Source organism: Papaver somniferum, chromosome 1 (assembly GCF_003573695.1).
Source record: "Papaver somniferum cultivar HN1 chromosome 1, ASM357369v1, whole genome shotgun sequence".
NCBI lineage: Eukaryota > Viridiplantae > Streptophyta > Magnoliopsida > Ranunculales > Papaveraceae > Papaver > Papaver somniferum.
The window spans coordinates 133,674,319-133,746,407 of record NC_039358.1 but is presented as its reverse complement, the minus strand read 5'-3'; the positions used below and the strand labels follow the sequence as shown (position 1 = coordinate 133,746,407).

Sequence of the window (72,089 nt, the reverse complement as noted above, 5' to 3'; positions counted from 1 at the left end):
AGCATCGGGATGGGAAGATTTTTCACCTCTTTAAGGTTTAAACTTTAATATAACCTTTGAGTTTTAAACCCAATTTAAAAAAAGATCTAGTTTAAGCTGCAAATGGACTAAATTTGAGCAGTAATAGTCAACGGTGGAGAGGATTTTTTTTAACTTTCGAGAAGGAATCAGATAAAAGGGGGTTTTTTGTTTTTTTTTTTCTTTTCTGAAACATAAGTATCCTAATTTCATACCTATTTCCCAATACATAAATGCCGAGGTGTTTATTTACAGCTTAGTGCAGCAGTTACAAAGGGAGCAAAATGAAGTCACGTTAACAAAGGCAACCAACTTTTTCAAATGGAAATATAAAAATTGAAACGTGATGAACAACTGTACAGATTAGTTGTTCGTATGATCATGATCATCATCTTAATTAATTAAACGGATAAGTCTGATTATCATGTCATGGCAACGTTCGAATATGTTTAATCATACATTTTCTTTAGAAAGGAGGGGGACTCATAATGGGATATGACAAAACTCTCCTCAACCACGCCATATATTCGTCTATTTCTTTACTTGTACCCAACATCCAATTATAGAATATTCCTAGCCACAGACTATCATTTGTTGTCCTCGTGTCTGTCTTTTCTAGAAAACATATCAAAGCAATTAATCAAATTTATTCACCAACGTATTTTGATTTAATTGATATTCTCTTGTATGATTAATGCTGTAAGAGCTGGGATTGGTTTCCAATTATTAGTTGGTATTGCGGTCAGAAGATTAGCAGTATATTGATGCGAAAAAAATTCTTTCATATTATGAGGACGTCAATTACTGAATTACCCTTTCATTTTTCAACGAAGTTTAAAACGATTACGACCTCTAGTAGTGTGCTACACTGTCACTGGGTTCAATATAGCCACAGGGATTGCTGCGACAGTGTAAGCTGTTTTAACCATCGACAGCAACAGAATGCCCAGAGCAAACCCCCTTAAAAAGGTAACAACACGTATCACAAAACAATCACAAAACCAACCAAGCCTATTTCAACCTCACAACCAATATAGTTAAACATTCTAGGTTGCATCTTAATAGCACTCGATTTTTGTACGCTTTGGGTAGGGTGGCGTTTTATCAACATCTTATTTTGATTGATGCTGATGCTATTGACCATAACAAACTTTACAATTAAGGACCAGTCAGTAATCAGTCGCTTCACTAATTAGCCTAGAAAAAACAAGTTTATTTACTTTGCAAACGCGTTAAAACCCGCGTATGATCCGAGTGAAACAACAAATATTCGACCACAGTTTTCAGATATTCACAACATACAGTACCATCATCTACAGTTGTAAAGAAAGAAATGGGTCAAAGACCAATACGTATACCCTAGTCTAGACCCTACTCCTTAGCAACAAAAATTGAAATTAAATCTACTCACGGACCCTGTAAATAGATACAGTATTACCTAAGGAATCGGGCTTTTTGATCAAGATCAACGAATCAAAAAACGACACGTCACCAACACGAGTCCACGGAAAAAACTGTGTCAGAAAAGTGAAACACAGGATGCCTGGACTTTTTAGATTTACAGCCAAGCGATCCCTCACCCTCAACAAAACCAAATTTATGTACTAGTATATTTTTTATTTTATTTCATTTCATTTTAATTTAATAAATTAATTTTATTAATTCCATTCTGCTTCTTCTACTCCTAAAATTCTATCTGCTTATTTCTCGCACCGACGATTTCTTTATTTCCCTGTCCTCCTCCTTCTCTACCCCAAATATCAGGGAAAATTCTGAACCCGGTTTTTATTACATTATAATGCCAAGAAGATGAGATAGAAAACCGGTTTCTTAGAGATTAGTGGTATTTATTCTGGTAATAAGCGGTTTTTCGTTTTCGATAATAGGAAGGAAGGAATCAGGGGAAGCGGTTTGTTTTGTTTCGAAGTTGCAGAGATGTATCGTACGCGTGTAGATTTATAGGGAAGTGAGCTCCATTGTTTATTAGCAAAGCCGTTGAAAGATAAAGAATTATTATTATAAAAGAGAAAAGAGGAAGAGAAAGTGGTTTAGTTTTTTTTTTCTTTCTGAAAGAAAGAATGAAACTGAGAAAACCGGTTTTGTTCTTGTTGTTTCTCACCGTTCTTGCTCCAATCGTTCTTTATACTGATAAACTTGTTTCATCTTGTAAGTTGTTATTCTAACACAAGAATGTAAGGAAATGTCTGATTTATTTGGTTTATTTTCACTCTAATTTTGGTTTTCTGTTTGGTGTTACCTGCAGCTAAGAATGATTTTGCTGAAGAAGTTTCCTCTCTGGTAACTAAATTATCACTTTTCTTGTGTAGTGCTTTTCAAATTATGATTTTTTTTTCTTATCATTTTTCTGTGCTTGTTTGTGTTTTGAAGAGTTTTGGAGTTGAGAGCAGGCAATTAAATCTACTTCCAGAGGTAAAAATTGTCTATTGAATTATTATCATTTGTCTGTTTCTAGGTTAAAATTATTGAATGAATTGGAGATCTGATTTGTGTAGGAAATACCAAAGACATTGAGAGAACCGATTGGAATCATTTCTTCTGAGAATTCAGTTTTGAATGTCCCAGAGTCTATTGATGGTAAGTTCAATTATTGCATCCTTTTTTTCTATTTCTGGAAACTGTAATGTTGAGATTGATTGTGATTACTAAATTTGTCTGTAATGGAATTCATTTTGGGTTCAATTTTACAGAATTGCCATCAGTGAAGTCAACAGAACATAAAACCAGAGCATTATCTGCTACAGAAGATGACGATAAGGAAAATCCAATCAAGCTTGTCACTGGAGGGTTTATTGCAGAGAATGAGAGCGATGATGCTGGTGACGCACAGAATTCTAAATTTGTGGATGAAAATGATAAGCAGGTTGCAAAAGAGAACAAGGTACTTGATACATTTTTTTTGTTCTTTCGAGTTTCTCAAGGTTGTGCCTGCTATGTGCTTGTGTATTCGTATAATTATAATCTGCACAGTTAAGTGATTGTCATATCGAAACTTAATTCGACCAATTCAAGGGATTTGGGGAAGGAAATGGTGCAACAAATTTTGTGCAAGGTTCTTCTGCATGTTGTGTCCCTCGTCTTCTACTGTTTAGTCTTGTGAACTAGGAGCTGAACAGTAATAGGAATTTATGGCGCACACCAAGTTCACCTTATAATGTTGTAACTTGGCACAATAAATATATGATATCAGAAATAAAAACAAAGGGTGATTAATCACAATTAGAGGAACGAATATCTGTAAGGAAAAGTGATATTTCTTTTGTTTCTCTTCTCCGATTTTAGGGTGCCCAAGCATATCAGCAACCTGGAAAGACTACTACAAAATCTGATTCAGGAGATCACGTCACTAACAAGGTTGAAAGGCCGAGAGTTCAAACAGTCTTGTCAGATACTCGAGTTCGGCATCTTAGAGATCAGCTTATTAGGGCAAGGGTCTACCTTGGACTTGGAGCGACTCGCAATAACCCCCATTATATCAAAGAACTGCGGGTGCGGATGAAGGAAGTTCAGAGAGCACTTGGGGATGCATCTAAAGATTCTGACCTACCAAGGAAGTAAGTCCTTGATTTTTAATATTAAACCGTAGTTCTTATTTGGTGGGTTGTGGTTTTATCTTTGAACATTTGCTCAAAATGGTGATGAAATATTATTATATCTCTTGGTGAGCACTTATTAAATTTGTCGTTTTATTGCAGCGCAAATGACAAACTCAAGGCAATGGAGCAAGTTTTGGCCAGGGGTAAGCAAATTCAAGATGATTGTGCTGCGGTGATAAAGAAGCTTCGTGCTATCCTTCATTCGACAGAAGAACAACTCAGAGTGCACAAGAAGCAGACAATGTTCTTGACTCAACTCGCAGCGAAAACTCTTCCTAAAGGTCTTCATTGCCTTCCGTTGCGTCTTTCAACAGAGTACTATTCATTGAATTCTGACCAGCAGCAGTTTCCCAATCAAGAAAAACTTGAGGATCCAAGTCTGTTCCACTATGCATTGTTCTCAGACAACATATTGGCTGCAGCAGTGGTTGTGAATTCAACTGTTTCTCATGCTAAGGTAGAGCTTCACATTTACAGGAAAAGCAGAATTATAGCTGGATAGTGTTACTCTCATGAAAAAACAAACTTGAACTAGTGTTACTCTTTGGTGCATTAGAGCTTGTATAGCTGCATCTAATTGTTACTTTTTATAATTGGCAGGATCCAGCAAAACATGTATTTCACATTGTCACAGATAGGCTTAATTATGCTGCAATGAGAATGTGGTTTCTTGCTAATCTACCAAGCCAAGCTACCATCCAGGTTCAGAACATTGAAGAATTTACATGGCTGAACGCGAGTTATAGTCCAGTTCTGAAGCAGCTTGGTTCTCCTTCCATGATAGATTATTACTTCAAGGCTGATCGCGCAAAATCTGATTCGAACTTGAAATTTCGGAACCCCAAGTACCTTTCCATTTTAAATCATCTTCGTTTTTATCTGCCAGAAATTTTTCCCAAGCTCAACAAAGTGCTGTTTGTAGATGATGATATTGTAGTACAGAAGGATCTCAGTGGCCTTTGGTCAATAGATTTGAAAGGAAATGTAAACGGTGCAGTTGAAACATGTGGTGAAAGCTTCCACCGGTTTGATCGTTATCTCAACTTTTCCAATCCTCTTATTTCGAGAAACTTCGATCCTCATGCTTGTGGATGGGCTTATGGAATGAATATCTTTGATTTGGACGAGTGGAAGAAGCAGAATAGAACAGAGGTTTACCATTCATGGCAAAGGCTGGTAAGTAGTGTATGTTTAGTTTAATCTCTTTCTTATTTATACTCATTTTTTTAAGTAGCTATTCATCTGGTCCTTTCAACCCTAATAGCCAACTCTAAGTACCAACTTTTATTACTGAATTAGGGTATTTTACCATTTATATAAAAATATCTACGGCACATTGAAAACCCATACCCTGTAACTATTAAACACCAGGGCGCACAGAAACTCATGAATTCGTAGGGAAGTGACCCCTGGCCGTTAAATATGCAGTAAACTTGTTATAGGACACGCAATACTTGAAACAGGATGCGATGAATCTTCTACCACAAATGTACTGGATGATTCAACAATTGATCCTTAATTTTATTATATTGATGTGGTAAGTTAAAACTTTAACATGTACACTTATCTTTGGCGGACAGAATCATGACAGACAGCTATGGAAGTTGGGGACGCTACCTCCAGGTCTGATAACATTCTGGAAAAGCACATTCCCCCTGCATCGGTCGTGGCATGTGTTAGGACTTGGATACAACCCAAGTGTTGGCCAGAAGGAAATCGATAGAGCAGCCGTCATCCACTACAATGGAAACATGAAACCTTGGCTTGAGATTGGCATGCCCAAGTACAGGAACTACTGGGCTAGATTCATCAATTATGAACAAGCTTTCTTGCGTGACTGCAACATTAATCCATAAAAGGGTTTGTTACCTCATGTTCAACCTTAGATATATTTATATATTTATCCCAGCGTCAATTCTGTAGCATATAATTTTTGCCAGGTCATGATACAAACTTGCTTTCCTAGGTTCTTCTGAATCGTGAAAGCTTTTGTTAATGTGATTCTTTCTTTTCCTACGAGTGTAGTTATAGTAGCATTAGCAGTAGCCTGAAGAAAGCCCTCATTCATAGGAATCTTTGTTCTCTCTTAATCTTCTGTCTCAGCGTCCTTCTGCAGCATTGCAGATAAAAGTTGTAAATGTTTTCAGAGACTTCATAATATAATATCATGTAGTAGTCATATTAGTTGGTTCCATTCTCTCAAGTTCATGTATATGCAATATTGGAAGGAGTCGAAGGACAGGAGTACTGTCGGCTGCCTTTCCTGTCGGACTTTTTTTTGAGGTGAAAGAAAAGAAAATGAGTTTGTTTAACACTCAAAATTGTCAAATGATACATTTCTATAGAATTATTCTTTATCGCAATGTTTTGTATCTCTTCAATTTGATTATTATGGTTGATAATAGGTCTTAATACCAGGTACATGTGCAAAAGAGTCGAGTTATACATTTTTTATCTGATGAAAATCATGGAACTTCTACTAGTAAACAATGTAAGTTGTAACTCTGTTGGTTGGTGTGGATTTTCTTAAGAAATTTGCAAACACATGCACCCACATACTGAACAGAAAGTAGTTGAAACTGTTGGAAGGACAAAATTGGAGCAGCCATGGACCGTGGGTGCGTTGGCAATGATTGTACACGTACACGTTTCAAGAGAGAAGCGGGTGAAGCGTATTAATAGAGGGTATGGTGGGGATGAAACGTATCCATAGTTTGGATTGACGCTACAACACTAGTCATGAAAATTCAATGTGACCAAACATGTGGTACAATAATCCGTTCAAATGTTGGATTTATTAAAACTCCATCTTAAATAAAATTGATACAAAAATTCCAAATTTTTAAAAATTGATACAAAAACTCCAAATTTCAAAATGATTTCATCAAATTCTATGATGTTTCATCAAATATTATGATAAAACTAAAATTGGTTTCATCAAATTTTTTAAGATTTTCGTGTTATTTTTGTTTTTCTTGGGTTTTTGTGTTACTTTTGTTTTGATGGGTTTTTTGTGAATTGATAGTGACATCTTTGAGGTTATAACGGGCGGACATGTATGGTTAGCATTATTGATCTGTTGGCTAGTTATCACTTGTACGCAGTTATGGTCTTCACGTGTTATTCTGTATTATACCATGCAACTGGTAGGCCTGAATCTGATTACACTTGTAGTTGTGGGACTGGAAGGAAAACTCTTTTGTCTTTGAAGTTAAGTTTTTGGTTTTTTCTGCCATAGCATTTACCAAATAAGAGGACCACATCCCCGAGACATGATACTCTCGTAGCCCTATCATTTCATCTATTTCAACGGTGCTAGGAAGGATATGTTGGGAGTACCGTTTGTTTTGCAACATTTCTTATCATTTGTGATTTTTTAAGGTAGCGGGCATTATCGGCTACAAAGATGCAGATAGTCGTGGTCATACTTATTTAGTTATTTTCACGGCACCAGTTTCTTATAAATTTGTGAACACATAAATCACGATAAATCCACGTGTTCACAAATAATGTTCGCATACACTCTATATCATAAATTATGCGATGTATGCGTAAGGGGAGGTGATTATATCGATTCATCGACTCAGAGTCTTCGGACTCGTCATTGTCTAGTCGTATATTATCACTTATAATGCTCATATAATAGAGTAAATAGAGATCGAAGTATAAATGTAAAGTGCATGATGTAAAACGCTGAATGTAAAGTGCTGAAATGTAAATAAGACAAAGATTTACGTGGTTCAGCACTAAGGCCTACATCCACGGATTGGTGTTTCACTATGTATTGAGTGGTTACAAAGATAGTCGAATGACTTTAAAGTGTACGTAGGTCAGCGGAAATAAGGGATTTACTTACTCTTCCTATTTCTCTCTCATATGTTCTCCTCTAATTGTTATGGATTGGTCGACCCCTTCTCTCTTAGTGGAGAGGGGTATTTATAGGGTTACAACGTGGGGTCCACTTCTGAAGGCCGTTATAATCTTCTCGTCTTGTGCTTTGTGTCAATACCGCAGATATCTTCGTCTTCTACGATGCCCCCAACGTTCCATGCTTGATGACGAAGAGTTGTCATCGTGTCTTCCATAGGTTGGTCGACATGTATACTGCTCAGGGCATATAATGCGGGTGGTTGGGTCGTCTGTACGCGCCAGACAGACGTCCTCTGCTCCTGTCATATCCGTGTCAGTCGGATTAACCCCATCCGCTGATCTTGGATCTTTCTTGAGATGGGATAAAGTAAGTCTTTGGATGTTGTTCAGTGCTTTACAATGGCATTATATTTCGGTACTCCTCGATTCTTCGCCATTGGATATATTGGATGAGGGCCTTGCCCTGAGGAGACACGTATCTTGGATGTATGCGCGTGGCATCACACCTTGATGCCCCATATTGTATGTCTTCCACGTGTTTCTCCATAGACACGTGGCGGATGATGAAATATGTACACACAAAACTCAAACAGTAATGAACTTAAAAGTAACTGATTTTACAACCCTAATTTTTGTCAAAATTCTAGTTTCATTTTCCTGCAGTTGTTTGATTCAAGTTGTCTAGTTTGGTTAATTTGTTTGATAGAGTTTGTTTGCTGCAAATTTTTGATTTTCAAAAAAATCATCAAAACTGTCTACTTCTTCATTGTGGTATGTTCTCAGGGTCACCAAGACTATAAAAGTACATGAGGTTAATATCTTGGAATATCCGATAAAATATCTTGGAATGTCCAAGGCTATGTATGACATTAAAGAGACTAAATCTTAGTATCTTAAAATTATAGTCAGAAGTAATGATCATGATATTATCTTACTTGCAGAAACTAAGATTCCATAGAAAGATGATAATTCTGATTAGATCTCTGAATTACCCAAATAGTTATATTGTGAATCCTATAGGTTTTGCTGGTGGTCTTTGTATCTTGTGGAAAGATGGTATGGATTTTAGGATAGTTAATTCTGCTTACAATGCGGTGAATTATGAACTGAAAATTGATGCTAGGGCCAAAGTCTACAAGTGTCCAACAAAATACCTAAAACTCTCAGAAATAGACGCATGTGGGGCATGGTGGCCAGTGCACCACGATGGCCGGACCTGGGCATCATGACCGGTCGGTTCCACACTTCTTCATTATTTTTGGAGAATTATCTGTATCTTGGATATTTCTCCATATTTATGGTGAATTCTTTTCTGGACAATTCTCCGTACACGCTCAGACGTCTATCCACCACCAATGGTCGTCTCTCATGCCCATTGATTGGTCGATATTTCTCCACCCACATTGGAAAACTCTCCATCTTCAGGTTCCAGAGTTCTCCAAAATTAGGATTTCATATTTATGATAATTCTGACAAACATCAATAATTTTCATATTGATCCAGCTATCAATTTTTTAATTAATATTTAGTGTTTGGTCCTACTACCAACATTTTGTTGCTCGACCGTCCGTGAGAAACATGATTTGGACGGCCATCTACTCAGCCTATCATCCAATATTTAATTGGACAACCATAGATCATTCAATATTTACTAACGCTCTAATTCATTCTTTGTCATTCGACAATTCACGACATATTAAATCAGGATTGAGCACTCTACATAACTTAGCAATATCTGATTTCCGGTCAAATGGTCGACATATCAGAATGGGTCCATGATCGAGCAATCTCTTTAGACAAACGCTCGTCGATCCAAATTATCAGAACATCATTATTTCCTCAAATGATACGTCACAATTCATCACACTAGACGTCTGTGCATTATTATTGTCCCACACCTTATGCTCAATCTATGAATCTCAGAGCATATCACATTCGTCCATTATGCTCGACTCATCAAGGCTAAGACTCATGGTGTAGCCAAGTCAACAATGAACCAATCAAATACACCTCTGCCTTGCAGACTCCACATTCATGAGGTATCAATTATGTCAGATGGGGGGATATTCACCAGGGTTTTGTTCTAGCGGCCTACAACACGTGTGTACATCCACGATGAGAAATGTGAGTAAGTCGTGCAAGCAATTGAAGGAGTTAGCAAAGTAGTGGATGGAAAATCAACTAATTCTCCCGTGCAAGCAGTTAAACACGAATTCCACTTCTCCATTCTTCCAGTCATCGACAACCGCCACACATACTGCAGATTGAATGTGTTAACCACTTCTGCAATATAAATAGATTCACCAATCTATGATTTGACAACTTAACTTATCTTATATGAACACAACTTTCTCAATCGAATCTTATCCGAACAAAACTCAATTAGTCTGATTATAATTCACCTACGTTCATCAAACTTGCAGAAGTCTTCAACACATCCACAATCCTTCAATCATTATTGATCTCACACAATTCTCAGCTTTCCTTCTACAAATCGACCATCATACCTCTTTGTGATCAAATTGACTCTGGAACGACCATTGTCTTAGTTTAGGACGAAGTGTTACAGATTGATATCTCGAACTCAAAGCACTCCCATGCAGTGCATCTGTTAAAGATTTAGGCAATTTTCTCAATTGAGGATCTTCCTGTTGCACATCCCTCTACTTTTCCTCAAAAACCAGTAAATCGTTTTTACCCATCAACACTAGGTCAATAGAGGATGATTCTAGAATAACTAGGACACAAAGTGTCAGGGACTAATTTTCCAAATTGACAGAGATACTCTATCTATGGTTTTCAAATACCAGGGTTAACTTAGAATTCAAGCTAAGGATAACTTGAGAATCAAGCAAACACTTTAGGTCTTCAAAATATAATAGAAGACTATACACATAAGTGTTTAAGTGATCAATGAAGTCTTAGAAGTGTTTAAGAGAGTTATAGCATAATAAGTCTTTAAGCATCTGCTAAACATTGTCGGAACAGTTGGAACAATGGTTCGTCAATCGTAGGGCTTGTTCACGAGTCAGGATGCTACGGTTCGTGATCCGGGTTCGTCAACCCTACTAGACTACCGAACTCAATTGACCACAGCTCGTGAACCGAGTTCACCAACTACTAGCCTATTTATCCAACTTATAAAATTCAGTTCACCACGGTTTGCCAACCGGATTCGTGAATTGTTCCCAACTGAACTTTCGGTTTGCGAACTGGTTCGCAAATCATTATGTATTTCTGTATCTCAGATATCTAGGGTTTGCGAACTGGTTCGCTAACCTACCCTGAGTAGAAATATATCACTAAGTTCATATTTGTCTCTTATGATGTTTGAAACATTCCCAAGTGATATGATCATTTGTATGGGCAATTTTTAATTAATCAACAAATTAATTCATAGAACTAATATTGTAAAGGACAGTTGAACATCTTATTTTCTAAATCATATTTCGAGATTTTTCACAAGACAAGCTTGACTCGAAACATCTTTTTTGTAATTCTACTATAAGTCATAGGACATAGTCTCAATAGATAGAATGATGGTATAATGAGTAAAATAGAATGGTTCAGTCGTCACATACCTGATACAAAAGTTCTTCAAATGTATTTGTCGATCTTCAGTCTTCAATAGTGATCTCTAATACTCAACTACAATTCTAACCTAGTCCGAGACTCGACTTAGTATACTAGAAATCAAGATATAGTTTTGATCATCTAGCATTGGTAACAAGCTTGAGATAAAAATACTTGTGGGTTCAACCGATCAATGCTCTAACACAGTACATAATATCCATTAATAATATTCTTAATATTAAGAGGATGGGCTTGCAGGATAAGTACATATGAGTGCCTTTCTTATAACAACGAAATAAAACTAAGTCTTTTATGAACATGCTTGAAAGTTTTGATGATACAATAAGAAGTTGGAAATATAAATAATTTAATAACCTACTAGAACTATGTTAACTCAAACTATTTTTGGTTCCCTTGCTGCACATCAAAGGTAAGATTTTCCGGCATTAGAAAAACTGACAGATATAATGAATTCCATCCAGGTAAGATTCTGGTGGAATAAGGAAAGTAGTGCTAGAGGTGTGTATCTTATTTCCTAGAGTATTGTTGTTGGTCCCAAAAGTAGAGGTGGTTTTTGAAAAAGCGGGGGTATAACAACCACACCCAATAATTCGTTTGGAAATCTGTATGGACTAACTACAATATAATTCTGAGAGCACCAGCTTATATAGCGAGCTCAATCAAGAAACTTACCAAAGAGTTATATCTCAATTTATCAATACAATCTGCAATCGAACATATAGAAATCTGTGAGCCCGATTGATATGAGAAATAACTTGGACGGTACCAAAGACCAATATCCAAGTGCCAATAAATTACTATCCAACAATCAAGGTCGGATTTACCAATTGATTGAACTACGCACAACCTGTAATATTTCAATTATATAAACAAATATAATGCGGAAAAGAAATAACACAGACACCAGAAGTTTTGTTAACGAGGAAACCGCAAATGCAGAAAACCCTCGGGACCTAGTCCAGATTTGAACACCACACTGTATTAGCTACAGACACTAGCATACTACAAGTTAACTTCTGAAAAGATGAGGGTACCCAAATATACAGCAATCTAAAACTTTTCCACCTATAAGTCCTTTCTCCGAAAGTGATTGTCTATGGACCGATTCGAGACAATACAACTAATCGGTTCACACTTCATGTGATCGTCTATGGATACGAGATCTAGACAATACGACAACGAAGTATGTTTACTTGATAAAACCTTCAGACTTAACTAAACACAATAAGATTGCTACCAAGTAAAATAGGAATTAACGTTTGTGTAATTTACTTTAAATTATAATAACAACAATTATAATTGCGGAAAATTAAATTAAATGACACATCAAGATTTTGTTAACGAGGAAACCGCAAATGCAGAAAAACCCCGGGACCTTGTCCAGAATTGGATACTCTCAGGATTAAGCCACTATACAAAATCAAACCAACTTCGTATAGTTGAGACCAAGCAACTAAACTTATAGTTCACCAAGTTCCATCTGTATCCATGCGCCTCCAACTTGCAGTAAGTCACGCACTTGGAACAATTTCTTTGGTTCGTATTCCAAATAGTAAAGGAACAACAAATCTGTTCAGTAACAACTCTTTTCAACCAAGTGATATGAGTTCGACAAAATGCTCTTCCGTTTATCCCAATAAACTCCTTTGTCAAGTCCTTAGATCTATGCAATAATAATTACCAAAGTAATTGTCAAGATTTTGGAATCAATACTTTTAATCACAAAGAAACTTATTGATGCCGATATACTCAACTAATTAATCAAATCTATCACAAAGATAAACCGATTATATTTGGATCCTCTTTACCTGAAACAAGTATTGTGCATACCAAAGATTATGAACCCAAATCAGAAATCTTTTTCGTCTTCAAATCTTCTTAGATCTTCAATAAATACCTGCATACAATCAACTTGAATCTCTTGTGATCAATCACACATATAACAGAGTCTGGTAACAATGGATTATCACAAGATGTCTTTAGATCTACAAACAGTCTAAAGATCCCCGTCGAAACTTCGATCTAGTTTGAGTGAATCTTATATCAGAAGAGAATATTCTCAAGCATAAACAAACTAGGTGCAATCAAAGTTCAACAATCGCTGGTCAATCAAATCAATCGAAAACAAAAGATAAACTGCAATTATCTAGTTTCCTACCAACGGTACTAATAGAGCTTCTCAATCCCAAAGAAGTCTTTAAACCGAGTGGTCGTAAGAGATTTCGCCTAATTAGGTTACTTTCCTCTCCGAATAGGCGGCTCCACCAGTAACAACACAACTAGGTAGTTTTGCTGGCTCCGAGGATTAGTTTGCTTGAAATGCAAACTTCAATATTTATAGACAAAGGAAGTTTGGACACCAAGGAATTTCCAAAACTGAAAATATTCTCAAGATATGCAATATATTACCAAATTCGGTTTCCATAATTATTGGAAATGCACTGTCCAAATATTGACCGAAATATCTTAGAAAATCTCCAACTAGTAAATGCACATTACTAATTTTTATTTTCCAAATATAAAATTAAAAAACCTTAATTAAAAAATTCTCAATTTATTTTCGATCCGGGATTCTCCTTTAGCTATTAAGGAATATCTTAATAAAAGATAAAGGTTACTGCGCATGTTCAAAGTATGTCGACATCTTTACTTTGTAAGTCCTTCTTCATACTTACAATCTTGGAACCGATTTGCCACACTTCCAAACAAGTTTAGAATTGGTTCATCTGACTTCCAAGAACTACGTGATTGATTATCCTATTAAATCACCAAACATGGGTTTCACGGTTCTACCAAAATAAGTTTCGGTTCTACCTCCATGTGGGTACTATAGTTAGTCACACTAGTTACCAAAACTTGGTTGACTAGGTACTAGGATCGGTTCCCATATATATGGTATCTAACTTGTATCTGGTGCACATGTCCATAGGATCGGTTCCCAATGTTTAAAAACGTGTTGCACATGTTCATAGGATCGGTTCCCAATAACTAGAAACTTGTTGCACCTCTTACAAGGATCGATTCCCCTTTTGTGATGGGTTGCACCTCTTACTAGGATCGGTTCCCCTTTGCCTAGAGTTGGTCATACCAATTAAAAGAAATAGATCATACCATCTCAGGTGATTTCTTAAGATCGGTTTCACTAATAAAAGTCATATCAATACAAAAGTCAGGCCTTGTAAATAGTTTTACCAAGAACATAAGAAAGTCATGAGCGGTTATACTAAACACACATACTGGTAATTCAAAAGATTTGCAATGAATAACAATACCAATAAGCCTAACGATTTCCCTTTCGATTCATAAAACAAGTTTATGAATTGTACTTCCTTTAAACGAATGTAAAAACATTGTTTCTATGACGAAATCTTCACCTCATACCCATACATAATCACAATAACATTCATACGATTATGTCGATGTCTTATATATGAAGTTCAAAAGATAAGCGTTATACTTCGTATTGTATTCCTTAATACTATGTCTAACTAGAGTATAATCATTCATATCTTCACATTTATGTTTTCAATATGCACGAATTGAAAGATACGTTAGGGAATGAAACAGTTCAAGTCAAATATTACTAACCTCAAGTGGAAGGATGTTGTCGTCGTTGTAGCTCATTACTTCTTCACATTCTTCAAGTCTTCTCGTAATACTTGCAATGTCTCATATCCTAATACTTTCAAGCTAACCTATACGAAGTTGACTCTAGTATATAATCAAGCGACTCTTTAAATGAGTTTTGATTCATTAAAATATGACAACCAAACTTGATATACTAACGCTTGGTGGGTTCAACCGAGCTATGCTCTAACAATCTCCCCCTTTGTCAATTTTAATGACAAAATTCTTACATCATATGGATAAACAAATTACAAGAATTCATTACACATACGCTTGATTTCCAAATTCAACAACATAATAATCTGTATACATTCAATCCTTTAAAAGCCGATGTTGACATTATAATAACAAAGCTAATACTCCCCCTAAAGGTAAGATAGGTAGATTTTCAATCCGCACATCTTTGTTATTCTCATCATATGATATGTTACCCCCCCTTAGTCTATGCTTTACTATTTTCGTCAGATATAACGTTTAAGCACCATTGTCCTTTCCCTTAGTGATACCAAATCAATATAAGTATCAGTTGTTTACTCCATATATTTCTCCCCCTTTTTGTCACAAAATGACAAAGGTACGAGCAAATAAAAAGCAAACCGAAAGGATCTTACAAATCTCACAAGACTTGCAAAACCTATAAGAGTTAAGCACGAGGGTTCCACACACAATTTTTGATAACCAATATCAAAATCGAAACTACAAATTAATTTTTTTTTTGATATGTTACCAAGGAAACAATTGCCCGAAGCAATTTTCCCTAATAGTTTAGCAAACCAAAAATCGACTAAGCACCTTAGTTTCTTTACTAAACCGATTGTACAAATACAAGTGCTTGTTCGATAAGAGCAAAATAAAGATCAGAATTAACTCTATTTTTTCATCATGCTCTAGTTATTCTCATTAATAATATAGACCTTTCAATTTTAAACAAGACAACTACTAAGTTAGTTAACTAGCATTTCTTGTTAAGGCATTCGATTAAACTTGAGTAACCAAAACCTCCACTTTGATAAGTCTAACTAAGATCAGAATTAACTTAGTTTCTCTTATCCGGAATCGAATTGGACTAAACAATTCATCCCGATAACTCTTTTGTTAAGCCATAAACAATTTATACAAACCAAGTAAATCAACTTGCATAATTATTTACCTCAACCAGAAGCAATTGAAACAACATAGACATTAAAGTACCGTAATTGCATCGAAATTTTGTAAGCTTAAACAATTGATACCAAACAATAAAGCAAGATAACAATAGTTTTTCTTAACCGGAAACAATTGAATCACACACACATCCATACACAAATAGTGGAATAAAACATCAATTGCACCGAAATTTTGTTAAGCAAAAACAATAAATATATGCAATAAAATCAGGATATCTTAAACAGGAAAACGATTAACTAACAAAGTTGTTACCTCAAATTTCGCATCCTCTTCTCCAATAATGTTTGCATCTTCCCAGGAAGAATTGATACCAAAATATCATTATTTTTTCATCCTCTTGCAAGACAAAAGAACAACAAAACCCAACCTTTACTAGAGAAAGGTTGGAAACCGGTTTTAACTATTGCAATGCAAAAGTTGAAACCCCGAAACACATATGTTTTTATGGTAAACCAAACGATTCTACATATTGTGACTTTTTCACATATTGTTTCAATCAGAACCCCTCATGATCCTTTGATAAAGCCTACAAACATGGGCTAGAACTTAATCCTGCTAAATCAAAAAGTCACCCAAACCATAAGGGTCCACATAATATGAGATCGAATATCAAGGTTATGAAAACAGAAATCAAACATCCCATAAACATACATAACAATAATATAAAGCATTCAAGCACAAGTTATGTAATCGAAAAACTATCACAAGAAAAATTATAAACTAATCATTTTATTCATAAAAGATAGTTTTATTCATAATAGACCTTACACAATTATTGAAAGAAATCAAAAACTGATGTTTATTATCTTTTCTTGAAGACAAATTAGTCTTCATTTGTTTGCTCATCAGAATCTTCTTCAGAGTCTTGTTCTTTTTCACCTTTTAGAAACTCATTATTGATCGCTAGGATTCCTTCAAGAGTTTCCGGATTATCTCTATAGGCAAAGGACAACTGTTTCTGAATACAGTCTAATTGTCTCCCAAGACGTAAAATGTGGAACATAAGATCTCCATTTATATAGGTTTGATCATATGAGATACTAGATCCCTTTTGAGTTCTACTCATCCGTTTGATAATTCCTTGAGAGACAGTTTTAGTAACTTTCTCATCTCCAAAGTTGTTCCCCATTGCGTTTTCACACAACTTGGTGATTAGACGGGGATATCCAATATTTCTATGGAATGCTGTGGTATTGATTCAATGATTTTAATCATCTGATTGATAATTGTTCCACAAATATCAATTCGTTTTTTACCTTCTAGAAGATAATATATAAATTCAGCAAATTCTTTACTCCATTGTGAAGAATCTCTTGTACAGGCAAAAAAGGTAGTCCCAACAAGTTTACCGAAAATCCTCAAATAAAAGGATACATCTTTGGTTATCATATTTCCCGTTTTCCATTCAACAGTTTTACCAGTGATAAGTTTTGAAATGTTATCGTGCTCAATTTCAGAACCGGTAATCATGTGATTCCCTTTCACTTTGTAATTGATGATTTGTGATATCATCTTTCTGTCGACATGATGAACACTACTTCCAATCAAAGTACTAAAAGTAAGTTTTTCATGATTAATATTATGAATATTAGTATAAAAAAATCTTACTATATCAGGTGAATATTTTTCAAACCCGAACATATTTCCTCAGATTCGGCCTTGAACAAACTTCACATAATTGGTTTCTGAAACATTTGGATCGAATCTCTTCTCAACAATGAACCTTACTCCCTTTAAAGCTTGATATCTTTCAAAGCATGTACTATCTATGAAGATTGTACGATCATGTTTTCCTTTGATCAAGTGAGGATACTTGAGTTTTTCAATATCTCCAGGAGGGATAAACGGATTTAGAACCAGTTTGTCTGTTTCAAACTTTTCTTCCCTTGATTTCCTTTTTCCCATATTTGCGAAAATATGAAAAACCCTAATTACGGTTTTGATCAATCTTCCCTAATATGTTTGTAAACATAGCAAGAGATTATCTTTTATAGGAAGAATAAATATCAAAAACTGGAAATAACTAGCTTTAGGAAAATCTGTCAAAATCGGAAACCAAGGCTTGTGGGGAAACAATTCCGATTTTATATCTTGGTCTTTCTTTTGGAAAATCGGTTTTTCATGGTCTGGATCTTTATCTTGGATTGATTCCATGTTTTTGTCCAAAAATCTGTTTACTCTTTTATTATCAGAGATTGATAACATCACTTGAAATTCACTCAAGAATTTTATACTAGAGTATGCACAAATAAATTTGAACAAAATATGATATTTGTTAAAAATACCATTAGAATCATAAACCCTGTAAATTTCAAAAGATCACTTGTTTCATTAAAACAGTTGCGAGGTGTATGAAGCAATCCATTGTTAATAGAATTATTAACTGAAAACTCATTCCTTGTAGGAATACACATTTTCCAAAATCGCATCCTAGGTAGCGATACATTGACAGTCTTAGATCTGAAAATGTACATATATATACTTTGGTAGTTCATCCAAAATATATTTAAGATTCCAGATTTTTCAAGAATACAATAGTCATGGTTCATATAGTAATAAAATTTTTTGAGTGGAATCTTATGCATTTTCAAGATACATCATGTCTCATATAGAATTGTATCATTGTCACAGTTAGTGACAAACACAATGATATACAACTCTATCGTATCCAAAGGATTATGTAAGTCACCCAAGACATACATAAACATAACTCCAATTCCTAATACATTTAGGAATAAGAGTATTACGTACTTCATTCGTATCTTCCACCACGATTTTTTGAAGTAGTCAAATCCTGCCATTACGTTAACTGAATCAACCATTGGATTCATTTTCTTATAGATTGGATCGCACCAAACACAGATTATTAGATCTTTTCGTGTTTGCCTGCTCTGATACCAATTGAAAAGACGAGGGTACCCAAATATACCTCAATCTAAAACTTTTCCACCTGTAAGTCCTTTCTCCGAAAGTGATTGTCTATGGACCGAGTCGAGACAATACAACTAATCGGTTCACACTTCGTGTAATCGTCTATGTATACGAGATCGAGACAATACAACAACGAAGTATGTTTACTTGATAAAAGGTTCGGACTTAACCAAACACAATAGGATTGCTATCAAGTAAAATAGGAATTAACGTTTGTGTAATTTACTTTAAATTATAATAACAACAATTATAATTGCGGAAAATAAAAGTAAATGACACAACAAGATTTTGTTAACGAGGAAACCGCAAATGCAGAAAAACCCCGGACCTTGTCCAGAATTGAATACTCTCAGGATTAAGTCGCTATACAAAATCAAACCAACTTCGTATAGTTGAGATCATGCAACTAAACCTATAGTTCACCTAGTTCCGTATGTATCCATGCGCCTCCAACTTGCAGTAAGTCACGCACTTGGAACAATTCCTTTGGTTCGTATTCCAAACAGTAAAGGAACAACAAATTTGTTCGGTAACAACTCTTTTCAACCAAGTGATATGAGTTTGACAAAAGGCTCTTCCGTTTATCCCAATAAACTCCTTTGTCAGGTCCTTAGATCTATCCAATAACAATTACCAAAGTAATTATCAAGATTTTGGAATCAATACTATTAATCACAAAGAAACGTATTGATGCCGATCTACTCAACTAATCAATCAAATCTATTACAAAGATAAACCGGTTATAGTTGGATCCTCTTTACCCGAAACAACTATTGTGCACACCAAATATTATGAACCCCAATCATAAATCTTCTTCGTCTTCAAATCTTCTTAGATCTTCAATAAACACACCTGCACACAATCAACTTGAATCTCTTGTGATCAATCACACACAAAACGAAGTCTGTTAATAATGGATTATCACAAGACGTCTTTAGATCTAAAAACAGTCTAAAGAACCCCGTCGAAACTTCGATCTAGTTTGGTGAATCTTATATCAGAACAGAAGATTCTCAAGCATAAACAAAGTAGGTGCAATCAAAGTTCAACAACCATTAGTCAATCAAATCAATCGAAAACAAAAGATAAACTGCAATTATCTAGTTTCCCACCAACGGTACTAACAGAGCTTCTCAATCCCAAATAAATCTTTAAACCGAGCGGCCGTAAGAGATTTCGCCTAATTAGGTTACTTTCCTCTCCGAATAGGCGGCTCCACCAGTAACAACACAACTAGGGAGTTTTGCTGGCTCTGAGGATTATTAGTTTGCTTGAAATGCAAACTTCAATATTTATAGACCAAGGAAGTTTGGACACCAAGGAATTTCCAAAACCGAAAATATTCTCAAGATATGCAATATATTACCAAATTCGGTTTCCATAATTCTTCGAAATGCACTGTCCAAATATTGACCAAAATCTCTTAGAAAATCTCCAACTAATAAATGCACATTACTAATTTTTATTTTCCAAAAATAAAATTAAAAACCTTAATTAAAAGATTTTCAATTTATTTTCGATTCGGGATTCTCCTTTAGCTATTAAGGAATATCTTTGAACAATAAAAGATAAGCGTTACTGCACATGTTCAAAGCATGTCGACATCTTTACTTTGTAAGTCCTTTGTCATACTTACAATCTTGGAACCGATTTGCCACACTTCCAAAAAAGTTTAGAATTGGTTCATCTGACTTTCAAGAACTACATGATTGATTATCCTATCAAATCACCAAACATGGGTTTCACGAATCTACCAAAACAAGTTCCGGTTCTACCTCCATGTGGGTACTAGAATTAGTCACACTAGTTACCAAAACTTGGTTGACTAGGTACTAGGATCGGTTCCCACATATATATGGTATCTAACTTGTATTTGGCGCACATATCCATAGGATCGATTCCCAATGTCTAAAAACCATGTCGGCCACATCTCCGCGCCAAGGCATGCCAACCATGCCAGCCACATCTCCGCGCCAAGTCATGCCAACCATGCCAACCGCACCACTGTACCAACAGAAAACCATGCCAGCCACATCTCCGCGCCAAGGCATGCCAACCATGCCAGCCGCACCACTGTGCCAATGGAAAACCATGCCAGCCACATCTTCGCGCCAAGGCATGCCAACCATGTCAGCCGCACCACTATGCCAATGGCAAACCATGCTGGCCGCACCATGCGCCAATGGCATGCCAAACCCTTGGCCCTAGCCATGCTGGCCGCACCATGCGCCAATGATATGCCAAACCCTTGGCCCTAGCCATGCTGGCCGCACCATGCGCCAATGGCATGCCAAACCCTTGGCCCTACCATGCCAAGCCGTCCAAACCCTTTTCCCCACTATGCCAAGCCATCCGCACCATTCTGCCTTGTCCCCACTATGCCAAGCCGTCCGCACCATTCTGCCTTGGCCCGACTATGCCAAGCCATCTGCACCATTCTGCCTTTGCCCCACTATGCCAAGCCGTCCGCACCATTCTTCCTTAGCCCGACTATGCCAAGCCGTCCGTACCATTCTGCCATGGCCCCACTATGCCAAGCCATTCGCGCCATTCTGCCTTGGCCCCACCATGCCAAGCTGTCCAAACCCTTGGCCCCACTATGCCAAGTCGCCCGCGCCATTTTCCTTGGCCCTACCATGCTGGCCTTCCCGATGCGGCTACCAAAACGAAGGCGTGCGACGATCAACGAACACCCTTCAATCCTAGATGCAAATCCTAGCCGTCCAAGGTCGCCAGACAATGCATGGTAACCTTTGGCCCAAAACCTTAGTTTTGATCACGCCAAACCGCGCCAAGGTATGCCATGCCACATGTGCCAATGGCATGCCAACCACCTTGCCGCGCCGTACCATGCCGGCATTCCCTATGCGGCTACCAAAACGAAGGCGTGCGACGACGACCGCCGTTCAATCCTAGATTCAAATCCTAGCCGTCCAAGGTCGCCAGACAATGCATGGTAACCTTTGGCCCAAAACCCTAATTTTGGCCACGCCAAACCGCGCCAAGGCATGCCATGCCACATGTGCCAATGGCATACCAACCACCTTGTCGCGTCATACCATGCCATCCTTCCCTATGCGGCTACTAAAACTAAGGCGTGCGACGATCAACGACCACCCTTCAATCCTAGATGCAAATACTAGCCATCCAAGGTTGCCAAACAACGCACGGTAACCTTTGGCCCCGAACCCTAGTTTTGGCCACGCCAAACCGTGCCAAGGCATGCCATGCCACATGTGCCAATGGCATGCCAACCACCTTGTCGCGCCACGCCATACCGGCCTTCCCTATGCGGATGCCAGAACGAAGGCCTGCAACGATCAACGACCACCTTTTCATCTAAGATGCAGATCTTAGCCGTCCAAGGTTACCAGCTAATGCATGGCAACTTTTGGCCCTAGTTTGGTCGCGCCTAAATAAAGCCAAAACCCTAACTTTTGGTCGCGCCTAAACCAGGCCATATTAAAGCCATACCGAGCATGCTTTTATGCCACTGGCTACCAAACGAAGGGGTGCAATAATCAACAACTACCTTTCTCTTAAGATGCAAAATCTCGACCGTCGAAGGTCACCGAGCCGGAAAGTCTCCCAAGATCGACTTGCCAGACGACAACAACATGCTACATGTTTTCCATGAAAACACTCGAGACATCAATGCATGTCACAAACTGGGGGATGCTCATTGGGTATTGGTTTGGCGGTTTACAACGTGTGGCGTACACTGCGCCCGTTATAAGAAAGTATCATAAGGATGAGGCGGTTAGTAAATACAGGGAGTAATGGAGAAACACTTTCTTTTATGGAACATCAATTCCAGGCATTACCGGTTACCACCTCCTCCTATTTACTCACCCGTTTTCCATTTCTTAATGAAACCAGAGTACGTTTCACTTCGACTTGTATAAATAGGCATTACCTATTTCCACCGAACGACAGGTTCAGTTCAGGAGCATACAACACTCAGAAAATATTTTCTAGCTTTCCATCCGTTAGCTTCCCACTTTCTGATACAAGTCGTAGAAAACAACTACTCTTCCAGAATTAACTATTCTGGTCTCAACACTTTCTTCGCTTCCCTCCCCAAAACCAACGCTTCTCCTTCACTTTGTGACCGAAGCAAGTCTGGAACGACCATTTCTTGGTTTAGGCCGGATTTAAACAGATTGATCTCTCGAATCTAAAGTACTCCCTTGCAGTACATTGTTTCGGGTTTAAATTCGTTTCTCACCCACACACCCGAAATTACCAAAATCAGCAGAAACCGTTTTCACCCTCAAACAATAGGCGACCACAGTGGGAGATCAATCTCTCGGTTGCAATATCGATTTCCAAATTTCCGATATCACCTTTCACTTCCAACTCCAACATGGTGGAACTCAGATCCGGATCAGCTGCCGAGAACACCAACGCAGAATTTGTCCCTGGTGTTAACACTACTTCCAACAGCATCACTACGCCACCTATTAACCCCAATAATACCGAAACCACTCCTTCAGGTGTAACACCGCCGATCACTAGGGCCAGAGTCGCTTCCGCCTCTAATGTCCCTGTGATGGTATATTTCAATGATGTTGTAGTAGTGGTAAAAGAGTTGTCGTTCACTCAGACTTGTTGAAATTGTTTTTAGGATTAATAAAGGAAAAATACTAAAAATATACAAATTATGTCACAAGATGAAGAGACACTGAGACGCGGGATTTCACTACTTTTCATATTGTTGTGGTTCAGTCATTAACTCTAGACAATATAGCTCAAACAAAAGGAGTTGTGACTCTAGTTCTTTGCTAAAAATAGATTTCGTAAAATATTATTTGTAAGTTAAAAGCATGACGCATCTAAAGTAATTAAAACTAAGCATGCGACATCTAACAAAATAACAAGTAATTAATAGAAATCATAAATCTATGCAAAAAGTCAATAAAAGAATTAATTCATTTACCACAATCATGAAAAGTTGCTTCCTCCGTTGTCCCAGTGATAGGGTTTAGCTCATCATGTTGGAAACACACTCAAAGGATTTTTTTTCATTGCTCAAAAAGTGTTTACAATGGTGAAAATGAGGAAAAACAATTAAAACCGGATTCGTAACAGTTATTTCTGTTACAAACCTAATTGTTACAGAGAACGATATGAAGAAAGTTTCGCTGTCACTGTAGCATATAAGACTGTCGAGCGACTGTCGCATTCACTGTAGTATAAACGACTGCTTTCTTGGGTCAGTGTTCTTCGTCTTCTAGGGTTTCTGCAGCAGCAGAAACAACTCTGCAACTCGATCAAAACTCCTCTATTTTCTTCCCTTAACTCTCCATCCCCCTTCTACAACATCCCAGCAGCCTATTTATACATCTTAACAACAAAATATCTCGTATTGATTGCAAAATATTCTTCATTATTCTCCATGCAGGGTACGGATTTTCTTTCTCTGATTTTGATTTTCACACTCTCTGCAGCTGTAAAATCTCCATATTTATCTTATACATGCTCCAAATGGTTGCTTAACTCTGTCGTACATGTTTAAAACTCACTACAACTCATAAAATCCCGTGAGTGTCTCACTTTGTACACGTACTCTCTGTTTTCTTCTCTCCGATTATGTAGCCCAAATTCACCGGTTCTTATGGACTTAGCAGACCCGTTAATCTGAAACAGGCCCAATCCAACCAATTGTAGCGTTTTAATCTCCCTAGAAGTCGTCCAAAACCAAAACAACCATTAACGGGTTTATAAAATTCGTAACTCCCTGAATTACGTAATCTGAGTTTCCATCCAATTCTAACCCAAAACATTGATCGTACCATGCCTGTTAAGATCAATCAAGTCGAACCATGAGGTTTCAGCCATTGAGTCTACTTCTAGCACGCCCAAAAATCAAGCCCTAATCTGTTCTTCAACTGCAACAGTTTCCCGCCATATTTGAAATTCAAAATGTTGAGGATGAAGTTCCCTGATCCAAAATATGGGTGCCTTTAACAGTTGGGGTGCCTAGTGGTGCCCGTATCCAAAGTGAGGGTGCCTTTAACAAATATCCTCCGGGGGTGCTCCGAGCAACTTTTCGAGCCGATTTTTCCAAAAATGTTTATTTCTCAAAAATACCTACAAACACACAAAACACCACAATAAGTACAAAATCGAGTACCAACATAGAGAAAATTGAGGACAACTTAGACACAAAAATGTATCTATCACCCTGCGCAACTTTCTAATCCTGAAAGTACTGAAAGCGCTCCTTTAGGCGTTACGCCACCAGTCACCAGGGCCAGAGCTTCCGGTACCGCTCCTAACGCTTTGTCAAGCATGACACCTCCAACCGCCACTAAGACTCCAACTACCCCACCAACGGGACGAGAAACCGGAGGAACCAGAGGAAGCCGACCCTATATCACCATCGCTGATTTGATGGGACGACATGAGGTTCTCGCTAGAGCCTAGACGGATATGGTTTCGACACAGAAAGAAGTACTCGTCTTCCTTAAAGCCCTGGCAGAGCTGCTGCCGCGTGAGTCACGCCCTCCAGAGCCGATTAGAAACGCCTCAAACACCCCCGACGCTAGCACCTCGGCGGAACGCGTCTCCACGGACGAGGAGATTCGTGTCAGAACCCCATTGGAAAGAAGTCAGCCGTCCAATTTTGCCACACGAGAGGATCTGGAGCAACTTCTCCGGAATCGAATCAAGAATGATGAAATAGACATGCATCAGCATCAACCTCCTTACCCACCTGAAATACAAAGGATTCCTCTTCCAAGAGGATACTCCTCTCCTCAATTCACCTTGTACGATGGCGCCAGAAATGCACGTGAACATGTCTCTCGCTTCGTGGAGTCCCTAGGAGAACATGAATACACTCACGTTCTTCGTCTGAGGGAGTTTTCGAAATCGCTTACCGGAAGAGCGTACACATGGTACAACAACATCGTGCCAAACAGCATCCCCAACTGGGATGGCATGGTTACCGCATTTTACAAGGAATACTTCTTTGTGTCTGAACAAGTTACCTTCTCGGACCTAGGAAGGATGTACCAACGGGACAACGAACATCCAAATGATTTCGTTAAGAGATTCAGGGTTCAAGCACTAGACTGTCATGACCCAAACGTGACCGAGAAACAATTGGTGAATTCATGCATCAACGGTATGGCTCCCATTTACCGCGCCTTGCTAGAGAACCTGCGTTTCCAGACATTCTCTGAGCTCCATGAAGCTTCCAGTCGATCAGGAACGACGACACCAACATTATTAGAAAGAGCTAGACCAACCAGAGACGAATATGTACGTGAAACTCGCGGGAATAGACGTCTCATCAACAAGCAGTGCAACGCTGGTCCCTCCTCCGTGAGCATAGTAAACAAGGGAGGAAAAAGGAAGGCTCCAGCTGCAGACCAGCAGCCTAAACGCGAAGCACCAGCACGACGACCAACTCCGCCACGGAAGGCCGCCGCTAAAGCTCCCATGCGTCATCACGAAGCTGAAGGAAATACCCTGGATTTCCCGTTTCCCATTGAGGAGGTGATCGATAACTTAGAAGCATGGATTCAAGATGATGTTATCAGACTACCATCTCCCATACACCCACCGACTGAGGCCGAGATGGCAAACCCCAAATACTGCCACTATCACAGATTTGTTCACCACCCAACCAGTGATTGCAACAAACTGAAGCATATCTTCAAAGAAAAGATAGAAGCAGGGAAACTTCAACTAGGAAACGAGGGAGTACATCGAGACCCACTTCCGGCGAGGAATTGTGGAGTCTTTGGGGACTCCGTGCACGAGACTGTGCGATCCATGATGCAGCACGTATGCGAAATTCTCTACCTTTCCAAGGTGCATCTCCAAGATATCTTCACGGCTCTCAATCGTGTCGTGTCGGGCAAACGGCTTTTTCCCTCCATGGAAGCCACTCGATGAGCCCACGCTCTCTCAGCAAGCGGAATCGAAAAGGACAACTGGGGACTGCTGACCACGTCCTATTTAAGAGGTATTGAATTCGACAACACGCTAATCGACACGGCCTCTGACTTCAACATTGTTACTTTCAATACTCTAAAGCTGCGGGATTTACGAAGCAAGAGGATACTCATTCCCCATCCGTGATTAAGAACCCGGGAGGAGAAGACTTGAACGCGTACGGATACATTAACCTCGAGATCAAGGTGGGAGACGCTATAACGCATAGAAAATTCCACATTGTCAAAGAACTGGGTTACAACATGATATTGGGGCACTTGTGGGTACTCGACAACAAGGCGAAATTAGGAACATCCCCTCTACCGATGTCAACGCCCGAAAGAATATCCAACAAACCGTCCCACTTGCTGCCACATCGACGAGTTACCGATGGAACCCGGACACCTGGAGATGGCCTGTTGGCGCTAACTCATAGATTCCAAACGTAAGTAAGTCTGGCCGAACGATCTTCTTTACAACCAGTCATTTCTTCCTCTATTCTGTCATTGGGACTCAACATGATTACTGGAACGGACGCTGTCAAGAGATGTGAGTGGGGCGTTGGGCCATTCAAACGCTTTGCAAAGAATTTGGAAGCTTCCATCGAAACTGACGAGACCAAGATTCAAACGGTTGCACAACACCCGAACTCGTTTCAAATCGGAGATATGGTGGTCAAAGCGAACTCGTTTCAAATCATAGATATGGTGGTCAAAGTGAACTCGTTTCAAGTCGGGAAGATGACGGTGAAGATAGCTGCTCAGACCGATTCACCTAAGGAAAAAGAAGACGAGCCATATCTGGTGGCAGACGTCCTTTTGGGAGGTTATTACAAGCTCATCAACACAGACAAGCTGGGAGGAGTGATAATTCACTCGCGATGGCTCAAGCTTTTCAATCCCTAAAACGCTGTACTACCCTCTTCCAGCACTCTCCCTTTAGTATTTTCTTCAGCAATTTCTCCTTCCGCTGGATATTTGTATTTCCCCAAGATGAATGGACCGTTTGTATTCTTCTTTAGGGTTTCATTTTTATTCAAAAAGCATACATTTCTTTCCGAATGAGTTTTCCAAATCTCAGAAAAATATACCAAACAAATCCCAAATCATTAAGAAGCAATTAACCATCCAATCACAACCAGAAACACCAACTCATTCTAGGGGAAGGCTTGGGTCTTTCAAAAATGAGAAGTTTTTATTCAAAGACAGAAACCGAAACTAGTCGCCGCGAATACAAGGAAGGTAAAAAAAAAGTCTCTAAAACGTCAGGACAACTAAACGAAGAATAGAAACAATGAAGAAGAACAAGCTAGTCATAGAAAGATAATGTGTGAATTTCCAATGCCTCGGTCAGAGCTTTTTCAAACACTTTCCCTAACAATCTTTCGGACAACAAAGGTTCTATCCGGAAGCCACATCAACAATAGCAGCCTCAACATCCCACCCAGAAGTCATCTAAGCAGCAACATCATCCATCTGTTTACCAACATCTGCCTCGACAACCAACCCAGCGTATGCCACCACGACTTCTCCAATGCCACCGACAACAGTTTCGCCGTCTTCTCCGAAAGTTGTTTCAGTTTCATCAACCGAGACATCATCATCTTCCTCGGAAGTCTTCTCAACAACCTTTCGAAGAGAATTTCCCGATTCATCAGAATCAAGGGTTATGACACCATCCTGGACAGGGGAGCTACGTTTATTTTCTCCTAAAAGCTTCACAAGCTCGGTTTTCCGCCGTTTCAACTGAGAAGTGAACTGTCCCGCCCTAACAGTGGACCGTGAAGAGGTTTTGTTGCACCAAATCCTCCCAACGCACTGGGATGCTTCGCCGCCTTCCCGTTCTTCCTCCAAAGGTATGTCCCGAATGATTTCTCCGACTTCACGAAACAGAGATTCAATTCTATTCAATGCCTCCCCATGAGAAGAAGATTGGTTTGGTCGGCTCCAAAATTTCTCCCCGAAAAATTGGAGACATGTCTGTCATTGGAAGATCCCATTACGCGCTACAAAACCAGAGAAATGATATAGGATAGACACGATTTTAGAACGACCTGCGCAAATGAAGGATTCAAGATCATCTCTTATAACCAGCAGAGCGATGAAGTCCCGAAAAGGAAAGCCTCCTACTAGCCGCGGATTGAGGCGTGATATCATATTCTAATAAAACCGTTTTCTACTAGTGAGGTAAATTAGGGTTTGGTGAGAAAACGTGGAAGTACATGTTTAAGACACGCTTGCCCGCATTGTTACTCTCTGCCGCCAGCACCGAGACTTGGAAAAAACAAGACCGACAAGGTGACGTGAGGAGAAGGAATAACGCCCCCTTTATACGGGAATAACACTTGCGGGGTTTTGAATAAGGAAAGGACTCCCTATTTGAGTCAAGTAAGGAAAAGAGGCAACCGAGCCCGCGAAGACAAATTACCATGCCAAGAGCGCCCACGCCATTGCCTTGGCCCGACACGCCAAACCGCGCATGCTTTGCCTCACCAAACCGTTTCATTCCTTGCACCACCGTCCGCGCATGCTTTGCATCACCAAACCATGTCATGCCTTGCACCACCGTCCGCGCATGCTTTTCCTCACTAAACCGTGTCATGCCTTGCGCCATCGTGCCGCACCATGACTTGCCGCACCAACACCAACAAACGCGCCAAGCCAGCGTCACGATTTTCACTAACCCGGCCAAGGTGATGCATGGCCAGACTAAGCTGACAATTTTCATCTCACCACTCCACGGTCTGCACCACCAGTACAATTTATGCAAGGCCGCCAACACAGAAAGTACAAACTCTCTTTACCTCTCGAAAAAGGTTAGTCGGACTTTCCTGACCATCTTATCACGACTTGTTGTTTCTATTTTTTGTCATAGCCTATCACCATCTTATGCTTACCTCGCAACAATGCTTCTGTTCCGAGCTAAGCAGGGGACTTAATGTTGTTGGTGGTTTTTAGCTTAGGGTTAAAATCGTAAAACTGTACATCCGACATGACGTCACTATGACCACTAGCACATTTATTGAATCAATCAGCATGCCTATGTAAGAATTACCGGGATACCTTTTTTTACATGGGTCATGTTCCACGACAAAACCCTTAATATTGACTAACATCATCCATGCCAAACCCTAATTCTCATGCTACCGCGCCAAGGCATGCCAACCATGCCATCCACATCTTCGCGCCAAGGCATGCCAACCATGCCAGCCGCACCACTGTGCCAATGACAAACCATGCCAGCCACATCTTCGCGCCAAGGCATGCCAATCATGCCAGCCGCACCATTGTGCCAATGGCAAACCATGACATCCACATCTCCGCGCCAAGGCATGCCAATCATGCCAGCCACACCACTGTGCCAATGGCAAACCATGTCAGCCACATCTCCGCGCCAAGGCATGCCAACCATGACAGCCACATCTCCGCGCCAAGGCATGCCAACCATGCCAGCCGCACCACTGTGCCAATGTCAAACCATGCCAGCCACATCTCCGCGCCAAGGCATGCCATCCGCACCACTGTGCCAATGGCAAACCATGCCAGCCACATCTTCGCGCCAAGGCATGCCAACCATCCCAGCCGCACCACTGTGCCAATGGCAAACCATGCCAGCCACATCTTCGCGCCAAGGCATGCCAACCATGCCAGCCGCACCACTGTTCCAATGGAAAACCATGCCAGCCATGTTGGACGCACCATGCGCCAATGGCATGCCAAATCCTTGGCCCTACCATCCCAAGCCGTCCAAACCATTGGCCCCACTATGCCAAGCCGTCCAAACCCTTGGCCACACTATGCCAAACTATCCGCACCATTCTGCCTTGGCCCCACTATGCCAAGCCGTCCGCACCATCCTTCCTTGTCCCTACTATGCCAAGCCATCCGCACCATTCTGCCTTGGCCCCACTATACCAAGACGTCCGCACCATTCTGCCTTGGCCCCACTATGCCAAGTCGTCCGCACCATTCTGTCTTGGCCCCACTATGCCAAGTCGTCCGCACCATTCTGTCTTGGCCCCACTATGCCAAGCCGTCCGCACCATTCTGCCTTGGCCCCACCATGCCAAGCCGTCCAAACCCTTGGCCCCACTATGCCAAGCCGTCTGCGCCATTTTCCTTGGCCCTACAATGCCGACCTTCCCTATGCGGTTACCAAAAGGAAGGCGTGCGACGATCAACGACCACCCTTCAATCCTAGATGCAAATCCTATCCGTCCAAGGTCGCCAGACAATGCATGGTAACTTTTGGCCCCAAACCTTAGTTTTCCGCACCAAGGCATGCCAACCACCTTGTCGCGCCATACCATGCTGGCCTTCCCTATGCGGATACCAAAACGAAGGCATGCGACGATCAACGAACACCCTTCAATCCTAGATGCAAATCCTAGCTGTCCAAGGTCGCAAGACAACGCATGGTAACCTTTGGTCCAAAACCTTAGTTTTGGCCACGCCAAACCGCGCCAAGGTATGTCATGCCACATGTGCCAATGGCATTCCAACCACCTTGCGGCGCCATACCATCCCAGCCTTCCCTATGCGGCTACCAAAACGAAGGCGTGTGACGATCAACGAACACCCTTCAATCCTAGATGCAAATCCTAGCCGTACAAGGTTGCCAAACAACGCAAGGTAACCTTTGACCTCAGACCCTAGTTTTGGCCACGCCAAACCGTGCCAAGGCATGCCATGCCACATGTGCCAATGACATGCCAAACACCTTGCCGCGCCACGCCATACCGTCCTTCCCTATGCGGATGCCAAAACGAAGGCCTGCAACGATCAACGGCCACCTTTTCATCTAAGATGCAGATCTTAGCCGTCCAAGGTTACCAGCTAACGCATGGTAACTTTTGGCCCTAGTTTGGTCGCGCCTAAACAAAGCCAAAACCCTAACTTTTGGTCTCGCCTAAACCAGGCCATATTAAAGACATACCGAGCATGCTTTCATGCCACTGGCTACCAAACGAAGGGTTGCAATAATCAACGACTACCTTTCCTTTTAAGATGCAAAATCTCGACCGTCGAAGGTCACCGAGCCGGCAAGTCTCTCAAGCTCGAGTTTCCAGACGACAACAACATGTTACATGTTTTACATGAAAACACTCGAGACATCAACGCATGTCATAAACTGGGGGATGCTCATTGGGTATTGGTTTGGCGGTTTACAACGTGCAGCGTACACTACGCCCGTTATAAGAAAGTATCATAAGGATGAGGCGGTTAGTAAATACAGGGGAGTAATGGTGAAACACTTTCTTTTATGGAACATCAATTCCAGACGTTAACGGTTACCACCTCCTCCCATTTACTCACCCGTTTTCCATTTCTTAATGAGACCAGAGTACTTTTCACTTCAACTTGTATAAATAGGCATTACCTATTTCCATCGAACGACAGGTTCAGGTCAGGAGCATACAACACTCAGAAAACATTTGCTAGCTTTCCACTGTTAGCTTCCAACTTTCTGATACAAGTTGTAGAAAACAACTACTCTTCCAGAATCAACTGTTTTGGTCTCAACACTTTCTTCGCTTCCCTCCCCAAAACCAACCCTTTTCCTTCACTTTGTAACCGAAGCAAGTCTGGAACGACCATTTCTTGGTTTAGGCCGGATTTGTACAGATTGATCTCTCGAATCTAAATTACTCCCTTGCAGTACATTGTTTAGGGTTTAAATTCGTTTCTCACCCACACACCCGAAATTACCAAAATCAGCAGAAACTGTTTTCACCCTCAAACAACTATGTCTAACTAGAGTATAATCATTCACATCTTCGCAGTTATGTTTTCAATATGCACGACTTTAAAGATACATTAGAGAATAAAACAGTTCAATTCAAATATTACTAACCTTGAGTGGAAGGATGATGTCATCGTTGTTACTCCTTACTTCTTCACATTCTTCAAGTCTTCTCGTAATACTTGTAATGTCTCATATCCTAATACTTTCAATCTAACCTATACGAAGTTGACTCTAGTATATAATCAAGCGACTCTTTAAATGAGTTTTGATTCACTAAAATATGACAACCAAACTTGACATACCAACGCTTGGTGGGTTCAACCGAGCTATGCTCTAACAACTTCGGACTGGAATGTAGTTGAGCCCTAACAAAGTCTCACATCGATTAAGGTACAGTCGCGTTCCTTACGCCTCTTGAACCACACCGGATTCTGCACACTTGATTTTCTTAGCTGATCTCACCCACAACTAAGAGTTTCTACGACCCAAAGTCGAAAATTTATAAACAAATTTGTCTCCCGCAGATAAGTCTATTATGATAGATAAATGTGTCTCCCACAGAAGTACCTATGAAGTTTTTGTTATGTCTTTTGATAAATCAAGGTGAACAGGAACCAATTGATAATCCGGTCTTATACTTCCAAAGAGCACCCTAGAAATATCCATCACCTCACAATAACTTAACAACATAGTAGTAGAAAAAGTTATTTTGGAATCACAAAGAATGAGATGAAGAGCTTTGTGATTACTTTTTATATCTTACCTATCAGAGATAATTCTCGAGCAAATCTTAGAGAAGATAAAACTCAATACTGTAGAACAAGTAAGATCAGATCATGCAACTGCAGAGAAAATAGTTGGGTCTGGCTTCACGAATCCCAAATGAAGTCTTTAAGTCGTTAACCTATAATGGTTTTGGAAAAACCTAAGTTAAAAGAGGATCGACTCTAGTCGCAACTAGGACACAGGAAAGTGTCGGGATTAGGTTTTCCAGTTTCTAGAGTTCTCCCTTGTATAGTCTTTCAAATCAGGGTTTGCTTTCAATAAAATCTAAGATAGATTAGTAACAAAGCATTCAATATTCACCGCTTAGTAACCTAGGTTTGCTTTCAATCAAAATCTGATTTAAGATTCAAGCTAAGTCTGCTTAAAACCAAAGCAACATCTCTCCACCGTTAGATGGTCTTAGCTTGTTATACACAAATGAAATATAACTTCATTTAGATATGGGTAACCGTACCTAAACGTGTATATATATTGAGTTGGCTCAATAATAGTTAACTGAAGTTAGCCATATGAACACTTTTGTCTTAACCACATTCATCTAACACTTCTAGATCAACTATGATGATCAATCAATCATGAAAGATAATCAAAATCATCTAATTGTGTTTCAAATAGAGTTGTTTAATTATTCAATATTTCACAGAAATATATATGAACCAATTGAATCAAAATCGGATTGATTCGTAAGAATCAATTCATGAACATTAAGCCACGGTTTGCAAAGATTGCATTCCTTAATTCATAAATGTATTTGTTCATGAGTATAAAAACATACTTAACCGATTTTAGAACTTTAACCACTAAGTTTGCAAACAGATAAGAAAACTATAGCTTCCAAATTTTGGTCTCGTCCAACAGTTTGCAAACGGGTATGCATACTGTTTTCCCGGACCTTAACTCAGGTAGAACCGTTCGCATACTGGTATGCAAACATGGTTCCCGGACTTTAACAGTTAAAACCGTTCGCATACTAGGTATGCAAACAAGGTTCCCGGACACGAATCATACCAAAATAGTTTGCATACTAGGTACACATACTGTGTTGTATCCAGACAAAGGTTTTTGTTCTAAACTCCCATTTCAATCATTGAAACACCCTTAGAAGACAACAATAGATATCTCACAGAAACTATTAGCTTATAAGTAATATTCAAGTGATCGAATGATTAATACGAAACTTTCCGGGTCGACATCAAATGATTGTCTCACACAGATCATGTAAGATGTTTCAAGGCAATTTTCACATGATCATCTTTTGAATTATTATTTAGTTTCCAACAACTAAATTGTTTCCAACTAAACTCGTCAAGAATATGATGAACGTAGCTAAAGAAAAAATCTTCCAACACATGTTTCGATAAATAGATAACCGAATTAAACTCGGCTCGAAATATCAAATGTGTATAATATAAAAGTTTATATAGTTATACGACTTAGTCTCATTAGGAGATAAAATATAATAGACTTCTGAGTGATAGATAAGTTTTGGTCTCCACATACCTTTTTTTGATGAAGTTCCTCCAAGCTCTCCTCAGTAGATCTTCGTCTTCAATCGATGAACGCCGTGAAGTCTAAAGCTCAACTACACATTCTATATTAATCCGAGACATAGCTATAAGTAGACTAGAAATCAAGACTTATATTTTTGATCAACTAAACTTGAAAAACAAGCTTGAGATAGAAACGCTTGAGAGTTTGACCGAGCAATGCTCTAACAGTTTTAATATATGACAGTCTGCGATTTTCGTTAGGGCTTTACTTACTAAACTTGCCTGGAGGTAGGGTTGTCAATGAGATGTCGAAACCCGGCAACTGTTACCGATAATCCGAGTTCCTATAGGTTTTTTTTTCCGACATAATGGTTATCGGATGTCGGTACCAGAATTTTACTGATAATTATTGTGTTATCGAAACGGTAGCGGCTGTTGCATATTCCGTTTGGTTAACTACCGACACTGATAGGATATAAGGGTAAATGATTTAGATATACAACCCCAGATACACTGAACATCAGAGATTTAGCAGAGACTACAAAGAAAAACTAGTTTTGATGTTGCTGTGAACGAGGAAAGGAAATCAGCATTATTGTTGACAATTATGACAGTGAACGGATGTGAAATCAAAGGGGCTTTAAAGGTCCTCATAGGTATAGAAGATATGGGTTAGCATTTGAAGAAAAATTTCATGGAATGAAGAAGATGGTGTTGACGTGAATATGATGATTATGGAGCAGAAATTAAAGGGTTTTTGAACTCTAGTAGTGTGAGGAAGGTTGGGTCTTCCTTGGAAATTAAAGGGTTTTTGAACTCTGGTAGTGTGAGGAAGGTTGAGTCTGATTTGTGTGAGTTTTCCTAGTCGAGAAAATCAGTGAATGGAAACAGTTTTGCTGCCATTAAGATGATGATTTGTATGATTGAATGGGTTAGAATAATGGACATTTTACATGAGTTTGTGTTATACTTGGAAATTGCAGGGATTTGGGGAGGTATAAAAGATGGTTTCTCAATGCATAGTAACACCACCAGATTGTGCATTTCAGAAGTTCGACAAAATGCTTGAAGGAAAAATGATTCTGATGCCGAGAAGAAGAAGGGGTGTTAGACAATTAAGAGATTTGTACATGAGTTGTTGTTGAATTATATTTTTTGTCAGATAACGATATTTATCGCTAAATTTACCGATATCCGATAACCTTAATGAAACTGTATTGGTGTTGATTTTTGTTGCTGTCATATAACGGTATTTATCGGTAAATTTACCGATATCCGATACCCTTAATGAAATGGTATCGGTAAACTGTATTGGTCTTAGCTTATCACAAACAAATGAAATATACTTTCATTTAGATATGGGTAATCGTAATTAAACGTGTATATTGAGTTGGCTCAATAATAGTTAACCAAAGTTAGCCATATGAACACTTTTGTCTTAATCACATTCATCTAACACATCTGGACCAACTACGATGATCAATCAATCATCAAACAAAAATAATTGTGTTTCATAGAGTTGTTCAATTGTTGACAATCACATAGAAGTATATATGATCCAATTGAAGCAAAATCGGATTGATTCGTAATATACAATGTACAAGAATTAGTTCATGAACATTAAGCCACGGTTTGCAAAGATTGCATTCCTTATTTCATAAATGTATTTTTCATGAGTATGTAAACATACTAAACCGATTTTAGAACATTAACCACTAAGTTTGCAAATGGGTACGCAAACTTTAGTTCCGGACTTTGGTCTTGTCCAACAGTTTGCAAACGGGTACGCAAACTGTCGTCCCGGACCTAACTCAGGTAGAATTGTTCGCATACTGGTATGCAAACTTGGTTCCCGGACTTTAACAGTTAAAACCGTTCGCATAATGGTATGCAAACTTGGTTTCCAGACTTGAATCATACCAACACAGTTTGTACACTAAGTACGCATACTGTGATGTTTTCCAGACATGGGTTTTAGTTCTAAACAGTGTTTTAAAAACCGGACCGGACCGGTCGGTTCAACCGGAGAACCGGTAAACCAGTTAAAAGAAAGGGTTGGGTCATCCATGACCCAGTAGCATGTTAAAAAACCCAGAAAACCAGTCCAACCGCCCGGTTCAACTGGTATACCATACGACCCACCTGGTTTTTTTTATGTCGGTTCACCCGGTTACATATGAGTTATATTTCTCTTGTTGTGATTTATATTTCTCTTGATATGCTTTACTGTAACTGAAAGATAAATATGAATGGTGTTTTCTCTAAAGAACTGGATCCATCATGAAACAAACATATTTTCAAAAAGAAAAAAATATTATACATCAGATCCGTTAATTTGTTCAAAATCAAAAATTAATATATGTAATTAAACTTAATCTTGCGGAGAAGACGATGTTGAATCAATGAATTAGGAAAGAAAATAGAAATTTCGACAATCAAAATTTTCACCTGTGTGGTACTGGTTTATAAGATAGATAAGGAGGGAGAAGAGAGATAAGGAGGAAGAAAAGAGAAGACGGGAGATAGTTAGTGGGGTGATTTTGGATGGTTTTACCTATTTCCTATCCCTATTTTTCCTAAATCCCATCCCAACTACACAAATTAGATTTCGTATGACCCTTTCTAGGTTGGGTAATTAAAACACCCTACCATATTGCAACCACCGTCTTCTTCTTCCTCTCTCTCTCAAATGACAAATCTCCACCTAACTTTATAATTATTGCAACCGGATGTAGCAACGGTTTAGAGTATGAGTATCCGATCTTCTCCAAGGAAAATGACAACTTTCATCTTCCTAAAATCTTGGTTGATTCTACGATGATTGTTGTCAAATATTTTCCAGGTTTTTGTAATTTATTGAATTGAAAATTGTCTAATTGTTCCAACCGTATAAACGAATCAAACACACTTTCCTGATCAAATCTGCCATGTTTGAGATTTTTCGGATTGGCATAGCAAAAAATTTGGTTGAGAGTAAACATGATGAATTCATACATATCTGTTTTGAATACTTGTTTGATATAGCTTGTTATGGGTATCTTCGAAGCAACATTAGTTTCATGGCATCCCTGTGTGTTGATTAGTTGGGCTGAAGTTGATTTATATAGTTATAGTTACGGGAACTTGAGATTGCTTTTGATTTAGATATGTGTTGGATAATTAGGTTTGTGTTACTCAATTAGGTAATTTAACCTATAAATTTGATTAAGATGGTGATTTGTAAATTAATCTCCAAACCTAATTAACTTGGTGGTGGTGAGAGATTAAGGTATATTGAAGTGAGTTTTGTTTACCCAATTTAAAAAGAGTTACGCAAAATTTCATTTGTATAGTTGGGATGAGATTTAGGGAAAGTGGGGATAGGAAATAGGTAAAACCTTTTGGATTATTAATATTTTCTTTTGTTTAGGAAAAAATAGGGATACTAACCACTTCCGAGTACCACCACGTACACAAGTGGTACTCCCATCCCATGACCCCATCTGGCTTCCCAAATACTTTTTTTTATGCGATCTCAAATACAGACTGTTTCAAGATTATTATTGTAAACATTTGACCCAGTAAACCCGGTCAAACCACTGGTTGAACCAGTTAACCCAGACCCAATAGTTTTACTGGTTTAATGTCCGGTCCGGTTTTAAAAATATTGGTTCTAAACTCCCATTTCAATCATTGAAACATTCTTAGAAGGCGACAATGGCTGTCTCACACAAACCATTAGCTTATAAGAAATTTTCAAGTGATCGAATGATCAACACAAAACTTTCCAAGTCGACATCAAATGACTATCTCACACAAATCATGTAAGATGTTTCAAGGAAATTTCCACATGATCATCTTTTGACTTATTATTTAGTTTCCAACAAATAAATTGTTTCCAACTAAACTCCTCAAGAATAATGATGAGTGTAGCTAAATCAAAAAGCTACCAACACATATCCCGAGAAATTGATAAACGAGTTATACTCAACTCAAAATAAAAAATGTGTATGATATGAAAGTATATATCTCTATACGACTTTTGTCTCAATAGGAGATAGAATAAAATAGAATAGACTTCTAAGTGATAAATAAGTTTTAGTCTCCACAGACCTTTTGTTGATGAAGTTCCTCTGAGTTCTTCAGTAGGTCTTCGTCTTCAGTTGTAAGTGCCGTAAAGTCTAAAGCTCAACTACACAATCTATCCTAGTCTGAAACTCCTATAAGTAGACTAGAAATTAAGACTATAGTTTTGATCAACTAAACTTGACAAACAAGCTTGAGATAGCAACACTTCCGAGTTCGACCGAGCAGTGCTCTAACAAATTCCATCTACACATGGTAATTAAATGATCGGTCACACCAATTACCAGGACCGGTTACCAATTAAAAGGATCGATTACACAACACTCGTGATCGATCACACCGATTCCTAGGATCGATCACACCAATTACAAGGATCGATCATACCAATACATGGTGATTACTTAGGATTGGTTACACTAATTAATAAAAACCAGTCATACCAAATCATAAGTCAGGCATTGTGATTAGTTATACCAAGATACATAACATAGTTACGATCGGTTATACCATCTTACACTTATTGGTCATCCACAAATTTGCAATGAATAGCCGGACCAATTGTTAGAGCATTGCTCGGTCGAACTCGCATGCGTTGATATCTCAAGCATGTTTGTCAATGTTAATGATCAAAACTATAAGTCTTGATTTCTAGCCTATATAGCTAAAGGTCTCGGACTAGGATATAAAGTGTAGTTGAGCTCAAGACTCCATGAAAATCATCATACAAGACGAAGGACTACTCAAGGAACTGGTGGATCTTCATCGACTAAAAGGTATGTGGAGACTTGAACTTATCTGTCACTCAAAAGTCTATCTACTCTATCTCCTACTCTTGAGACAAAAGTCGTTTTGATATATAGACTTTCATTATACACATTTGCTATTTCGAGCCGAGTGTAACTCGCCTATCTATTTCTCGAAATATGTGTTGGTAAGCTTTCGCTTTAGCCAAATTCATCTTTACCTAGTGACGAATGTCATGTTATGTTTCAATCACTTTGGAAATTGCACTGACGAAAATGGTCTGTGAATAACGACTATATAACGTCCTCTGAGAATGTTTCAATGATTGAAATCAGAGTTTAGATTACATAACCATTGGTAGGATATAAGCATTGTTTTGGAAACACATATATGTATAAGTACTTATTCCTTGAACCAAAGTTTGCGAACTTTGTTGATTAAGAGAAACGGAATGTGGCGTGAGCCAAGTCCGCGAACTGGCGGAAGTTCTCGACCCGAGAATTTCTGCTGGAGTTTGTGAACTCCTTCCGTGAGCTTAAGTCCGCGAACCCAGCCCGCGAACTTGAGCAGGTTATGTCTAAAATCGGTTGTTCTTGAACTCATGTTTATATAAACTAAGGAATGCTTTTGCAAACCGTGTCTGTAAAGTTCATGAACCGATTCGAGTGAATCAAACTGTTTTTGCTTCGATTGTGTCTTGTGTAGTTACATAAGATCTAAGCAATTGAACAACTCTCTAACTAGTTCATTTGAGTCATTTGAACTAGTTATGGTGAAGAAGAATATGATGGATATGAAAGTGATCATATGGCTAACCAATTGGTTAACTATTGTTGAACCAAAAAATGTTAATGTTTGGGAATGGCTACATAAACCCAAAATTGGACATTTCATTTGTGTGTAACAATCTAAGTTTTCGATCCAACGGTTGAGAAATATTAGCTTGAATCTAATCAGGTTTTCATCTAACGGTGAATATTGAATGCTTTTTTACCAAGCTAACATTGATTGCAAACCCTGATTTGAAAGACTATATAAGGAAGAACTCTAGCAACTGGGAAACCTAATCCCCACACCTTACGTGTGATACTAGTTGCATAGCTAGAGTCGATTCTCCTTTAACCTTTGATTTATTCTTCTAAAACCAGGTTAACGACTTAAAGACTTCATTGGGATTGTGAAGCCAGACCGATACTACTTTTCTTGTAGTTGTGTGATCTGATCTTGCATCTTCTATCATTACGAGTACAATTGTAATAATTGGCTCGAGATTTATATCTCCGATAGGCAAGATAGAAAAGTAATCACAAACACTTCGTCTCATCGTTTGTGATTCCACAATATCTTTTTTCGCTACGTCGATTAGGATTATTGTGAGGTGATTGATAATACTAGGCTGTTCTTCGGGAATATAAGTCTGGTTTATCAATTGGTTCCTGTTCACCTTGATTTATCAAAATACGAAACAAAACTCGTAGGTATATTCGTGGGAGACGGATTTATCTATTACTGTAGAATTTTCTGTGTGATACAAATTTGTTTATTAAAGTCTTCGACTTTGGGTCGTAGCAACTCTTAGTTGTGGGTGAGATCAGCTAAGGGAATCAAATACGTAGCATCTTGCTGGGATCAGAGACGTAGGAGCATAATTGTACCTTGGATTAGTGTGAGATTGATTGGGGTTCAACTACAGTCCAGACCGAAGTTAGTTTGGAGTAGGCTAATGTCTGTAGCGGCTTAATACAATGTGTGTTCAATATGGACTAGGTCCCGAGGTTTTTCTGCATTTTCGGTTTCCTCGTTAAAAAAATTCTGGTGTCTGTGTTATTTCTTTTCCGCGTTATATTTTGTTATATAATTGAAATATCACAGGTTGTGCGTTGTTCAATCAATTAGAATATCCGACCTTTTGGTTGTTGATTTAAATTGATTGACACTTGGATATTGGTCTTTGGTACCATCCAAGTTATCTCTCTAGTATTTGATAAAGACTCGCAGATTTATATTTGCTTGAGTATATATTAAATCGAGAGATTGAGATATAAACTCTTTGATATACATTTTATCTAGATTGAGTCTGACTGTCTAGTTTATTCTCTAGAAAGTATATTGGAGTTTGTCCATACAGATTGCTAAGTGAAATATTGGGTGTGGTTGTTGTACCCCCACTTTTTCACCAATAAGCCTAGTGATTTCCCTTTTGATTCATAAAACAAGTTCATGAATGTACTTCCTTTAAAAGAATGTACTCCCTTTTGATATACCAGACTTATATTCCCAAAGAACAGCCTAGAAATATCAATCACCTCACAATAATCTAAATCGTACGATGGCGAAACTAGATATTGTGGAATCACAAACGATGAGACGAAGGTGTTTGTGACTACTTTTCTATCTTGCCTATCGTAGAAATTAATCTCAAGCCAATCTTACGATTGTACTCAAATACGATAGAAACAACAAGATCAGATCACGCAACTACAGAGAAAATAGTTGGGTCTGGCTTCACAATCCCAATGAAGTCTTCTAGTCGTTAACCTACAGGGTCTCGGTATAAACCTAAGGTTAAAGGAGAATCGACTCTAGCTTATACAACTAATATCACGCAGGAGGTGTGGGGACAAGGTTTCCCAGTTGTTAGAGTTCTCCTTTATATAGTCTTCAAATCAGGGTTTGCAATCAAAGTTACCTTGGTAACAAAGCATTCAATATTCACCGTTAGATGAATATCTGATTAGATTTAAGCTAATATCTTTCAACCGTTAGATCGAACTTAGCTTGTTATACACAAATGAAATGCACATTCATTTAGGTTTGTGTACCGTACCTAAACGTGTACACCTAGTTGGTTCAACAGTAGTTAACCAAATGGTTAGCCATATGAGAACTTTCATATCAACCTTATTCTTCTTTACCACAACTAGTTCAAATGACTCAAATGAACTAGTTAGAGAGTTGTTCAGTTGCTTAGATCTCATATAAGTATATAAGACACAATCAAAACAAAAACAATTTCGATTCACTCTAATTGATTCATGAACATTACAACCACGGTTTGCAAAGATTGCATTCCTTAAAATATGAATGTCTTAGTTCACGAATTAAACTGTTTTTAGAAAAAACCTACTTCAGTACGCATACTGGTACGCGGACTTAAGTACCCGGATTAATTTTGTTTTCAGTTCACAAACTCCAGCAGAAATTCACGGGATGTGAACTTCCGGAAGTACGCGTACTGGTAGGTGGACTTTAGTTCCGGTTATCCTGAGCAGCAAAGTACGCATACTTTGGTTCAAGGATATTGGACTTACACACATATGAGTTGTCTCACAATGTTTATATCCAACCATGGTTATCTATTCTAAGCTCTCATTTCAATCATTGAAACATTCTTAGAGGATGTTATATAGTTGTTGTTCACAAACTATTTTTCGTCAAAGCGATTTTCAAGTAATTGAAACTAATATGACTTTCGTCACTAGTAAAGATGAACTTGGCCAAAGTGAAAGCTTACCAATACATATTTCGAGAAATAGATAAGCGAGATAAACTCAGCTCGAAATAGTACATGTGTATAATCATAGTCTATATAGCAATACGGCTTTTGTCTTAGGATAGGAGATAAAGTAGATTTTTGAGTGATAGATAAGTTCAATTCTCCACATACTTTTTTGTCGATGAAGTTCCACCAGTTCCTTGAGTAGTTCTTCGTCTTTGCATGATGAACGTCGTTGAGTCTAGAGCTCAACTACACTTTCTATCCTAGTCCGAGACTTAGCTATTAGTAGACTAGAAATCAATACTTATAGTTTTGGCAACTAAACTTGACAAACAAGCTTGAGATAGCAACGCTTGCGAGTTCAACCGAGCAGTGCTCTAACAATCTCCCCCTTTGTCAATTTTAATGACAAAACTATCAATACATACGGAATACAAAATAAATAAACTTTGTAGCTTCTCTTCCACATGCATGATCCTCTTGGTTCTTTAACATTACTCGAAATCTTTGTCACTTCCTAGTACTCCACTGATTCCAAAGGTTGTAAGTTTAGCATCATCGTTGTTGAAGATCCATAGACATAACAACGAGAAAACAAAAGCTCTCAATCATTGTTACATAGTGTCATAGTATTATTACACCATCAAAGTTTAATTGTATCACAACTTCGACAACAATACTATGGTGATATGTATCACTCCCCGTTAGTCAATACTCCATCTCACATGTAAACCACCCCTCCTTACATAATGATCCGAAAATCATATGTATTTGTAGTATGAACTACACATTAATTCTCCCCTTTTTTGTTAATAAAATTGGCAAAGGTACGAAAACTAGTGGGATCCTCATGAAATTTCCATAGAGACACTTCATGACCAAAAGAAAGTACATATCAACCTTTTAGATGCAATTAAATAGCAGAAGATAAATGCATTCATCAAGGAGTTTATAAGATACAAGATAACACCTATAATATTCCACATCCGCACTCCCCACAAAGATTTGGCAATTAAGCACAAGTTCAATTAAGAACTCTCCCCCATAAAATTTCATTCCCTAAAGAACAACAAGAACGACCTTACTTTCACAAGAAAAGAAGGATTTCTTTGGACAACACAAATCACATAAGGATATGGATTTGTATCCAAAATACTCAATTAAATTAACCACAAGAGAACCCATGATTAATTTAATCAGAAATGCTCAACATAAGAGAACTTACGGAGCCGCACAGTACATACATAAGAAATATGGATCAGGGAAGATCAATACTGTGGAATAGAAAAATATTCATTCTATTTCTCATCACCATTTGCACAATGACATATAATAGACATAATCTTTGTAAACAAAAGTTTTATCCTTTCTTTCATCACATAATGACATAAAGGATTTAACTTTTGTAAGTCAAAAGTTCATTCAATCTTTTATCAATACTTGCATATCGACATACGAAAGACTTAACTTTTGACCAAGTATGGGATAATCATAGTTCACGGACGCAAACACATATATCCCATAACAAATTGCAATATATAAAACCATAAAGATTAATACTGCAAAATCATCTTCCAAACCACTTTAGAATTTAAGTAAATAAATCTAAAAACAAAGAAGATGAAAATCGTTGGATATAACTATGTGTAATCACAATAATGGCTATTCCAAACTCTAGTTATTCTTCCTAAAACACAAGAATAAAATTCTCATAAGAAGATTTACTAGACATTGAGACCTCTGAAGAATTCTTTATCGTCCCCGAACTCCTTGTCGTTAACAGCCATGGGAACATATGGTTCGTGAAGAAAGGAGTCAATTCCAACAAACCTTCTAGGCTGAAGATGTCGAACCAGGGCCTTCTGAATTTCAAGAGTTCTCAAAACACAAGTCTTTATTTGTTGAATCTCCTTTCTTGTCTCCTTCAACTTTTCAAGAACATCAGAAAACTTCTGAGAATTTGAAGGAACGGCTCTTAGCTTCCTCACATTCCTTCTTTTTCTTTTCAAAGTTGGAGGTAACGAAGATCTTTCTTTTTCCTTCATGATTGATGGCATAACAATCACATTAACATCTTTTACATCAGAAGACATGATGCTTAGAGTATCCATAATCAACAAGCAGTCTTAAGTTAAAAAAGAGTTTCAGGGAAGGAAAAGGAATGTAGGGTTACAGAACCTTTATACACTTCAAAGGATTCACATACGCACAACTCATACCCTATAAAAGGTTGAATTGTCAACTTTAACCCTCTTTTATTGATTAACCGGGGAAGACCTTTCCAATATCAATTAGATATGGAAAAATTCCAATCTTGCAAAACCAGGCAAAGCTCAAAAAAAAAAAAAAAATTTAAAACCATTTTTCTTTTTCAAAAACCTGTGATGTGCAGAATCTTGTCTCTTTTAATCAGGCACATGAGACAAGATGCACTAACCAACACAATTTAAGTTGTTCTGGGATGAACAATAATCTGTCCATCACATCTTTTTTGATCGGAATTCTTAAAACCCTGTTTCTCATAGTTTTTAGACCATAACTTTCTTTCCAATGGTCTTGTATTATCCTTGGAAACTAACTTCTTTGACGAAGATAAAATCTTACATACCTCTGCGGTCTTTTGAACAAGTTTAAGCTTGTTTGCTAATCGATTTGCTCTCCGTTGAAGTTTGTTGACATGTCTCAATTTGTGTTTGTACTTGTAACACTTTGATAGTTCATGACCCTTGAGTGAACAATATGAGCATGTCAACCTGGAATATGATTCAGGTATCCGAGATGTGCAAGCTGCTAGACACAAAGTAGAACCTGAAAATTAGACAGAGAGTTTCCAACAGAAATTCCAACGGAAAGGTCAATTTTTTCTTCCAGATTGGTTGAGTTCTCTTCTGAAAGAATATCAAGATTGATGTATGTATTGCTACAATTATCAAAATCAATATTTTCACACAGAAGTGCAACACTTGATTTTTCGTCTTCATTAGAATCATAGTTGTCAGAAATTTCATCAAGAGTTGCAACAAGACCTTTGTTCCCAGTGTATTTCTTTGGATTTGGACACTCATTTGCAAAATGACCAAAACCTTTACACTTAAAGCAGTGAGGTATACCCTCGTCATCAGTCTCATCATTATCCTTGTTTTTAGGAGGAACACGATTATGGGGATTAACTGATGACCTGGATTTATCTATGGAGAACCGTTTACTTCTCTTCAAAAGAAGATCCCTAAACTGTCTAGTGATCAACGAGACTGACTTGTCAAGATCTTCATCTGATGAATCAACCTCAGAAAGATCATCTTCAGAGATGCAAACACTTTTACTTTTATCAAGTAATTTAGTGTTCTTTTATGCTTTGAAAGCAGCATCCTTCCCCGATTTGGATGTATGCTCATGATCAAAGATCTTTAGCTTCCCAACAATGGCATGCTTCTTAGAATCGTATCTAGATGGAAATGACCTGAGAATTTTCATCACAATGTCCTTTTCAGGAATAGTCTTACCCAATGCAAAAGATGCATTAACAATTTCAGACACTTTATGATTTAACTCATCAAATGTTTTTTCATCTGCCATACGAAGGTTTTCCCAGTCAGAATTTAGGTTTCGAAGCCTAGCTTTTTTCACTGGTATTCCCTTCAAATACGGTTTCTAAGATATCCCAGGCTTCTTTAGACTTTGTGCACGTAGTCACATGATGCTGAAGATCTGGGGTAATGGCATGTATGATAGCATTTAAGCCGTTAGAATTTTGCTTTGCAACAAGGATTTATTATGGACTTACCAATATCCTTAGGTATAAATACATCGCCTTCTGTATTAACCGGAGGATCATAGCCATTAACAACACGTACCCATGTTTGAAAATCACGAGGTTGAAGAAAAGCACGCATAACAATTTTCCACCATAAGTAGTTTGAACCATCGAAGACTGGTGGTACGTTTATGGAGATAGAATTCCTGTCCATAGAGTCAGATTGCTACAAACACAGACTTATAAGGTCTTTAAACGTGTTTGCCTGCTCTGATACCAATTAAAAAAACGGGGGTCTAACAACCACACCCAATATTTAGCTTAGCAATCTGTATGGACTAACTCCAATATACTTTTAAGAGAATCAACTAGACAGTCAGACTCAATCTTATAAAAAGTATATCCAAGAGTTATATCTCAATTTCTCGATTCAATACTTACTCAAGCAAATAGAAATCTGCGAGTCTAATTGAATACAAGAAATCACTTGAACGGTACCAAAGACCAATGTTCAAGTATCAATCAATTTCAATCAACAACCAAAGGTTGGATTTACCAATTGATCGATTCAGCGCACAACCTGTGATGTTTCAATTATATGACAAAATATAATGCAGAAAAGAAATAACAAAGACACTAGAATTTTTGTTAACGAGGAAACCGCAAATGCAGAAAACCCCCGGGACTTAGTCCAGATTGAACACACACTGTATTAATCCGCTACAGACACTAGCCTACTACAAACTAACTTCGGTCTGGACTGTAGTTGAACCCCAATCAATATCACACTGATCCAAGGTACAGTTGTGCTCCTTACGTCTCTGAACCCAACAGGATACTACACACTTGATTCCCTTAGCTGATCTCACCCACAACTAAGAGTTGCTACGACCCAAAGTCGAAGACTTTAATAAACAAATCTGTATCACACAGAAAAGTCTACATGAATTGATAAAATCTGTCTCCCACAGAAATACCTACGAGTTTTGTTCCGTCTTTTGATAAATCATGGTGAACAAGACCAATTGATATACCAGACTTATATTCCCGAAGAAAAGCCTAGAAATATCAATCACCTCACAATAATCTAAATCGTACTAGATATTGTGGAATCACAAACGATGAGACGAAGGTGTTTGTGACTACTTTTCTATCTTGCCTATCGGAGAAATTAATCTCAATCCAATATTACAATTGTACTCAAATACGATAGAAACAACAAGATCAGATCACGCAACTACAAAGAAAATAGTTGGGTCTGGCTTCACAATCCCAATGAAGTCTTCAAGTCGTTAACCTACAAGGTCTCGGTAGAAACCTAAGGTTAAAGGAGAGTCGACTCTAGCTTATACAACTAGTATCACACAGGAGGTGTTGGGATTAGGTTTCCCATTTGTTAGAGTTCTCCTTTATATAGTCTTCAAATCAGGGTTTGCAATCAAAGTTACCTTGGTAACAACGCATTCAATATTCACCGTTAGATGAAAACCTGATTAGATTCAAGCTAATATCTTTCAACCGTTAGATCGAACTTAGTTTGTTATACACAAACGAAATGCAAGTTCATTTAGGTTTGTGTAACCGTACCTAAACGTGCACACCTAGTTGGTTTAATAGTAGTTAACCAAATGGTTAGCCATATGAGAACTTTCATATCAACCTTATTCTTCTTTACCACAACTAGTTCAAATGACTCAAATGAACTAGTTAGAGAGTTTTTCAATTGCTTAGATCTCATAGAAGTATATAAGACACAATCAAAACAAAATTTTTTTTGATTCACTCGAATTGATTCATGAACATTATAACCACAGTTTGCAAAGATTGCATTCCTTAAAATATAAATGTCTTAGTTCACGAATTAAACTGTTTTTAGAAAATAACCTACTTAAGTACACATACTGGTACGCGGACTTAAGTACCCGGATTAAGTTTGTTTTCAGTTCACAAACTCAAGCAGAAATTCACGGGATGTGAACTTCCGGTAGTACGCGTGCTGGTAGGCGGACTTTAGTTCCGGTTATCCTGAGCAGCAAAGTACGCATACTTTGGTTCAAGGATATTGGACTTACACACATATGAGTTATCTCACAATGTTTATATCCAACCATGGTTATGTATTCTAAACTCTCATTTCAATCATTGAAACATTCTTAGAGGACGTTATATAGCTGTTGTTCACAAACTATTTTTCGTCAAAGCGATTTTCAAGTAATTTAAACTAATATGACTTTCATCACTAGTAAAGATGAACTTAGCCAAAGCGAAAGCTTACCAACACATATTTCGAGAAATAGATAAGCGAGATAAACTCAGCTCGAAATAGTACATGTGTATAATCATAGTCTATATAACAATACGACTTTTGTCTTAAGATATGAGATAAAGTAGACTTTTGAGTGATAGATAAGTTCAAGTCTCCACATACCTTTTTGTCGATGAAGTTACACCAGTTCCTTGAGTAGTTCTTCGTCTTTGCATGATGAACGCCGTAGAGTCTAGAGCTCAATTACACTTTCTATCCTAGTCCGAGACTTAGCTATTAGTAGACTAGAAACCAAGACTTATATTTTTGGCAACTAAACTTTGCAAACAAGCTTGAGATATCAACGTTTGCGAGTTCGACCGAGCAATGCTCTAACACCTAGGATGAAATTTTCACCATAACCCATTCACATAATCATAAAAATATATACAAGATTATGTCGATGTCATATCTACGAAGTTCAAAAGATAAGCGTTATACTTCGTAGTCTAATTCCCTAATACTATGATCATACTATTATGATCATGTCACATTACTAGAGTATTATACAATATGTATAATATACACAACTTCGCAGTTAAAAGAGATGAAAACTCTGTTTCAGATACTATAGCTAAGGATGCTAGCGTCAATAGTAATAGTTTATGGTTGTTTGAACCTCAAGACTTCCAATTAAGGGGTTTGAAAAAGACAATTCCTTGTAGCTTTTTTAACTTTAATAATGATATCTCTTTTATCTAAAAATAAATAGATTTAAAAGTTCTTTTTAATAATATGTTCTTTTTCTTGTGCTTTACATTCGTAATAAAATGAGTACAAATCGAGACGTGAAACACCGCTGTTTACATTTTAAAAGTTTATTGTTAAAAAAATGATATCACTATAGTATAATGGCAAAGTCACTGGTTGCGATATTAATGACCTGAGTTAGAAACTTATCAACAGAAAAAACCTTTGCTGATAAAAAGAACAATTAAAAATTAGTAAACGGTATAATGAATTTTGTATATCAGAATGCTTTATTTTCTTGTAGGTTTGTAGTGCATCGTAAAAATGTCAAACTTATCCTCTCTTGTTATTATAGAATATCGTAAAACTGTCAATGTATTAAAATTTGATATCTCACCATGCATTATTTTCTAGTGGGATTGTAGAGCATCATAAAACTATAAATTTATCCTCTCTCATTACAGTGGGAGGTATCTATGTTATAATGTCTTCTATATGTAGCATGAGCCCAACACGAGGTAAAGCATCAGGTACAAATGTGTCGACAATGATAGACAAAAGGTGCTTAATTCTAATGTCGTCTTTTGAGACACTAAGCATAAATGGGTAAATCATCTGCTATCGTGTTAGGCCAAGCACTATGGTGTGAGGTTTTTCTTGTTCCCTGATTGATAATTCTTGAATGACCGTATAACAAAAGACACAGACCTTAGAATAGACAAGAATTATGATGATCAATATAAAATTTGGGATAACAAGAAATATCAGGTAAAAGGTAGTCTAACTGAGCTCCACGAATACCTTAATGAAGACTTCAAAAGTCGTAGAGTAATACAAATTCACAAGGAAACTTAGGTATTTATAGGACGGCTCTAGCCGCAACTAGGACATAGAAGTGTATGGATTGAGATTCTAGTTTGCATAGAGTCATCTATCTATAATGATTAACAAGACTAGGTAGCTTACAATCAAATCTGAGTTGTTGAACTAGTTTCCATGTTTACGAACTACTTGGACACCAAGTAAGCTCAATTTACATTGGTCATGTAACCATGTGAGAAGTTTTCCTTGAATTGCAAAGAAGATTTAGCACCCGCATATTTATCAATATAAACTCTTTGCACCAAATGGTTATCTCAAGAACAATGGTTAAGTTTTCTGTGAACCATCAAGTTATCATGAAGTTCAATAACTCTCAAAGACTAAATCAGTTCGTCAACTGCCCAAAACAATTTGTGAACAAATTACCGTCTCGCAGTTCAAGAACTTTTTATATTTTAAGTTTGCGAGTTGTACAAATCAGTTAGTGTACTTAAGTTACAAAAAGTGTTCACGAACCTCTTAAAATACCTTTTTTTATACTGATCAATTCGGTTTGTATACTAGGGGGGTTCAAAAGTGTCCAAGGACATCTCAAAATCAACCATTTCGCCAACTAACCGGATCAGTTCGTGTAAGTGAGTATTTAAGAGATTTAATTCATCAAGTGTATTGTTAATATGCTCCAAGTTCGTGTACTGACCAAACCATTTCGTGAACATGAAAATAACTTGATGTCTCCTATGAACTTCTTACGCAATTATAATTTGTTGAACAATAAATTGTTTAGAACTTGATTGAACTATAATTTGAGATTTATCAAGTACTAGCTTGAACTCATAATTTCTTCTTTACAATATTCATCATAATATTGAAGTCATACCACATTGTCTCAGTAAAGAAAATGGTAGAAAATATGAGTAAATAGGATAGTCAGTCTTTACATACCTTTGTTGATAAAGTCCTCATAGGTGTCTCCGTTGTTCTCCAGTCTTCAATCTTCAAGGTCGATTGGTAAATTTTGATACACAACTACCATGCTCTATTTCTAGTCCTGGGCTGAATTTAGTAGACCATAAATCAGGATACAGTTTTTATCAACTAAATTTGACAACAAGCTTGACATACCAGAACTTGTGAGTATACTTCGCTAACAATTTCTTTTTTTAAATAAAATTTCTTTTTTTATTGAAAAAAATTAATTACAATTTTAGCTAGTGTTTTCGCATACTAAGACATTGGAAGGAAGTCGAGCAACAAGCTGGGCTCCAATCACCTATCCCGTGGAAAAAGAAGCACATGAAGAAGGGAGAAAGAAGATAACGAAAACAAGCTGGAAGAATTGAGAGGAAATGGATTGATCAGATGAAATCCACTTCCCTCACCGAGTTCTTCCCCTTGCCAAAAAATCGCCTCTTCGAGAATAACTAGCCCTTTTTTTTAATGTCCAGCAATTTATTTTCAGTAATTTGCTCCCTAGGAATTTAATCTTGCCTGCTGAAGTTTTAAATTTTGTTGCAGGTTGTTGGTTAAAGTGATTTCCAGTCAAGAGTTTGGATTTTTCATCAAATTCTTTTTCAAGTTTTTACTATTTTTTTTTTGAACCAGCAGCACAAGATCTTATCTTTCAAGAATTCTATGACACCTTCAAATTTCGTGTAGCAACATCAACAAAAGTTCTCTCAGTAGCACCATCGAAAGAAACCATGACTCTGGTACCGTTTCTCATTATAGTTGCAACCACGTCTCGAAAGATTCAGACACAAGCAGTTAAAATAACATCAAAGACACCAAGACCGATTTCGAAGAAGACCCGTACCGATCCATCAACCCAATGATCATTAATTATATTTGTTACCAGTGTTACCGTTACTATGAAAAATCATTGACAAAAGGATGGATTTATGAATCCTATTGGACGTTTGTCAACGATTTTGCTATGATTTTGAAAAAATCCTTGAGAATTGGTTGGATCCTTGGGTCCTAGTATCTTTTTTTTATAAAGTTGTTATATGGTTTGGATATGTTACTTTTAATCCAGATGTCTTGGAATGAGTTAAGAAATGGTAGGAATCCTTCTTCAGACCAGGCATGAGACTATGTTATTAAGTGGTTTGTATATTTTAATTGACTATTTGAAACATTTGAAATTGTCGTACAAATCGAAGATCAAGTCAGTCCTATAACCACTCCATGGTTAGTACACACGCTTGCTTTTCAGAAAAACGGAGGAAGAGCCCTTTTCAATATCAATGTTACACACCATATATTCTCGAACAATATTTGAGCAGTTAAAGGGGTACCATTTTATTTGGGGGTGTACCAATTTCTTACCAAAAAGTGTTTTGTTTTACAAAACTAGTCATAAAAACCCAAGGTGATCAAACTTGTGGTACAAAAACCCCACTCAAATGTTGGGATCCATTAAAACTCCATCGTAAACAAAATTGATACAAAAACCCAAAAATTTAAAAAATTGATACAAAAACCCCAAATTTAAATGTTGGTTTCATTATAAAATTTGATGAAACCAAAATAAAATTTGATGCAACCAACATTTAAATTTGGGGTTTTTGTGTTAATTTTGTTTTGATGGGGTTTTTGTGTTACTTTTGTTTTAATGGGTTTTTTGTGGAAAGATGATGACACCTCTGAGATTATAACTCGCGGACCGTTTGTTTTATATGCAATTTGGTATACCCCAAGCAAAATAGTACCCCAACAACATTATTGGAGAAAAAGAAAAAAGAAAAAAGAATTTGAACTACGTTGTGAAACGGGGGCGGGGCTATGCCAAGTTAATCTAACGCCGCCCTCAAATGCCCTAAACCGCACGAGTGACGGCCTGGGAACAAGTGAATGACTTGCGAGAGACGAGTCACACTGTACGAATCCCTATTTCATTTTTTTGAAATTTTTTCACAGTAACATGCTAACAGCAACAAAAGAGAAGGAAAATCCTCTTTGTTGATGAGGACCAACTAGATGACGAAGAAAATTCACCCGGCAAGAAGAAAATCCAGGGTTTCAAAAATGCGAGCAATATCTTCTTCAAATCTTGCCGGTTCTCTCAGTTTGGTATTAATTTTAACTTTACATAAATTCCAACATATTCATATTTTTCTCCTTAATTTCCCTAATTTGATAGAACTCGATAGAAGTCATCTGTTTTGTTTGACATGCTGTTTTTCTTTTAATAAATTTGAGTAGAAAGTGTTTTAACTTTTGAATTATCGTTGTTTGTTAATATAGACTGTTTTTCAAAATCAAATTCTGATAGCCTTTACCGTTGCAGGACCAATTTAAATATGATGATTATCAATTGGCCATGCAATATGACACTGTTGCTAGAAAACTAATTATTGTTGATACATATGTAGCATTGGGATTTTAGATTGTGGTAAATTAATTAGGGTTTAATAAATTAGACCGTGGTAAATTAATTTGGGGTTGTTTTTCAAATTGTGTATTCAGATGGCAAATATGAAATATAAGCATGATGATAAGGGTCTTGGTCTTTACACAAATTTTGAAGAGTTGTACGGCGATTCTCATCATCTTTCAAAAGCAGAGAGATTTAATAATAAGTTGCGTAAAGAAAACATTGAAAAAGCTGATCAAGGTCCTAAACCTGTTGATAGTGCTATGGTTGATATTGGCAAAGCTGAAGTTGATAATGACGAATCAAAAGATGCGTCTATAGATGATTCCAAAGGGGAGTCTATAAATGCGTCCATAGATGAATACAAAGGTGAGTCTAAAGATGATGCGGATGCCAGCATTGGTATAACAGAAGTTGATAATGATGAGTTTAAAGATGATTCTAAAGGTGAGTCCATAGATGTGTCCAAAGAGGAATTTGAAGGCGAGTCTAAAGTTGATGCGGATGCTAGCATTGGTATAACAGAAGTTGATAATGATGAGTCTAAAGATGCTTCTAGTAATGAGTCTAAAGATGCATCTAAAAATGACGAGGGTGCTAGGATTGGTATAACCGAAGCTGATACGAATGAGGTCAAAGATACGTCTAAAGGCGAGTCTAAAGATACATCTAAAGATGATTCTAAAGGTGTGTTCAAAGATACGTCCAAAGATGAGTCAAACAGTGAAAGGACAGATGCGTCGAAGGTAGGTGCGGATGCTAGCAATGGTATATTAGAAGTTGATAATTCTGATTATGATGATGACGGCAACAATGATGAAGATGATAATGATAATGATGCTGCTGGACCTAGTACTGGTTGTAAGACCCGGAAAAGATGTCGTGGGTTCAGCGATATTGAAAAAGAAGATAGCCTGCTTCCCTTTTCTTTGGATATGGCAAATTGGACAGAGCAAGGGTTATGCATCAAATGTAAGAAAGGCGACCAGGTCCTTACTTGTAGTGCTAATGGATGCTGGGTAGCTGTGCACACATCTTGTTTGTATGTCACACCTAATTTTGATGACAATGGGTACTTCTACTGCCCCCTGTGTTCATTTAAGCGAGTACTTTCCGAGCTTGACCAAGTGAAGAAAGAAAAAAGTGTGGTAAAAGAGAAGGTTCGCATTGCTAAAAGGTTACGCAGCCTTTTTATCGGTAGCTCAACTGAGGAAGACTTAACAGTTCACGAGAAGGAATTGAATCATTCAAGAATAGATGCAGAGAGAAACTGCTGTAGCTCTAATTCTGGAAGTTGGCAAAGAGGTAGTGATAAAGCAATTTTTGTTGGATTAGAAAATGATCAACAAGAAGCAGTGGTTACTACTGGAGGTGCTGCTGGAAATTTAAGGATAGATACATGTTTGGAAAGTGAGAATAATGTTGTATTGCATACTGGTGGAGGGGAGGTTACACAAGACACTGGCTGTCCTCGGCGTAACAGCATGGAAGATCAACACAAAGACATTCCTATTCTCAGCGAGTTTGATAATCCTTCAACACGAAGGAAAGAAGCAGAAACTGAGATGGTCGACAAACATCAAAACTCAAAAGAATGGGAACAAGAAAACCAAGTAGAAGCTTATGCTGAATCTAGTAACAGAAATTTGTCCTGCGCAGAAGCTGTGGCTATTGTGCATTTTGAACAGATAACTCAAAAAGACTTGCCTATACTCGGTGAGTTTGGTAGTCCTCTAACACAAAGTGAAGAAATTGAAAATGAGATGGTTGAAAACCATCAGCACCCAAGAGAGAGTGAAAGACAAATGCAAGTGGAAACTGATTGGGAGTTTAGTGAAAGAAATTGGCCCTGCCGAGAAGTTGAGACGTCAAAGAATGTTGCTCTGGCAGGGACGTCCTCTACTTGCCTACAGAAGGGCATGGAAATTGAGAAGGAGATGTCCTCTACTTTCCTACATAAGGGTAAGGAAATTGAGAAAGAGATGGTTGAAGAGCATCAACGCTCAAAAGAGAGTGAAGGAGAAATGCAAGTGGAAACGGACATGGAGTATATAATTGGAGATTCGCCCTGTCGAGAAGCTGAGACGTCTATACAGGCTACTCAAAATACACCTTTACAGTCAAATAATGTTGATCTGGTAGGGACATCCTCTCCTTACCAGCCTAAGGGATGCAAGACCGGCAGGAGAACAAAATCCCTTGCCAAACGCCGGTAAGTTTCTACTTTATTAAAGATATATTGTCTCATGGCTTGGAAGGTAAAGTAGACTAATAAAATGTCTAAAAATTTTCTTTTATCACGCAGAGCAAGGAAACTACCCAAACCCAAGCGCAATCCACTTTCTTGGTCAGTGGAAGAGGAAGACATGCTTAAGGTATAATTCTTTTGTATTCCTTAAAAGTTACCCTCACCTGATGAGAGGTTTAGTAAATAGTAGACAATATAAAAAGTTAAAAATAACAAGTGTTTTGCTTAACTTCTCACATACACTTTCATTGTTATATTTTTCCTCTCGATCATTACCGCTTCTGTACCTTTTATCTTTCAACGAGTAGCGATCTGTTACTAACCGATGTTTTCAACTAAAAATGACACAGAAAGGAGTAGAGAAAGTTTCATGTGAGGTTAAGAAAAATATGCCCTGGAGGAGCATTTTAGCTTTTGGTTCGTCTGTATTCCACACAACTCGAACACCAGAAGACCTCAAAGATAAATGGAGGACAATGACTAAAGGGAGACGACACAGGTGACTGTGTTTTACATCTGATTCTGGAGGACAAGTTGGCTTCAAGTACATGAATTTTATGTCAACTCGCACTAAATACTGACCTACATGAGATTATGGGAAAAAGAAGAATGTAGCAAAATAGGAAAGGAAAAGAAATCAAGAGGAGCGGAGAAAAGTGATCTAGGATTTTTTGATTAAGGTGAAGTTGCAGGTGTCTTGATGAACTTTTTTTGGATCACTGGTCTCCCTGTCTGTGAGAGCCAGTGGCTCTTGAAGGGGCGTCTCCTTGCTCAATATGCTGACTGGGTGATATGAGTGAGATAATGCTTTTATTTCTACAGACCATGTTTATAATTCCCTCTAATTTAAAATGTAAATTTGCTATCAAAATGAAAGTAGTTTCTGTTTATCTTGTTTATGCCAATAAGGCTACATCAATTTTGTGTTAATATTATATTCAGAAACTGTAGCCGGTGTTTTTTTTCCCGTTAAACTGTAGCCGGTGTTGGTTCGTACTACTTTGTGTTGTTTTCAGGCAGGTCTATAACCTCCTACCACTAACCAAGTATGTGCCAGAGGTCGAGTTTAACTATGAACAAATGCTAATAACACACAATTTTGCTTGTCAGGTGATGTGCAATCTGCAGGAATGGGACGTGCTGTTCAAATTTCAAGTTGTATTAGTTTCTTGAAGTACATTTAACAAATTCTTGTGGCATTATAAACAAAGAAAGAAATGAGTTATGCCATGGAGTTTGGTTCAGTGGGTGGGAAGCTTCAAATCCATCCTACTGATCATTCTTCCAAACAGGAAGTATTCCTTGAGCTGCTAATCGTTTCTCAACCCAAAACACCACATGTTTTGCTGTAACCTTTTTTTCATCTATTAGAAAAGGTTCAATAGTGCTCACTTCATTGCCATAGGATGTCAAAGAAAATCCTTTTGGTCCTATAAGCAATAAACAAAAGCAATCAGAAACAGACATATTATATACCTCAGTATGACATTTTGCAGAAATGATAATTCAGGTACTTTACCTGTAAGGACTCCATCTGGGAAGAAAGCCCAAAATGAGTAAGGAGTGTCATTCTTCACAAAGGAACCTTCCAACTGTTATTTGACTAAGAATCCATCAGAGAAACACAGATGTGTAGTTTGTGGGTACTAAAGTAAATATAATTCAGCAATTGTTTACTCGTATTGAAAAGTTGAGTCACTTAATGCAAATTTCGATCTTATGGCATAGACCTGTATTATATGAGACAGACAAACAGCTTTTGGCAATGAGTCCATCAACACTAACCTTGTTATCACTGAAGAAAAGCTCAGCATCTAATATATCAGTCTGGGCTTCAAAAATAGCCTTCAGTGAAGGAATTACATCCTGTTCCATCAGTTCAGGTAAAGGTTTTGGTGGAGCTTTGGCAGGAGCCTTTGGTTTTACAGGAGGAGCTTCTTTTTCAACTGCTTTTGGTGATCCCTTTGTTTCCGAAGTAACTAGAAACGGTATAAACTAACCAAGTCACTCTTTATAATAAAATTATGAACTTAGAAATCTTTGACATAAAACATGTTTTGACGTTTACTTCTTTGGAGCATGAGTTGTTAAGAGATTATGGTTTCCTAAAAATGTTCACTGTAAAAAAATATCGGAATGAGATTGAAGTTCAAGTTGAAGCGTAATCAGTTAAATGTGTTTACCAGTAGCCGAAGTAGATGATTCTTGCGTTGCAGAACACAGGACGACACGTCCCCGTGTCAATTTATGTATTTTTTGTCCATCATCCCTCATTGGCAGAACAGAAGAAGATATTGGAAAGATAGAAGAAGCTTTAGTGAGCATTGTCGAAGGACAGGCCATTTTAATGCAAGGAGAAGCCATTTATTACACAGCAAGCAGGATAGGCCGGCAATGGAAGAAAAGAAAGAATTACAATTAGATGTAAAAAATTGTAGATACCGGCTATACCTTTAGCCTAACTGAGTGTACTTGGTTGACGGAATCTTACTTCTTGAAAGGTAGAAGGAAATGGATAAACGAAGTCATCATTACCCATTTTCTTGGGGGAGTTTGTCGAGTTAGCTATTTGGAATTGGGTGGTGGGAAACAAATTGGCAGTATTCAAAGTCTAATTTGATCCCCATGTTTCCTATATTCTTTATGGATGAGTGAAATTAGTCCATCTCTCACTCATATCTCCATCGTGTTAGCGTATCCTTCTATCTATTATCATGAGCTAGAGCCTAGTAGGGAAATGACTTTTTCCTTGCGTTTGTTTCACCCTTCGCAATACGGCAATGAAAAAAGTCTTGGAAAAATCAAGTCGGGTGCTGTTACTTTCTTTTCTAGTGGGGGATGTAAATTCCAAGCATGAGAAGGATTGCAGGCCGACTTATGACCACTAGGGCATCACTGATCCAATCTAATACAACGTATAACCATAAGAATTTTCATACAAGGATTTCGCAGTAAAAGTCTTCTATGTGGGTGGTACGTCGTCATCTCAACTTGTAATGATGTGAAGCCCCCTTCTTTATAATGTCTCTATAGTGCTTTGGTGACTAGAAGTAGAATGCTAGAATTGAATCTATAGCCAATTTCCTGAACTTCACCTTCTTTATTCAAAATTTCAAACCTACAAAAAAAAACACCTTTAATATCTAGCACAAACACTTTTTAGCACTCTAGTGTGAAAATTGCAGATGCTTGCTAATACACTGCTTGAGTTCTTGAGGATAGTTTTTTTCAGTCACAGGCTGCCTGTTATAATTATAGGGGTGGTAGACAGAAATTAAAAAGGCAGCGAGGGACCATTGAAAACCGATAGGTCGAAGAAGCAACAGATATTTATCACTCTCCCTCTACGTTTCATCTATTTTATAAAAAAAAAATTCTAGTTTTCAGTTTTTTCAGTTCTTCGGAAGGAGGAGAAGAAGAGGGAATATAAAAAAGACGGGAGTTAACCGAAAACTGCGGGATATTAGTTGATTGGTTGGTTATTAATTCGATCCTAATAATAAAATTAAAAAGAAAAAAAAAAGAAGAAGAAGAAAGATTAAAGAAAAGGTTTTTACTTCTCAATTCCCTCCTTTCTCGTCTCCGCAGAATTTTCTCTTCCCCTCTCTTCCTTTCTTTCTCTATGACTGCACAAAACAATTTTGATTCCTCAATCTTCTCTTTTTTTCAGAAACCCTAAGTTTTTTTATTTGTTATTTTGAAGACACCTGAAACTTCCGGTGGATTATTATTGACAGCGAGTAAGGGATTGGGATTTGTTGTTGATCTACTTCAATGTATCCCAAAGGTTTGATTCATGTTTTCTCAGATTGTTCTCGTTGTCAATTTATGTTCATGGCATTATGAATTCCAACTTTTGTAGGTTTTTGCTTTTGTGATGATCTTGTTAATGTTCTTGAAATTTAAGGTAGTGTAGGAAAAGTATTATAATTTTGACTAATCAGGTTATTGTCTTGATTGGTAAATTTCAAAAACGAATTGAGGATTCAAAAAAACTTTCTTGACTATTCGTAAAGGAAAAGAAAGAAATAATGTATGATTACTTCAATGCTGTTCTTTTCGACTTTTATTCAAATTCTGTGTTTCCTTTAAAAAAAAGTTATATGTAGATGATTCTTCTGGGGATAGTTTGTCGTGGACGACTCTGTCGTTGAAAATGCCTGTTTACAGCATGGTTGGATGGCCAACTTTTTTAAGGCATGCATACCACTCAGCCTCATGCCCCTTTGCGTTTATGATATGAATTGTATAAAAATGCTTGCTAATAGGTTCTTTTTTTTTTTTGAATTGTATAGAGTAGATATTTGTCTATCATCATGTGAATATAGCTACCAATCAGAAAATAAGTAAAAATCAAACTTAGTCCTGAAACTGGTTGAAACCTCCTTCCTAATTAGTTTAGGTAACGATGGGTTTTGGAACCTTGGGGCTGTTGACTTCTCCTTGGATAACTTAGTTTCACCTCTCTTTACTTCCCTTCTTATTGTAGGACTTTTGACTTAGACGCTTGGAAATGACGGGTGTCATGCTTGGTAATGGGTTACTTTCAGCATATACACTGTAGACGGGTAGCAAATCTCATTCGTTTGGACCCCAATCACACATAGAAGTAAGTTCTCTAATCGTTTGAATTTATTTTAGCTAGTGACATGTTTATATCGTGTTGTAGCAACATTATCACAAACTCTTATTAGATCAATAATTGGTTCTTGTTAGGATCATTACTGCTGTAGACAAAAGTCCACCCAATTATCATTGACATATAACGAAATGACTGCATTTTCACAGATGGGAGCACTAGACGAAAGATCAGTACTTCAATTTGATGATGAGAATCTTTCAAGTCCATCAGTTCGTTCAATTGATAGAACGACAGATTCCTTAGATGCATTGCACCCCAAAGCAAGTTCACAAGCTAATTTTACATGTATGGGAAATCCAGTACTCCGGAGCTTAAAGATCGTGATCTTTTCGAACAAATTAAACATACTTATGCCTTTTGGCCCTCTGGCAATCCTAATACATTATCTGACTGGCAATCATGTAAGTTGCACTTATCTTTAAGCAAATTTGTCACACTTTGTATTTGTTAATGCTCCAATTTTTTCTCTCTCGTGGATTCAGGGATGGGTATTTTTTCTGAGCTTAGTAGGAATAACACCTTTGGCTGAGCGTCTGGGTTTTGCTACAGAGTAAGGGCCTATCGGGTCTCCCTGTATTAATTGTGTTTTTAGCATTAGTTGTTATAGTTTTTCCAACATCACAAGGACCTGAGACAGATTGGGTTTATCTGTTGTGTAGGCAGCTAGCTTTCTTCACTGGACCGACAGGTAACTAATAACCTTTCTCCTGTTTTAACTTCAGTTTATTTTCTGGTTGTGAGGGTTCATATGGTAAGGTGCAGTGTATATATTTAATGTCATTCCTTACATGATGCTCAAATAATGTTGTTTAATAATCATTTTAGCTAGTTGATAAACATAATATTCATAGTGATTAATCTGCATTTATTCTTATCTTTTTGGCCATTCATAATACATTGAATTGAATTGGAACATACAGTTGGGGGTCTGTTAAATGCTACTTTTGGAAATGCCACTGAATTGATAATATCAATTTATGCATTGAAAAATGGAATGATGCGCATCGTACAACAATCATTACTGGGCTCAATTTTATCAAATATGTTGCTGGTGCTTGGATGTGCGTTCTTTAGTGGTGGTGTCGTTTTCTTCAAGAAGGAACAAGTTTTTAACAAGGTAAGCATAACCCTCTTTCCAAAATCTGCTTCTCTTAATCACGCTGACTTCTTCATGTTGCGGATGATGAAAACTGGCATTGTTGCGCCTCCATTATGCAGACAGCTGCTACAGTTAACTCAGGATTGCTCCTGATGTCAGTTATGGGCATACTATTTCCAGCTGCACTCCATGCTACACACACTGAGGCGCATGACGGGAAATCAGAACTGGCTTTGTCAAGATTCAGCAGCTGCGTAATGCTGATAGCTTATGGAGCCTATCTCGTTTTCCAGCTGTTCAGTCACAAGCGTTTATATGAGGTTAGACACTTCAATGCTTTCAGAAATCATTTTTTTTAATTGCAGATTTGGTTAGGTCTGTCTACAGATGAGAGAAGTCCTTTTTATCCTCAGAATTTCTATCTTTTTACACATTTCTTTGACTATTCCATGTTTGTAGTTTTACTATCTAATTTCTGCATCTTTTAAAGTATGATCCCTAATCCAACACATTATATGTGGAGCGTCGCACACTTAGGCTGCGGCTGTCTAGTAATATTAATCAGTCCATCACATATTTTGTTGGACGGTCTTCCTTAGGGCTTCTCATTTTACAGAAATCTTCTAGTTTAGATTTATTTGTTATTCGCTGTGTGTATCTCTAATGTGATGTTAACTCAGGGAGAAGCTGGTGATGATGACGACGATGAAGTTCCTGAGATCTCTAAATGGGAATGTATAATATGGCTTGCAATTTTGACAGCTTGGATCTCAGTCCTCTCTGAATACTTGGTTGATGCCATAGAGGTTTGTTGCATTAGTGGCCTTTTCTCCCCAAAGAGATTACATGATAACTTCCCATGTTTCACTCTATGTTTTCTCTTAAGCAAAGGACAATTTTATTCTTTAGCCAGATACCATGAACTGTAAACTTACAAAACCAGTCCTAGTCTAATATCTGGGCAGTCAATGCTGAAAGAGAAAAACGGTTTATTATGAGCTGAAATGGTGGATTTCGCTGTCCTTCTCATCCTAGAAAATTTTGGATTACTTTTTCAGGGAGCATCTGTTGCATGGAAAATGCCGATTGCATTCATTAGCGTTATCCTGCTACCCATTGTGGGAAATGCTGCAGAGCATGCAAGTGCTATTATATTTGCTATGAAAGACAAGCTAGTAAGTTTGTTAACATATGGGAGTATTAGCACTTTACAAGTTTGAGTAGAAAATAATTTTTTTTTTTTTTTTATGTAGGACATTTCTCTGGGAGTTGCCATCGGGTCCTCAACGCAGATAGCAATGTTTGCGGTAAGTATAAACTTTTTGTGTTTGCTGACGTTTCTAGCTTCGTCTGGAGCTTGGGTTCCTGTCAGTTGACTATTCCTTTCTCTTCTTTTGTGATGTTTTTTGCTTTCCCCGTTGATTTGCTTTTATTTATTTTTGGATTTTATGTCTTGTAATGTTGCCTGCAGATTCCATTTTGCGTGATTGTTGGCTGGATCATGGGGCGCCCAATGGACCTAAATTTCCAAGTTTTCGAGACAGCTACATTATTTATAACAGTCTTAGTTGTAGCCTTTTTGCTTCAGGTTTGTTTTTGAAACCAGTTTTCTGCACACCTTATGTGTATCAACATTTATGAGTTGGTAATTTTTTTCCTTCCAATTTGTAAATTTCATATTCATGTTAATTACGGTCTCTATGCAGGATGGAACTTCCAACTACTTCAAAGGGCTGATGCTCATTCTTTGTTATTTCATAGTTGCTGCCAGTTTCTATGTACATGTAGACCCTTCTTCAATCGGTAAGTTCCTTTGTAAAATCAACATCATGTCCCTTGAGCACTTGATCTCTTTTAAGTTTTGAGTTTGTTGGGTCATTCACCAATTAAATGCAATTAATGATTTTGCATACAAAAGGGCTTTTGAGTTGAAAGTTGAGATCCATTTGTTTTTTAAGAGGCAGTTCGATATCTGGTAATCTAAGACATAACCCTCAAATCATGAAATTAGTCTGCTAGATCTGCATTTTAAAAATGGTTAAGGTACCAAATTGGTAGAATACTAAAACACCAAATTTCCCTTTTTTTGTATTTTTATATAATGGCTATACCACATTTCCTCTTCTTCCTTTCTCCTTAATTTTCTAACTAATTCATTGTACGATAATACTCTCTTCATGGCCAGCTTCAGCTCCCCCTCACATGGCCTCTACGCCGCCACCACCACCACCACCATCGCCGCCACAATTATCACATCTCTTAAAGATCCAAAAAAATGAGTTTAAGAGATCCTCAAAGACATTTTTAGAGAGAAAGAAATAGATATCTAGGAAGACAAACTGAGCTTGTGAAGAGTGATAAAGGAATCATCAAAGAAATTGAAACACCGTGAGATAAAATCTTCATATGAGAAGAAAAAATTATTAGTCAGAAAAACTATCTATACAAGAAGTGAAGATATTGCGAAATTAGGGTCGATGGTGCTGTCTTGTTTGTTGTTTGTTGATTTTACACAATGAGTGAATTGTCCGCAAACAAGAGCACTGTTATTTCGTAGTCCCATTAAATGTGTTGCCTTTTTGCACTTTTACGTTTTCTGAACATTAGCTGGTCTTACCTTCCTTTTGTAGTCTGTAGTTTTGTTTGATTTTGTATTTTGCATTCCCTGCTTGTTGGATGACTGTACACGCTGCTACTGAGGAATTTGCAGGGAAGTTTTACAGTATGAATTTCAACTGATGAAAAACATGTTTCTGCAGAGGATAAGAAGCCTTCCAAGGCATAAAGCATTAAGGAGGTAGATCATGTATCAATGAGATATTGGATCCAAACAAGTAGTCGCTTGTGGCCCATTTACATTGCTGTATAGTATTTCAACGATTCTCCTTTGCTGCTGCTGTCCAGGATGGGTTGTAGTTTAGTTCATTTTTCTCACGAGGTTACTGACATGGCCAAAAATCTGCTTATACTTCTCTGGCACACCATATGCGAGGAGAAGATGTCATCTTTTTTAATATAGACCCCTTAATCACCTGTAAATTTTGGGAGGAAGAAAAGTTAGAGAAATTTGAACTGTAAGAAAAATGTGATGTGAGAAATCAATTTTTCTCGTTCAAATCCTATGTGAACTATTGAACTATTGCTACTGGCATATTTTTAGGATAGTAGATAAAAAAACAAGAAGACACTTGCAATTTACAAATACTACTTGTCTATACATATATAGGGTCGGGGTGCAGCCTAATTCAGCAGCATTCATTTCAAGGAAAACCTTAGTTGCACAAGCGGCCTGTTTTTTTTTTTCCCACCAAAAGCTGGTTGCTTGAATTGATATCCTCTACGTTCACTTTGTTTGTACACTTTTTAGGGATTCAGCCATCCGCAATTTGATGGCAATTTTTTACTGTAGGACATCATAAACTTGATGAGGTGGCTAAAATGTAAAGATGAAAGACTTTCAGTTCTTCTAAATTCTTTTTAATTTTTCTCTGAATTTCAACATTATAAAATCCTTAGAATATATTATTTTTTCTTCGAACCTCGACTGTCTGGTTAGTATTCAACTGTGGGAAATTGAGATGAAATTTAAGGACGGCAATATCAACTTAAAACCAAGAAAGGAAGGCCCTTCAAGTTGTAGCTCATTGATTCCCTCTCCACCTTCTGTCTATATATATAGAGTTTTATGCGTTGACATTTCTTTCTCTCATAGAGATTTGGAGAAAGTACGTAAGAAAGAATGGCCAGGGCTTTAATCTCTATTCTCCGCGGTGGTGTTAGAGGTTATTCTGAGATAAAAATTACCAGTTCTGGAAATGTATTGATGCTAGTTTGTATCATGGTGATATCAGTTTCAGTAGTTTCAATGATCATCTTTGCCTGTGGTCGTCGAGATAATTCTAAGCAGAAGCCTATGAAGGGTAAGAAGAAGCCTAAGAAGGATCGAGGATCAACCTGCGGTGGTGGTGGCGGATGTGAGGCGGTTGTGGTGGGTGATTTACAGATATTAGTATATGGATACTAGTGAAATGATTTTTTGTAAGGATGTAGAAAAGAAAATATTCAACGACGCTGTATGGAGAGTCGTATACATAATTTGCTTGAGTAATATGCAGAGCCGTATTGATTGTTGTCTTGCAGATGGTTTCAGGCTTTAGAGTTTATACAGAGCAGTATTCTCGATCAATTCGGTATGTTATAATAAATATACTACTGCATTCCTTTATTTTTACACTTCTTCGTTAACGAGGCATTTACGACTGTAGAAGTCAAATTCAGCAGCACCTCGTTATTGTAAATTAATTCGTAATAAGTTGATTAATCATTTATAATCAACACATTTTAGTATTCTGGGAAGAACCACAGAAGTGCTACAACTCAAGCAGGTTTGAAACTTTGAAAAAGGTCGTGAAGGGGTCATTGTAATGGGTTTAGCGGCAGCTCACAACTGAAACCCCATGTGACTAGGCCTGGTTTACATGCCAGATTTGGCATATTCGTTTAGCTTTTGTAACTTTCAGCAACTGAATTGAATTTGGGGTCTTTGGTCTTTGGATGCTGTAATCATAAAACTGGCATAAATCTCAGTACAAAAATCAAATCGTGGGGTGCGATGTGGAATATGAAATCCACTTATTCCGAGCTTACAAACAAAGATGTCCACAAAAAATAAAGTAACTACGACTTGTGTAGTGATAGTGAACTAAATTTATCGTTTATCATAAAACAGTTTACAAATCATTATCGTTTATCTTATCGTAGAGTCGTAGACCCACAATGGGGGGAGGCTTGCAAGTTGCAGTAGCTTTAACTATTAAGAATGTCGACTGAATAAAAATTTTGGTTTTCGATTCAACATTCTGAATATATATGTGGCCAAACAGACATATGCTGTGTATAAATAAATATCTCAATGATTATGTCTCCAGCAGCCTTATAGATTTCTATATATCATCCACATTTCTTTCTATCGGAAAAGAGTTGAGAATTGGTTGCAGCTTGAAAGAAAATAATGGTCAGGGCTTGGAATTCTATTCGCGGTGGTGGTGCTAGAGCGTTTTCTGGCATCATAAATACCAACTTTGCAAGCCTGTCTATGCTTGCTTGCATGATTGTTCTATCAGTTTCAATTGTGTCAGTGATTATCTTTGCATGTGGTCGCCAAGATGATCGAAAGCAGAATCTAGGAATTACTGGTTAATCCAGTATTAGGAGAACCGGTTACTCTATAGTCCAGCACCGGAAAACAATTATCCGCTGGTCCAAAAACATGTTTTTGGACCAGAATTTTTATTCTCTCATCCAGCACACGTGCGAGTCCTTAATATCCTTTTTTATTTTTTTCCTAAATTACCCTGCCGCAACGAGAACTACTAAGAGAAAATCAAATCAAGTTCTGCTTCTTTCTTTTTTGTTCTTCATCTCAGATCTGAATCTCTCTCTGCTCCTGATGTTTTATCTTAAATTTCTAGGGTTTAGCTTATATAGTTTGCTACAATCTCCAGGTATTTTGCTATAATCTCTTTTATTCTCTAATTATTATTTTTTGTTCATTATGATCAACTCGATTTCATAATTTTGACGAATTTTTTTCCGTTGTTCTCTTTCTCGATTAGTAAATAATCAATATTCTATGATGCACATGGTACAATTTCATGATTTAATTCCGTTTTTATTCGTGTTTTAAGCGATTTTGTTGATTTTTTAAAATCGGATTTTGTAATCGACCTATTTTTGTTCATTAAGTCGTCGTTTTGATTTGGTTTTGACAATTTGTTTTAATGGTGCTTCGTTGAGTTAATTTGAACATTATTTTGTTTACTTGATAGATCGGTTAGCTAATTTTTTTTATATTCTTATTTTTATCAATAGAAGTAAGTTTGATTTTTAGACAGAATATTCGTTGACGCTACACATATTTCTGTAGCGATTTTGCAGTACATATTTGCATGTACTGTTTGTATAAACCTATTGAAGAACAAAAGATAAGTGAGTTTGAGGCAGATGAAAAGAGATTTAGGGAAACTTGACTGGACAAGAACAAGTTGCTCGGATTTATATAAGTAATCATTGATTTTTTTGTATAAATTTGGATATCAAACAAACACAGCTACGCAAGTGTTTTTGCTTCATTTGGGTGGGAAACTATGCAAATTTTTCTTGCTTCAATTGGTAATTTTTTTATGCTTTTAGTCTTCTTGATGCTTTTCTTGCTTGTGGGGTTATATCTCTCTGATTAACGGATGTTGAAATGCACTGGTACCATTTTGCATGCTAACTAGTAATAGACTATCTATCTATTTAGTATGTTATTGATTTTTTATACAAATTTGTTTTTATATTGTCAATTGAGTACATATTTTAATGTATCGGAAAGGAAATGAACTATGATTTTGATGTACTGTAGGGAAATGATCATCGATACATATACGGGTACATATTATTACTTTTCTTCGTACTGATTTTAGTCGTTTATGCATATCGTATGAGTTATGAAAATCATGTGATTGAGAAATTTATATGTCTATATTCTTACTTTTAAGCAATGTTATTCCTTGAAATTTGAGGAAATGGAGCTATGTGCTTGGTAGAGTGTGAAGTTCTACTGTCTTAGAGACACAATAATGCAGTGTTTCGACTAATTGTTAGAGTATCATAGGTGGGTGTCAATCTACTAGGTTTTCAGTCAGTACATATTGATATCTACTAGATTTTCTCATAGTACATATCAATATTTAATAGGTTTTTTTATATAAAATTTCAGGTTAATTATTCTTTGGTATGTGGCTTTATACGATGTGGAATGTCCATTTTTGTTTACAGGAATTCATGATTTCTATTCTTTTGTATTTTTTGTATGATCCTATATACAGTACATATTAATATGTATTATAATATATTTTTTTGTGAGATCTATTTTGTGTACAGTATAACACTTGAATCAATACATATTTGTTAGTGTAGATGTAAAAAAGTCAGAACACTTGTATTGCATTTTGCAGATAATAAGATTTTATTTGTTTTTGGTGTATCCATAAGATGTGTGATACTCCTACAACAATACATATTATGTTGCTGATATGGGTTGCTATTAGTTGGTATATTTTGGATAGAAAGCAGACATTGCTTAGATATTATGATGTGTTTTGCTTTTCTAAGAAGCATGATAGTTCAATAGTGTTCTGAATATACATATGAAAGAAGTGAGATGAGTCTGTTGCATTTTATCTGGTAAAATTGATATGTACTATTATTTTCATCTTTTGATTCACTTTCTTTATTTTCTTTCTTATGTCAGGTCATCCTTGGATTTTGTGAAAATGGGGTTGCTCCTTATTATGCATTAGATCCAGCAGTTTGTTCTCGGCCTAAACATTTTTTTATAATGATAGGTACATATTCTGATTGTGTACCATTGGTTTACGGGGGTCGAGAGGGCAGCGCCCCCTCGTAATCATTTATTTCTCAGTAACTTTAAGATTATTTTGTTTAATAAGTTATCCTCATTTTATTTTCCTGTTGAATCCTTCTCATATTCGTTGTTAGAATTATACAATAGTGGGTACATATCGATATCCACTATTGGAATCATATACAACAATGGGTACATATCAATTGGTACACATCAATATGTACTGGGTTTTCAGTTCTTGTTTTCTTCAATACATATATATAGATGTATTGTTTTTTTCATTTTGAATCTCTTTAGAAATTTCTTGGTTTCCAATTTTTATAATCTGCTATATTGTATGAGATTCCTTCCCTTGTAAAACTTCCGATCTGTACTTAATACCTTTTCTCATTCGCAAGCATGTAAATTAGTAGCCGCAACTGACTTGTTGTGTGATTCTAGGGATTATGTTACTTTGTCATTCCATTACACTGGAATTTAGAGCAACAATAGTCGTGATACTGAAATTAATTCTTATTTATCAATATGTACTAAGGTTGCAGTCAGTACATAAGATACCTGAAAGTCTTTCCTTCAATATGTACTAAGGTTGCGACATGAGTTGGATGAAATGAAACAAGCTACGGAGTCTGAGAAAAAGCTCAAATTGAACGAAGAAATAATAGCTGCAGCTATGGCCAATGGAGATGCAGCAGACAAAACATTGAGGTTAGAGGACTTGCGGTAATCAAGGATGAGAGAGAGACTGAAGAAATCAACTTGGAGAGTCTTATATATCGTTGGAAGTTGAAAGCATGAGTTGGTTGAGAATAAGACAAGCTATGGTGGAAAATTCAATAAGGAAATGCTATGGCCGCTAGAGATGCGACAGACAGTTCCTTTGAGGTTAGCAGACTTGTAGGCATCAAGGCTGGGAGAGGGATCGACGGAATTATCTCATCAAATTGAAGAGTCTGATACTCAGTATACATACATATGTACTATGGTTTTACTCAGTAAATATCGATATGTACTGCATTTTTGCTCAGTACATATCAATATGTACTTGGTTCTTGCTCAATATGTACTAAAGTTCGTTAAGTTATATATGTTTCTTGCAAAATTTTCTTATATATACCAGGTTTTTCAGTACTGACAGATATGTACTGCAAGTATTTAAGGTTCATACTCTTTTCTTAGTCTTTTATACTAAGTCATACGACTAATATGTTGTAGTACTATAAGATGTATTGAAACACATTTAGTTCTCTTTTTTTTTTCAGAACCATTTGTATTGAAAAAATCTCAAGTTTAAGTTCCAATTTTTTTTATATGCGTCAGGTTTTTCAGTACAATATGAACCCACAAACGACATGTATATGGAGCCTGCGCTTTAACTAGCGTTTCATTACAACACAATATGTATTGCAGGATTATACAAGAAAAATCAGTACATGACAATATATATTGCAGGATTATACAAGAAAAATTAGTACATGACATAATGTATTGTAGGATTATACAGGAAAAATCTTTACATGACAATATGTATTGTAAAAATGAGTACATTACAATACGTACAACAGGATTATATTAGAAAAATGAGTACATCACAATACGTACAACATGATAAATTAGTACATTATAATACGTACTATGGGATTATATTCAACAAATGTTGATACATACATGGTACTCTTAATACAACCTTGACGTACACCTTCTAGAATGCTCGCAACTTGCATATATTTTGGATACAGAGGTGGTGCTCACAGTAATTTGAGAACTTGAAATATGAAGGAAAAAAACATACAATAAAAATAAGGTACCGCATTATTTCAAGCAATAATGACTACATATCAAAATCCATAGTTGATGAGACTTCTTCCTTTGCATCTTCATCACCATTCCTCTTGGGAGCAATGTAAACCCAAACTCTTCTTAAACAAAATACAGAATATATATACTGAAAATGATGAGAAATATGCACCAACAAGAACCAAAAATATTGTTGGATTAAAGTAACAAAGCACAACAACATTTTTTCTTTCACAAGGTAGTACACATTAGTACATGTCAATATGTACTGGTTTATATCTTTTCTATTTTTTTACATAGCACACATCAATACATATTGTTAGATCATTCATAAAACATTAATCTAACTATCCAATATTGTTATATCATACACAAAACACTTTTCTAACTATCCAGCAATACATATTGCTATGTAATGTTTCTTTTATGCTTGAGTAAGCATAATAACATGTACTGCATCTATAAATGATGTACATATTCATAACCTAGGTGGTTTATACAGTACATAATGATATGTACATCATCAAATTTCATGTTTAGTCCACAACTAGTCTGTATGTTACTCCACCAACAACACCAAACCAGTAATTCCTAGACTACATATCATATCCATAGTTATAAATATTGGTATACACAACTACATACCAATATGTAGTGTTAGGATATACGGTCAACATCTGAGATGTGCATACCAATATGTAGACAAATACTAGTTCATACATACATACTAAAACAACAAATATGTAGGCAATACCAATAATGAACAAAAGTAAATCCATACAATACTCAGTTCATCATGCATACCAATATGTAGGCATAAAAACAACAAATAAATAAAGATATGT

The 72,089-nt window shown here is 37.3% G+C and overlaps 4 protein-coding genes across 7 annotated transcripts; 3 read left to right on the top strand and 1 right to left on the bottom strand.

Moving 5' to 3' along the window:
* Nucleotides 1–1,691: 1,691 nt before the first annotated feature.
* On the top strand, nucleotides 1,692–5,826 carry LOC113301471 (probable galacturonosyltransferase 4). Its single transcript, XM_026550247.1, has 9 exons — nucleotides 1,692–2,184; nucleotides 2,282–2,316; nucleotides 2,407–2,448; nucleotides 2,532–2,613; nucleotides 2,727–2,917; nucleotides 3,319–3,590; nucleotides 3,732–4,089; nucleotides 4,233–4,808; nucleotides 5,213–5,826. Exons 1-9 carry the CDS (start codon nucleotides 2,097–2,099, stop codon nucleotides 5,486–5,488), a joined length of 1,920 nt encoding a protein of 639 aa, XP_026406032.1. The 5' UTR covers nucleotides 1,692–2,096; the 3' UTR covers nucleotides 5,489–5,826.
* A 47,747-nt stretch (nucleotides 5,827–53,573) lies between these two features.
* Nucleotides 53,574–57,225, top strand: LOC113301428 (remodeling and spacing factor 1-like). Its single transcript, XM_026550208.1, has 4 exons — nucleotides 53,574–53,743; nucleotides 54,140–56,259; nucleotides 56,353–56,422; nucleotides 56,646–57,225. Exons 1-4 carry the CDS (start codon nucleotides 53,651–53,653, stop codon nucleotides 56,796–56,798), a joined length of 2,436 nt encoding a protein of 811 aa, XP_026405993.1. The 5' UTR covers nucleotides 53,574–53,650; the 3' UTR covers nucleotides 56,799–57,225.
* Nucleotides 57,226–57,418: 193 nt separating this feature from the next.
* On the bottom strand, nucleotides 57,419–58,835 carry LOC113301462. Its single transcript, XM_026550238.1, has 4 exons — nucleotides 58,479–58,835; nucleotides 58,081–58,274; nucleotides 57,815–57,887; nucleotides 57,419–57,725 (listed from the first exon to the last, which is right to left on the bottom strand). The coding sequence occupies exons 1-4, from the start codon at nucleotides 58,657–58,659 to the stop codon at nucleotides 57,565–57,567; spliced, it is 609 nt and encodes a 202-aa protein (XP_026406023.1). The 5' UTR covers nucleotides 58,660–58,835; the 3' UTR covers nucleotides 57,419–57,564.
* Nucleotides 58,836–59,343: 508 nt separating this feature from the next.
* Nucleotides 59,344–65,529, top strand: LOC113301434 (vacuolar cation/proton exchanger 5-like). 4 transcript variants are annotated; one of them, XM_026550219.1, is made up of 14 exons: nucleotides 59,345–59,844; nucleotides 59,999–60,082; nucleotides 60,785–60,904; nucleotides 61,084–61,338; nucleotides 61,420–61,487; nucleotides 61,597–61,625; nucleotides 61,858–62,054; nucleotides 62,156–62,356; nucleotides 62,717–62,842; nucleotides 63,095–63,211; nucleotides 63,290–63,343; nucleotides 63,508–63,624; nucleotides 63,743–63,839; nucleotides 64,796–65,529. In XM_026550219.1, exons 4-14 carry the CDS (start codon nucleotides 61,084–61,086, stop codon nucleotides 64,819–64,821), a joined length of 1,287 nt encoding a protein of 428 aa, XP_026406004.1. In that variant the 5' UTR covers nucleotides 59,345–59,844; nucleotides 59,999–60,082; nucleotides 60,785–60,904; the 3' UTR covers nucleotides 64,822–65,529. The 4 variants fall into 4 exon arrangements, with proteins under 4 accessions (XP_026406011.1, XP_026406004.1, XP_026405999.1 ...); XM_026550226.1 differs by lacking the exon at nucleotides 60,785–60,904 and having other exon boundaries at nucleotides 59,344–59,844; XM_026550214.1 differs by lacking the exon at nucleotides 59,345–59,844 and having other exon boundaries at nucleotides 59,851–60,082.
* The last annotated feature ends 6,560 nt before the right edge of the window (nucleotides 65,530–72,089 follow it).

Bases quoted from the DNA above. Each gene is read 5' to 3' on its own strand.
- LOC113301471 (XM_026550247.1), top strand. From the start codon at position 2,097: ATGAAACTGAGAAAACCGGTTTTGTTCTTGTTGTTTCTCACCGTTCTT. The intron at 2,317-2,406 runs GTAACTAAATTA...TGTGTTTTGAAG, and splicing joins CTGAAGAAGTTTCCTCTCTG to AGTTTTGGAGTTGAGAGCAG. The intron at 4,090-4,232 runs GTAGAGCTTCAC...TATAATTGGCAG, and splicing joins CAACTGTTTCTCATGCTAAG to GATCCAGCAAAACATGTATT.
- LOC113301428 (XM_026550208.1), top strand. From the start codon at position 53,651: ATGACGAAGAAAATTCACCCGGCAAGAAGAAAATCCAGGGTTTCAAAA. The intron at 56,260-56,352 runs GTAAGTTTCTAC...TTTATCACGCAG, and splicing joins AAATCCCTTGCCAAACGCCG to AGCAAGGAAACTACCCAAAC. The intron at 56,423-56,645 runs GTATAATTCTTT...AAAATGACACAG, and splicing joins AAGAGGAAGACATGCTTAAG to AAAGGAGTAGAGAAAGTTTC.
- LOC113301462 (XM_026550238.1), bottom strand. From the start codon at position 58,659: ATGGCTTCTCCTTGCATTAAAATGGCCTGTCCTTCGACAATGCTCACT. The intron at 58,275-58,478 runs GTAAACACATTT...TACCGTTTCTAG, and splicing joins ATCATCTACTTCGGCTACTG to TTACTTCGGAAACAAAGGGA. The intron at 57,888-58,080 runs GTTAGTGTTGAT...GTCAAATAACAG, and splicing joins TTTTCTTCAGTGATAACAAG to TTGGAAGGTTCCTTTGTGAA.
- LOC113301434 (XM_026550226.1), top strand. From the start codon at position 61,084: ATGGGAGCACTAGACGAAAGATCAGTACTTCAATTTGATGATGAGAAT. The intron at 62,055-62,155 runs GTAAGCATAACC...TCCATTATGCAG, and splicing joins AGGAACAAGTTTTTAACAAG to ACAGCTGCTACAGTTAACTC. The intron at 62,843-63,094 runs GTTTGTTGCATT...TTACTTTTTCAG, and splicing joins ACTTGGTTGATGCCATAGAG to GGAGCATCTGTTGCATGGAA.